This window comes from Mya arenaria, chromosome 8 (genome assembly GCF_026914265.1).
Source record: "Mya arenaria isolate MELC-2E11 chromosome 8, ASM2691426v1".
Taxonomy (NCBI): Eukaryota; Metazoa; Mollusca; class Bivalvia; order Myida; family Myidae; genus Mya; species Mya arenaria.
In genome coordinates this window covers 18,851,798-18,912,391 of record NC_069129.1, presented here as the reverse complement: position 1 = coordinate 18,912,391, position 60,594 = coordinate 18,851,798, and the positions used below count along the sequence as shown (strand labels likewise).

At 34.3% G+C, this 60,594-nt stretch overlaps 5 protein-coding genes across 11 annotated transcripts in view; 3 read left to right on the top strand and 2 right to left on the bottom strand.

Annotated features, from left to right (window-relative positions):
* Positions 1–3,050: 3,050 nt before the first annotated feature.
* LOC128242560 (Y+L amino acid transporter 2-like) lies at positions 3,051–12,797 on the top strand. 4 transcript variants are annotated; one of them, XR_008262636.1, is made up of 11 exons: positions 3,051–3,584; positions 3,775–3,900; positions 4,140–4,239; positions 4,351–4,395; positions 4,643–4,766; positions 5,073–5,176; positions 5,301–5,397; positions 6,262–6,411; positions 8,489–8,666; positions 9,142–9,292; positions 9,560–12,025. XR_008262636.1 is itself a non-coding variant. In XM_052959752.1 (10 exons), the coding sequence occupies exons 1-10, from the start codon at positions 3,125–3,127 to the stop codon at positions 9,610–9,612; spliced, it is 1,437 nt and encodes a 478-aa protein (XP_052815712.1). In that variant the 5' UTR covers positions 3,051–3,124; the 3' UTR covers positions 9,613–12,025. The 4 variants fall into 4 exon arrangements, 3 of the variants coding, with proteins under 3 accessions (XP_052815712.1, XP_052815713.1, XP_052815714.1); XM_052959752.1 differs by lacking the exon at positions 9,142–9,292; XM_052959753.1 differs by lacking the exons at positions 8,489–8,666; positions 9,142–9,292; positions 9,560–12,025 and adding an exon at positions 12,715–12,797.
* A 268-nt stretch (positions 12,798–13,065) lies between these two features.
* LOC128243852 (protein unc-93 homolog A-like) lies at positions 13,066–24,953 on the top strand. 3 transcript variants are annotated; one of them, XM_052961832.1, is made up of 5 exons: positions 13,066–13,600; positions 17,383–18,944; positions 19,539–19,674; positions 20,885–21,016; positions 21,256–24,953. In XM_052961832.1, exons 1-5 carry the CDS (start codon positions 13,573–13,575, stop codon positions 21,492–21,494), a joined length of 2,097 nt encoding a protein of 698 aa, XP_052817792.1. In that variant the 5' UTR covers positions 13,066–13,572; the 3' UTR covers positions 21,495–24,953. The 3 variants fall into 3 exon arrangements, 1 of the variants encoding a protein (XP_052817792.1); XR_008262915.1 differs by having other exon boundaries at positions 13,067–13,600; positions 19,994–21,016; positions 21,256–21,270; XR_008262916.1 differs by lacking the exon at positions 21,256–24,953 and adding an exon at positions 19,994–20,134 and having other exon boundaries at positions 13,067–13,600; positions 20,885–21,021.
* A 2,539-nt stretch (positions 24,954–27,492) lies between these two features.
* LOC128243585 (exosome complex component MTR3-like) lies at positions 27,493–37,243 on the bottom strand. The gene is made up of 9 exons (XM_052961436.1): positions 37,077–37,243; positions 36,344–36,398; positions 33,163–33,241; positions 32,002–32,176; positions 31,352–31,412; positions 30,269–30,354; positions 29,200–29,259; positions 28,349–28,459; positions 27,493–27,880 (listed from the first exon to the last, which is right to left on the bottom strand). The coding sequence occupies exons 1-9, from the start codon at positions 37,161–37,163 to the stop codon at positions 27,776–27,778; spliced, it is 819 nt and encodes a 272-aa protein (XP_052817396.1). The 5' UTR covers positions 37,164–37,243; the 3' UTR covers positions 27,493–27,775.
* A 767-nt stretch (positions 37,244–38,010) lies between these two features.
* On the bottom strand, positions 38,011–48,347 carry LOC128242130 (cytochrome b5-like). Its single transcript, XM_052959182.1, has 6 exons — positions 48,195–48,347; positions 46,228–46,264; positions 43,645–43,736; positions 41,860–41,886; positions 41,140–41,177; positions 38,011–40,159 (listed from the first exon to the last, which is right to left on the bottom strand). Exons 1-6 carry the CDS (start codon positions 48,306–48,308, stop codon positions 40,072–40,074), a joined length of 396 nt encoding a protein of 131 aa, XP_052815142.1. The 5' UTR covers positions 48,309–48,347; the 3' UTR covers positions 38,011–40,071.
* An 8,489-nt stretch (positions 48,348–56,836) lies between these two features.
* Positions 56,837–60,594, top strand: part of LOC128243255 (tyrosine aminotransferase-like) — an 18,758-nt gene continuing 15,000 nt past the window's right edge. The window contains exons 1-3 of one of the 2 annotated variants that reach the window (XM_052960901.1): positions 56,837–56,966; positions 59,544–59,729; positions 60,379–60,483. In XM_052960901.1, coding sequence (XP_052816861.1) covers positions 59,573–59,729; positions 60,379–60,483 — 262 coding nt within the window. In that variant the 5' untranslated portion in view covers positions 56,837–56,966; positions 59,544–59,572. Of the gene's footprint in view, positions 56,967–58,608; positions 58,795–59,543; positions 59,730–60,378; positions 60,484–60,594 lie in introns of those variants that run through there. The other variant, XM_052960900.1, reaches the window with a different exon arrangement.

Sequence of the window (60,594 nt, the reverse complement as noted above, 5' to 3'; positions counted from 1 at the left end):
GCGTTGTCGTCGTACGAATTCATCGCGGTCCTAAAAGCTAAAGAACTTGAACAACTTCCATGAGAACGTGTTGTTCAGATAAAGATTGTTTATTCTATGAACGCGCTTAATTTACAAACGATCAGCAATGTCCTGTGCAACATTTAGGTTGCCTACTGTAATGTCGCATAATTGAGCTTCATTCTCAGCCGAATCATCCTTTTCTTTCGAGATATTCCCGAATACATATGTACCCAGATACTGCTTATCGATTGCGACTAAACCTATAACATTTCTTCCCTAGTTTGAATTCCAGCGTGACAAACTTTATCAAGCTATTGAGTCGTTATGCTACAAAGCATTTACACGGTCCCCAACGGAAATCACATACGTCAACATTTTCTTTATATGTTCATTGACTTTGTTTTAAGAAGCGTCAATGGTATCCAGACGCGTGTTGTCATTATTAAGTTTGCTGTCGATTCGACCGGTATGCGATGGCGCGTCCCGTTAGACCGGTTTGAATTTGTTTTCTTTTTGAACTCATTGTTTTATTTTTCTTGACTCGGATTTGGAACTCCTCGGCCATATTTTTCCAAACAACCTCGGATGTATGCCGGTACATCAGTTGAAGTAGTTCGTATTTTTTTTAATTATATCATTTTTTAAATGTAGTGTTTTAGAGTCGTATTTATTGATCTAAGCTTAAATTGATTGCCATTGAAGTGTATTATTGCAAACATAATTAAGATTTCGAAGAGTTTAGTTATCAAGTTTAACTGCTAAATAAAATTACTACGCGATCTACTTGCAGCGGACTTAAACGTATCACTTTTTGAGTATGTAAACCGTCCAAATACATCCGACGTTGTTTTCGATAAAATGGCCGAGGAGCTCCGAATGCTTGAGTCGATGAGAAATATAAGTGTTGATACACCTGTAAGAACTGTTGTTCAACATTAAGCAAATTATGTTACGGGCAATTATAAACATTTCGAGGTGTACGAAAGCATGCTACTGTTGTTGGCACCACATTTACTATTTCGAGAAAGGGACAAATAGTGAATATTAACATTGCTCCTAGTTGGGGGTTAGGGGAATCCGCCTCGATAGCTCAGTGAGCGATCGCTTTGGGTGCGGATGGTCGGGGTCCAAACCCCGGCCGCGTCAAACCGAAAAACATTAAAATATGGTACCAGTAGCTCCATTGCCTAGCGCTCGGCACTTTAGGGGTAGTACTGAAAAAATGGTGTACTCCGTACTGGTTCAACCCAGGTATAAGTTGTATTCCGTGTAACGGTGCTTTACACCGAGCACGTTAAGGAACCAAGAGATCTCTTCGCAAATAAAATATGATTTCGCACCCGGATCTCTTGTATCCCACTCTGTTTCTTCAATTACAATGTCTGGATCTGACTGCGAAACGCTGTCGCTTGTATCTCATGTCACTTATGGCATTTAAACACAATTTAAGTCGTGATGGCGTCACAACGGGGTCAAGCCATGCAACCAATAGGCGCGAGCAGACTTTGGTAAACTCAATTAAACAAAAGAGGGTCACGGGAACTTGATCAATAATAACTTAGTTAGTGTTTATGCGAAACCCCTTTTACCAACCAGCGGCTATGCGTGAATTCTAAACATCTTACTCAATCAAACCCACTTTTGATTGAATGGAAATTTGGCGGTTGTTCCCGTAATAAACCTTCTAAATAATAAAATGGAATTCGTCCGTCGAGCTAATTGGTAGAGACATGTGTCTGAGCATTAAAATAAAGTTAGAACAAGTTATGTCAAATCTTTATGCTAAATTCGTTAAGATTTGGAAAAGTATGTTAGAACTGATTGAGATTGAGATGATAACATGTATTTAACACTTGGAGTACCAAATTATGTCATGTCTGTTACTTTTGAAACTGCAATCCTTAAGTATTAAGGGCGGTATCGAGTAGTCTTAAAGCGATTTAAATATGCTTTGAATGTTCATCACCAATTATATTCACGGTCGCCTTCATAACTGCTTGACGAGTTAAAAAGTGTAACTGATATATTTTGAAACAGTTCATTATTCAGCAGTTGTATAATTAAATGTCGGTTTGACAGAAAAACATATTATAAAACATAATTGATTACTTACAACTTACCGATTGTTCAGAAAGTGATAAATGACATCGTTATTAGCTTTTAAACGTGAACTATTGGGTGATGTGCACACATATTGAAATATAAACAAGTAAAGCTAAAACTGTTGTTTCAATAATGCAATGAAACTACAGGGACAGGCCCAGTCAGAGAAAATTCATAACCAAACTCTGTTTAGGACCACCAGGCAAATCTTGTTAGAAAAAAAACAGCAGATCACAAGTGTATCCATTTAACGTCCAAAGCAGTAACGATTAAAAGTTAGTGCTCAATGATGACGTTAACAACGTTGTTAACTTAAAGTTAACAAACTCACCTTGCTGGCAAACCACCCAATCGTTTGTTTGCTTCTTATTGTGACTTTTTCTTTAAGTTTCTTATATATCCGCATAAGAAAGTTGGTAAAAAATAATCCTGAATCATTTCGCATAAAAGATTCTAAAAAATGTTAACAACAATTGTTGGTAAATATTTCATCAGCGTGGTTCTCCAATGAAAACATCATTTATTAGAATTATAATTTTTAGAATACTCGTATATCCAAACACATTCTTGCAAAATTAGTCTAACGTAAAAGAAAACATGCATATTGTTTTTAAATATGTGTTAATGCTTATGTTACTGTTGCATGTTGCATAATATGGTAATGTATATATATTTCTTTTTATAGATGTTTATTTGTTAGCAGTTCATATAAGTAAACGAACACTTTCAAAAATCATATATATCATATACTTCTCAATTCGGGTCCGTTGATTGACCGGTTCTCTGTCTAACATATAACAAATAGTAGCACAGTGGTAGGGTAGGTAATCCAGACTAAGTACTACGTTGGATACCTAAAATAACCTTAATCTATCCGGTAGCGGTTTTATCAGTGTAATACGAACGCGGACCAGAATGTTTACAAGCGTCTGTAGACTGACAGTTTGATCAGATGTAAACTGTCAAACATTTTTATCATTATGTTTAAAGGATATAACGTGTATGACACTGTGTAACTATGGGAAAGTTGGAAGAAACAGAACCCACCGTAGAGGTGGAACACCACAAACTTGAGATGAAACGCTCAATATCGTTATTTCATGTCATTTCTATATTGTGCTCAGTTACTGGTCATGTTTCTGTTTTCGTAGCACCTGCAGCTATTTTAAGTTACACGGGATCTATAGCATTGTCGTTGATATTGTGGGTTTTCGGTGGAATTATGAATCTATTTCTAGCATTATGCTTCACAGAATTAGGGACTATGTTTCCTAAAAGTGGGGGAGCATATGCATACATCCTTCAAGTATTCGGTCCCCTGCCTGGATTTCTTACAGCATGGGGCTACCTAACCCTGATCTCAGGTCCACACTGGGCTTTTTGTGCATACAGTGCATCTCTGTATGCAATGAAGCCATTTTATCTTGATTGCAAGCCACCTGATGCTGCAATAAGACTGCTTGCGATTTGGATATTGGGTGAGTTTTAGTTTTGGTATTTGAATACTTTAACGTATTAAACCAGGAACTGTATAGCTTAAATTTTGATAAAATTTTACACAGTGTTAAATAAAACACCCTATTACGCATAGAACGGAAAAAGTGAATGTAAAAGGTAATTTACTATTTAAGATTGCTGTTGTGATTATTATTTTTTCATATTTTACAGTGACTTTTGTTGCCATCAACTGCAGCTATGTCAAGTTTGTGACAAAGGCCCAAAGTGTGTTGACAGTGACAAAACTCCTGGCTTTGTTGTTAATAATTGTGTGTGGTTTAATCAGTTTTGTCAAAGGTATGCTTTCGCTTTCTTTAGAACTATTCTGCAACTTGATTCTCAAAATATCTTTTGGTTTACTGATGCAATTAGCGTAATTAAGAAGACATCTATGTAAGTTCAATTTGGGCCCGTCTTATTGTTTTTATTATCATTTTCTATCAAAAAACAGTCAGATGTTGTAAATGTTTTGCATGAAACTCGTTGATTTTGCTACAAATAAATTGTATCTATTATCTAGATCATGCTATTTTTAGATGGTGCTGAGAACTTGTCAGATCCTTGGGAAGGCACAGAAAGCAGGCCATTTGTGATTGCAATGTCTTTATTCTTTTCAGTATTTACTTACGGAGGATGGTAAGCTATCTTTGTTTTAATCTATGTATTTTTTAGAGGTTTTAGTTTTCTTATATCTAAGCTTATAAATAAAATATAAATGCTGCTGATACTATTTTTACACTGTTTCAGGCAGATTGTTACAAATTTAATGGAAGAAGTAAAAAATCCAGGAAGGTAAAATACGATTTCGGTCAAAAGTTAAAAATGATTTTATTTAATATATCTATTCATGTAACAGTAACTACAATACTTTGTTCAAATCTGAAAACATTTGATAGGAATAAGAAAGGAATTATAATTCTATAGAATTATATGGAAACGTATATAACGTAAATATATTATGAACATCATTTTTTAGAAGTCTTAGAGAAAACAAATGCTGAAAACTAGATTCCATTCATATTATTGTTCTGTGCTTCAGAGACTTACCGAAGGCTGTGTATATAAGCATGTTTATCATCACTGCTGAGTTCACCCTCACAAATGTTGCATACTACATAGTAATTGATAAATACGACGTCCTGCAGTCGACCACAGTTGCAATGGTATTTTGTTTTGCTGTTGATAGTATTCATATAAAAATATCTGAAAAGTCATGACAACCAAGATTACATTGTTAGACCAGATAGTATTCATGATAAAAATATCTTAAAAGTCATGACAACCAAGATTACATTGTTAGACCAGCTTCTCATATACACATGTATGTGATAGTATACATGAAAGTGAACGATTCTTTGTCCATTGGTTTGTTTAAAAATTAGTATATCCACCTTTTAGATTATTTTTTCCGATATGATAAACTGCTTGCATTAATTTCACGCTTAAGAATGACCTCAATATATTTTCAGCTTTTCTTTGAGCGTTTTTATCCACCCTTGATGCCTGTTATATCGGCTTTAGTGGCCATTACGGCCATCGGAGTGTTAAACTGCTCCATCCTTGGACATTCCAGGTGATCAAATTATCAGATCTGTGTGAAACGCATTGTGTCATTTATTTGAGTAAATAATCAACTTTTTGTTTCCAATTAAAATAAGCCATATGTTTGCGTATTTTAATGACTTTCCTTATGTCAGGGTCCTTTTTGCCGCTTCAAGAAATGAGCAAGCTCCTGTGATGTTTTCAATGATCAACACAAAGTTTCTAACACCGTGGCCAGCAATATTTCTTTTGGTATGAGATCATATTGTGTATTCGCCATAACCATATACTTAATTAACTTGAACGATTTCTTTTTGTAGACTCTAATGCCATTGGAAAACGTTTAATAATTGCACAGTTGAAATGCGTAGTTTTTTGAACAGACGCTTTTACAAATGAACAATAGTAAACATTATTAGACTTAATACTTTAGTAAACACCACATTACTAATAACTTTCGAAATCAACACAAAATCCAAAAACTATATTAAACCTAACAAAACTAAATACTTTAGTAAATATCACGTAGCGAAATACCTTAGTGAACATTACATAACTAAATACCTTGGAAAAAATCACATAGCTAAATATCTTCGTGAACACCACATAACTAAATACATTAGGGAACACCACATAACTAAATACATTAGGGAACACCACATAACTAAATACATTAGGGAACACCACATAACTAAATACTCTTTAAACATCACATATCTTAATACCGTAGCAAACATCATATAGCAAAATACATTAGGAAGCATCACATAACTAAATACCTAAGTAAACATCAAATAACTAAATACTTTGGGAAACATCACATAACTAAATACTTAATTTAACACCACGTAACTAAATACCTTAGTAAACAGCGCATAATTGAATACCTCAGTGAACATCACATAACTAAATACTTTATTAAATAGCACATAATTAAATCACTCACTAAACATCACATAACTTAATACTTTATTAAACATCACATTTCTAAAGGAATTTTACAGTCCTACATGAAAGTCTTAAAATCATCTACATGTATATACTCAGATTTTTTTCATTTACATTTCTTATTTTGAACAATAAGTTTCTTATATATGAATTTCCTTTCGTTTTCAGACCCTATGGTCAATTGTGATGCTGGTGTCCGGTGCCTTGTTTACGATGATGGAGTTGGTCAGTCTGTTCTCAATCATTCTCAGCTTTTCTGTTGTTGTTACGCAGCTTTACCTTAGATGGAAGCAACCGCATGCTGAAAGGCCTTACAAAGTAAGACTTGTATTAACAAAGCAGTATTTTGTCCATAAAAAAACACTATTTTAAGATTTATCCTTCGGAAGCATAAATAGCTACCAGAGCTCCGGTTTGATTGTGTCTGTGCAATGCAATATAGTATGTGCAAGATTGTCATTTGCTGGTCTAGTTTATTTAACCAAATAATGAGGTACAATCTGAAAATTATGTATATGTAAGGCTGACATATGCAATTTCATTGCCATAAACATTTTAGAATGAGGTTAACTTGTATCCTCGACTAACCATGATGCGTGGATGTAAGGAATAAATTAACAATAATAAAGTTGAACAAAACATTACTTTTATCCGACATGCCATGTATTCATCCTTTATATTTCAACAAGTATGTAAGCACAACAGGCTAAAAGATCACATAAATATTGCGAACAGAGAACAGCAGCTTCTGAAACTAGGTCACCATCTTGACTGTAGTACCTAGATTCTCGAACTCTGACATAATCTAGGTCAGCACATTTTAACTAGGTCAATGCTGTTTTAATCAATTGGTTTTGGTGAAAAATAGTCAAGCTTATCTTCAAAAATGTTCATTTCAAAATTTCAACTGAAAATTGACAAAATAATGCAAATTATGTAAACATAAACATTATATTAGTCAAATTTCTCCTCATTTTTTTCTAGAACGCAGGTTTTTAATGTCTTTGTCTTATGGCCACATTTTTGTGTCATTACCCTTACAGAAATTGATCCGAATGCTAGCACTCTGCTTAGTCCTTTTTCTAGTCGTTTTATTTCCATTTGAAAATGGATTTTTGTAAAATAATGTATTTCTGCCTTCGGTATAATTCTGATTTTCTAGTGTTTTGTTTAAACTTTATTTATTTTAAAATGTTTGTGAAAAAAATGAATTAATTTATGCGAAGTTATTCTCGTTCATTCGGAGCTCCTCGGCTATTTTATCGAAAACAACCTCGGATATATGCTGGTACATCAGTTGAAGTAGTTCGTAAAATTTTGAATTATATCATTAATTAAATGTAGTGTTTTAGAGTTGTATTTATTGATCTAAGTTTAAATTTATTGCCATTGAATTGTATTATTGCAAACATAATTAAGAATCCCAAGAGCAATGTCACAAAGTTTAACTTCTAAATAAAATTACTACGCGATCTACTTGCAGCGGACTTAAACGTACCACTTTTTGAGTATGTAAACCGTCCAAATACATCCGAGGTTGTTTTTGAAAAACATTGCCGAGGAGTTCCGAATGATTCTTGTTGGCACGATTTTGCGTGTGAAAGTGGTCTTGTGTTGTGGGAGAAACCGGAAAACCCGGAGAAAACCTACTTATCCGGCTTGGCATCCAGATTGTTCAGATCATAAGAACACATTTCAACTAGAACAAATAATCAGACGAACAATTTTGTAACTTGTCCTATATGAACAACCTTTATTTGGGCGATCTGACCAAAAAGTACGATGTACGACCACGATCATTTTGAAATACGGTAAAGACATTGGTCCAAAATAATTTCAACCACTATGTGAACTTTCACGGGGGTTTTCAGTGAGTTGAGTTCTTTCCTTTACTTGAAAAGATGCAGAGCATACTCTTTCTTTGTTTGTGTCCAAACTATGATTTGTAAAAAACTGTAGAATGTGTTTGTAATTAATGCCGGGACAAGTGTGATGTTATTTGCATATAAACTAATTCAACCCCTAGTGGACGCGTGTTTTACTGACCGTTCCAAGGCGGTAATCCCATTTTGATGCGTGTGAGGACCACAGTGGCTTGGTGATAGCAGCTAAACTGAGATATGTGTTATGGTACGTAAAAATCAAATTTGAGTTGGATGGACTGTTTTTTTTTGTTTAATGAGTTTTAAATAGCTCCTATCATTAAGCTATTGTGGTGTGGTCTGCTTGTGATGTTTGGGCGCTTGTGCCTCTCGTTCAGTGCCGTTTGGGCTTTCATTTGATATTTCACTAGACTTGTCCCTTAGTTTTCATTGTATTATTGATGAACCTTCTACAAACTACGTTTAATTAATGTGCATGACAAACTGTTTTGATATTATATTTTTTATTGCAGACATTTCTTTTCATTCCAATTTCCCAATTCGCATTGATCATCGTCGTGTTTTTCTTGTGTATCTACCAAGAACCTTTAAAACTTGGCCGTGGCCTGGCCATCTTAGCGGCTGGTCTTCCTGCATATTGGTTTGGTGTTTTATGGAGGAAAAAGCCAAAAGTTTATCACAGATTCATGAGTAAGTACCTATTCATTGTTTTTATTTTATTTGTAGTTCAATTTTTGCTTCGCGGTCTGGTCCGCCGATCACTGCATATAGGCTTTGTCTTTCTTTGTGATCACAGCGTCAAGGCTTAGGCTTGGTGAACACTGCTTCTAGGCTTGGTCTGGATGAAAACTGCTTCGAGGCTTGGTCAGGATGATCACTGCTTCTCAGCTGGGTCTGGATGATCACTGTTCCTAGGCTGGGTCCGGGTGATCACTGCTTCTAGGCTTGGTCAGCATTATCACTGCTTCTAAGCTGGGTCAGGATATTCACTGTTTCTAGGCTGGGTCAGAATGATCACTGTTTCTAGGCTGGGTCAGGATGATCACTGTTTCTAGGCTGGGTCAGGATGATCACTGCTTTTAGGCGGTCTGGATGATCGCTGCTTCTATGCTTTGTCAGGATGATCACTGTTTCTATGCTTAGTCTGGATGATCACTGTTTCTAGGATGGGTCCGGATGATCACTGCTTCAAGGCTTGGTCAGGATTGTCACTGTTTCTAGGCTTGGTCTGGATGATCACTGCTTCTACGCTGGGTCAGGATGATTACTGTTTCTAGCCTGGGTCCGGATGATCACTGCTTCTAAGCTGGGTCTAGGTGATCACTGTTTTTATGCTTGATAAGGATGATCACTGTTCCAAAGCTTGATCTAGGCCACCATATATCATTCCCCTAAGTATACGGTAGGGTTTCAAAATAGTCAATCAATGCATTGTTGTGAAAATTATATAAACATATTGTTCATTCCAACGTAATTTGGTTGACATATGACTCTGACATGTTTAGGTAAGTTATATCAAAATGTTTTGGTGAGTTGTTAAATGTTTAAAAAATATCTTTAAAACATGACTTCTTTTTTTTCAGAGTATATTACTGTAGGATTACAAAAGCTGCTTTCTGTTGGAAAGGCGGCATGATGTATCTCCAGTTCCAACATCAACATATATGGTTGTAGTTCCGACCCTATGAAATGAAGTCCGTTATGCTGAACTGTTCACAGTGTGTTTATTGTATAATATCTGAATGTATGACCATTCTTGGAAATCATTCTTATTTTTAAGATAGTTTTAGAACAGTAAGCGTATTTATTTTTCTATCTATTTTGCTTTTTAATATCCTACACTGTTATATGTATTTTACAACTGATGCTGAATGTGTTTTTCTAGCGGCTTCATGTTGATTTTGTATCTGGTGTAATTTACTTCCTAAGTATTACATGTGACCCTTATACATTTTGTATCTGATTTTGTATCTGACGTGTTGTTTGCCGTTTTTTTTATATCTTAAACGCGCACGTGCTAATTTAAGTCATTCAACATTCTATTGCAAATGCATAACAATTATATGAAGGTATACGATGTATAAATGAGCTTTTTATTTTTATGGTAATAAGGTTACATTTTTATGCCTGATGTCCTCATATATTGATACATTTGTTTTTAATTTTGCTTTTGACTTCAACTAAAATAACCCATTTTCAATCTTTCCAGGTCAAAAAAGCATATTATTTCTCTACTCATTTTATCTTTAAAGTGAAATCAAAATAATAAGCTAAACGACTATCACATTGTATACCCATTTTTTGAAAATTGTCTATGACGCATATATATATATGCGATGTATTTATATAGTGTAGGACTTGTTTTCAAAATCACATAAATTTTATCGATCAATTATTGGTATGTATTTTGATATTGTTATGTATTAAATGAGTGCTTGTTGAATACCATGACAATGCCTGGTATCGCTCTTTCTATTTTTATTTTAACCACCCATTTTCAGTTAAATATAAATCGATACATTCACATCTATATTAAATACACCTTAATTTTGAGTGATAAACCTTTAACTATTTACAAAATAATGCATTTATGGAAAATTTTAAATTCTGAAAACAAGATTGTTACCGTGTAACTAATAGCTGAAAACGCAAAAATATTAACTGATTGGTGAATGCTAAAATATATACAGTGATCAACTATTGTCTCATAAGGTAGATATACCATGTTTTCTGCACCTTTCTTTCAAATTGAACTCAGTATCCCTCATAAGAACCATTGTTTTCGACATTTATTTATCCTTTTTGGTATATTTAAACAATTGTATTAATTGTGGTTAATCTTATTTGGGAGGAATAGTGCATCCTTAAGGCTAACCATAGGTGTTTGCGTCTATCGTTTGCGAGTTGGTTCCCTGCTTGCTGTGTATGCGTTAAGATGCAACAAGGATACACTATAACACAGTAGTGTCGGCGCCTATTCTGTAGGTAGGGTCGGGTAACCCATAGCAAATGTATTTTTATAGGCCTTAAAATTGGAAAAAGGGCTTATAATTTAATTGAGCTGAGAACTTATGCACCGGTCAATTGTAACCACGGGGATTTTACCTTTTCTTTTTTCTTTCCAGACAAGTGTTCACCGAAACTCGAGTGTACCATTATATTCTACATATAAATAGTGTTCAAATGCCGTTGTTATATTAACTTGATCAACAAAAGTCAAATAAATGGTAACCTTATAGCGTCCACTGGGCGCCGCCATTATTGGCCTTTGCCTGACGTACTGTATGAAATATCAGTAAGCAAGGAACCAGACTAAAACGCATCCTGCACTAAAGAATTCGCGGGGGAGCACGCGTATGTGTTTCATTTCTGTACTTTCAACTCTAGCATTGACTGTGTTAATGAGTGCACGGTACAAGAAGTGTATTACTAATATAATATATGTATTAGGTTTATCAGTGAAAGCATGTGATCTGCGTGTTTATTTTCCTTTTGCTTTGTTTTGTAGTGTTATTGAGCTTTAACGTTTATCATGCGACGAGACCGATAACTAGTAAGCTCGCTTTTTAAAATAGTCACTGCTTAGTAATGGCCCTTGAATTGGCAAACTATCTCGCTTAAATACATTTAGTTCCTATTAGTTAAACTTAGTGATTAAAGAATGGGTTTACTTTCACGGATGAGTTGATTTACCAGCCTCTGACTCGTGAAATTCATTAAATTGATTTATTTCATCAAAGTTCAATATTAGTTCATTGACCGTACCTTGAAACGCATTACTCGCATTTGTCAGCTATTTGGCAAAAATGAATACAATTTCATGGTTATGTCAATGTTATGTTAGTAATACTAGTAGTACTCCACTGAGTTTTTTACTCTAGTTTCAATATATAAGTCTGACGTAGAATTATTGTTTTATGTTACAGGGACATTTAACCGATGTGTTAATTTCGTTTTTTGTTGTTGTTTTTTGTTTTTGTTTTTGTTTTAAACTAAAACCATGGTTTAATATATATAAAACATGATATCAGTCAGAACAAATAAACGCATTCAAACACAAGCATATTTCTTTTTCTTATATCATTGATGGTGTAATAACACCTTTTGGTGCATGATCCATGAACTAAATTATATAATAATATGCGAAAGAAAACTTGATTTTAAATAGAATAACGCACCAATCAATTGTAACCACGGCCCTTCAAGTTCCGAGGGGGGGGGGGATAGCGGGGGAAATGGGCCGTGTTTTTACCTTACAGAACAGAACAGAACAGACAGTTTATTCGACTTATACATGTGTACATCGTCGTAATTCCATATAGTTATACATATAAACATGTCACGTATCTAAACTTACAAACATAATATAATAAAATAAAATATAAGCAAAAATATTATGTAAATTAGATACCAAATAATTATTATGTTAACTTTGGCAGTGAGAGAATGTTTCATAACTACTATATCAAGTTAAATTATTTATAAGTGCGTTGCGTATAATAAATGATTCTTTAATACATTTACAAACATTCATAACTTCCTTTTTATCACATGATACCAATAATTGATGGAATTTGAACACAGATGGATTAACATAATAGCATCGTTTTATATAAGTTACACGTAACTGACGATAGCATGGACAAATACATATGAGGTGATATTCATCCTCTATGTCCCTACTATTACAACATAAACAATATCTTTCGTTACGAGGTATATTGTAACGTGCATACAGGTGGCCCAGCAGTGCCGAGTGAATGCGGTGGTTTTGTTGTTGCGCCGAAAATAGCGGAGAATGGGCCTTACCTAGGATGTCCCCGGGATGCGGGGGAATTGTCGGGGATCTTATCAGCAGTTTGTTCTCAGGGCGGAGATCTTACCCGGGATTGGCTGGACCGAAAGTCAAAGTCCCCGCTTTTCACCTTCCGGGGGGGGGGGGGGGTACAATTGACTGGTGCACAAGAATAACATTCGATAAAGCTCGTCCTAATCTTACAACCGGAACTTAGTTCATCCTCAACCTATCGTCTGTTTCAATCGGACGAGCCTCGGTGAGTAGGGTTTATTTCCTAAATAACCGGTTTCATCCAGCTAGCAGCTATAAAGGCGATCATCAGTGATGTGTTTTAATTTTGCTTAGGAATACTACGGGATTTATAAAACTGTTTTTCAATAATCACATTTATTATTGATACAGTTGTTAATCATTGATATATTTTCTCTTTTTATGTCGTTTTCATATTACCTAACATTCATGTAAATCGAATTAACATAAAGAGGAAGATCGCGGAAGTTCAGTGAACACGCGTTTATAAATACGAAAGAAGTGACCTAAGAACGACCTTTCTACGTCAATATCGATCTAGCGCTATCAGCTGCTCTGAGATCCATTCTTTGGTTTGCTCTGAAGTATTCACGAGCATTAAGGTTCACCTAAAATTGCTCGTTTTGACAAGGAAATTAACAACTATCTGTTGTGCTGAAATAATATGCTCATTGTAGCAGAAGACACTTGACTCATTGAGGCTACGAAATATACTCACTGAACCTGCATATAGATCGTTTTAACAGTTGAAGCAGTACACAGAATAAAATGGCCGATCTATGGGATACAGACAAAGGTAAATTTAGTACGGTTTATTTTTTATCTTGGATTGCATGTATTCACGTATCGTATTTTTTAACTAAGAGACGGATAATTTCAGTCTAGTTTATCTCCGTATTAGTTTGATACAACTTAGGTTATTCCGAATAAAAATACTATTGTAATGTTATGATCGCAATGCGGCGATATATGTGCATTTCCACAATGGCTCGATTTTTGTAATGTAAATGGTAATGTTCTGTGTAGTGTATAACGCATCAGCCAATCGTAATCACGGCCCCCAGGTCCGGGAAGCGGGGAAAATGGGACGTGGCTTTACCTTCCAGGCCACCTACTAAGGCGCAGTGCCGAGTGAATGCGGTGGTTTTGTTTTCGCGCCGAAATAGCGGTGAATTGGCCTTGCCTAGGATGTCCCCGGGGTGCGGAGCGTTTAGCGGATATTTTACCAGCAGATTGTTCCCGCAAGGCGGATATTTTACCTGGGATTGGCTGGACAAAAAGTCAAAGTTCCCGCTATTCCCCGGGCCTGGGGCCGTGGTTACAATTGTCTTGTGCATAATAAGAACATAAAGTAACAGCCCCTTGTGTATGTAAAGGGGTATATAAGTCAGAACCAAAACGGGATTTGCTTATTCTGTACAACAGTTAAACAACAACTAACTATGATTCTTTGAATACATGCATAGATATTAAGGCGTGAATGCTATTCGCTGACTACTAGCTGGTGGGGCATATCGATCTTGCAGAGACCACTACATCCCTCCCATTTCCGGACATGGATTCTATTTATAATATTAGATTATCGATCCAAAAGTCTAATTCATTATAAAAAAAAACTAAATCCCTTTACTATACTTCTTGATCATAATGTTTTCTATTACCAACTGAATTTTAAGAGTTTATTGTGAACTTGATCGTTTCAGTGCTTAAAGCTGCACTCTCACAGATTGAACGTTTTGACAACTTTTTTTATTTTTTATCTTGGAACGAGCCAATTTTTTTGCGAAAATCCATGGAAGTCAGTTAAATTAGACTGCTGACAAAAAAATAAATCGAAGATTTTTATATTTAAGTTCAAAAATTGATGTTTTATGCATTTTTCTTAAACCGTTAGTAACGGTTTAAGCCACAAAACATTAATTTTCGAACGAAAATATGTCAGCAATCATATAACATTGGTTTGCAGATATTTACGCAAATATTTGCTCTTTCAAAGACAAAAAAATAGAAAAGTTGTAAAAATGGTATATCTGTAAGATTGCAGCTTTAAGAGTCTATAAATCGATCCCTTCTTTCCCTATATAAAGAAAAGTGAAATGTGTGACCCGGTCACTTCCAATATAAAATGGCATGTGAAATTACTATAGCAATAACATTCCGACAGTCAACAATGAACACATTACTCTAGTATGATTCGCCGAGGTCATTAGTCAGTTTAATTTTCAGAAACTTGAAAATGGGAGTCAAATACTTGAACGTCAACAAATTTATACCTTGAATGATTATGAACGTTAACACTTTAACATTAAATTCATAACCGGTATTTTTATCATGATCTGTTTTCGATTAGAGATTAAGACATGAATCCGTGATTTCGAATACAATCATTGTATACATGATTTTTATGGACTTATAACTTGATATTTACATACTTGTTAAATTAATCGGACCATCGATTAGTCTTAAAAACATCTAGGGGGTTTTATGCTGACGCTGTGGGTGGCGTTGAATATCCAGTTGTTCCGTATTTTCTGCCGTACTGCGTAGTTCCCTCATTCACCTCCCGTTGTATGGCTGGGTGTTTGTTCCATTTTGTGGTTTGACAAACTTGAAAGTGGAGAGCATCTCATTATAAGTAGTGTCCGGTCTTTAATGCGGACAGTAATCATCGAACCTTTTGATGAGATAACATTCCCTGGTGTGGGTTAAAGGGTCGTGTCAGCTTGTTGTGCAAACGTTGTTTAACATGTTTTACACCAGTATATTCAAAGATTTTACTCTCAATATGTATAAAACCTAGCCTGGCCTGACCCGACACAAAATACTGAGTCAGCAGGCTAGGCTATGCCAGGACAGGCTATGCTAGGTTTACCTTGCATGAACGTTGACAAGTAGTTTGTCATGCCCAGTAATGACCTAACTTTGCCTATTTTTCGTTTTTTCCATGTTTTAATGGCTGCGACTTTCTCCGGGTGTGGTGATATTCCGTTTTCCGACAATATATGTCCATAGAACTTAATTAAACTTTTTCCGAATTCACCTTTTTGCTTGTTGAGAGTAAGGTTCTTGTCTTGTAGTCTTTAAAGTACGACTTCTAACCTGGCATCATGTACTTCCGTATTTGGCCCGTGTATAATGTCATCTGAAATATTCAGTGTCCCATCATAGCCTGATAATACCTGTCTTTTTGTTTTGAAATATCTCAGGTGCGACACTCACACCGAAATTTAAGCGTTTATATCTCGAAAGTCATATGAGGCAAACACGATCATGTTACGCGATTCTTCGGGCAGTATTAGCTGATGGAACCCGTTGTTGAAGTCCTCTTCTGGAGCCATTGAGTTCAGATTTTATAGCATCAATTGTAGGCACGACATGCCTTTCGCGCTTCAATGCTAAACTGTTTTTTTCTCATGTTAAAAATAAGCGAATTTCATCAGGGTTGTTGGATTTAGGTGCTACCAACAGATTCGAAACCCAAGGTGTCTCCGGTCTCTATTTCAATCGCGTACTGTTGTTCTGGGTGTTTGGTACGCGGCGTGTTGCCTTTGCTGTGTGAGCTACAGATTCATCGATATGAAATTTGATTTGTTGAAATTTGAACTTTCCCTAGCCCTGTGAACACTGGCTTAAATTTTTCACATAAGTGAATGTATTTCTCGTCCTTGGACTCAGATTTAATACTGGTATTATTTCCGATTCCACAGCAGTTTCATAGCTGACCAGGTTTTCGGATGCTCCAAGAATAATCCGCTGCTGTGTACTTCAAATCAGATTCTATGGTGAATGAATTCTTTGCTTCGATTGGAAGAGCGTTTTTTACCAGTGCGTATGCTTTAGTGTTCGATTTTGTTTTTCATTTTAGGCATAGTTGCCATTTTGCGTTTTATCTGTGTAACAAGCACATTTAGGTTGGAACCTGTGTCCACCAACACAACTGCATCAATTCTGTTAATTTCGACTTTGATTTTAGGGAGTTTCCTGGAACTTATATTGAATACTGAAACTAACCTTTGAATCCGAGTCACTGTCATTCTTGTCCCAGTTTCAATGAGTTATCGCACTTGCTGGCCTCCTTGCCTAAAGCGCTTTCTGCATACCTTTACAAAATGGTTCTTTTTGTGGTAATAGTTGCACGTTGCACCCTGAGCTGGACATGTGCTTTAATGTGGATATACGCCTCCACAGTTCCTACATGATTGCTTTTGCTTATTTGGTAGTTGTCCAGGATACGCTGACTTTTGTGTAAAAAATAATTAATAAGTATCAGGAACACATTGCAATAATGCCTACTCGGTGATTATTTTGTGGATGGAATGATGACCAATGAGTTAGACCATGCTCAAAACACATTTATTGTCAATAATAGCATTTCTTTTCCGAAAATCGAGCCAGAGTGTACATTTCCGTTTTCATTAAGTTATAAGTTCAATGTTAATGGTGTTTATATCTTGTTATTGCCATTGTTTTGCTAATTGAAAAAACAAGTGTTTTAAACATGATGCGTACCATGTAACAATACAACACGACAGAAAATGATTATGTTTCGTCATGTTAATAATATATATTTCCTTTTAGCCATGTCTTCTGAAGTCCCGGTGCCAGAAAACATACTTGAAGAAAATGCGAACTTAACAGCTACTCAACTTGTTTTAGAAATGGAAAGTGAGCAACATCCATGGTCAGAGCAGACCAACCAAGGAAGTACATCCGATGCTGAAAGCTATAGTAGCGAAACACCACTTCTGGAGAAGGCTGAACAGACATACACTGTTGCACACGAGCAAAATGTACAGGAAACGACTCCAAACCCCACGTTTGACACTTGTACAGTCAATGCACCTGATCAAACATCTTACTCGGTGGATGCTGCTCTTCTTGATTTTACGGGGTCAGCTTTGACCTTGAATTTTACTGACGTCACTGATATAGTTCAAATGGCAGGCATTCAACCACCTCAGATATACGGAAGCGGTTGGGAGTTTGGAAGTATGTGCAGTATCAATCTGCATTCGGTCCAAGACGATGGAGTCCGAAGTAGTTGTAACACGTTGTCAAAACGCGATGATATTCAGGGTCTCCAAGATCGACTGCTATCAAGAATATTTGCTGAAAAAATATCGAAGTCCGAGTTTGGTTCTGGTTTGATTGGTAAAGAATTGAATGTACAATCGCTTGAAAAACTCCAACCTATTATTGAATACGTCGCTCCACAAAAGACAAGAAACATGAGGAATGTGTTCATGGTTTGCTTAAGCAATATGTTTCTGTACTCTGCTGTCTTTGGACTGAGAAATTTGCAAAGTAGCATCAATACCGAGGCCGGTGTTGGGGTTCTGTCGCTTGCTGTTTTCTTTTCAACGTACATGATCGGGAGTTTTGTCAGTCCGTTTATCGTCCGAAGGTTTCCCCCAAGAACCTGTCTTTGCTGGAGTGCATGTGGACATATCTTCAATATTGTTGCAAACTACTACCCCAAAGTGTACACACTAGTTCCAAGCGCTGCTCTTCAAGGAATAACCTCCGCTGTGTTCTTAAACGCTATTAGCACTTACATTACCGAGGTTGGATTATTTGAAGCCACAATGAAAAAGAAGTCGCTTGAGACTTATATCAGTCGCTATTTTGGCATACTTTCTCTGAGCTACCAGTTTGCAACGGTCGTCGGAAATCTGGTTTCCTCTGTTATATTTATGAGTGCTGTAACAAGAACGGAATTGCATCAACAGTTTTACAATGAGAACCCAAACAATGCTAGTATTCTAGTGAACATTTACCAAGACGGAAACACTACTTACACAACAAATAACACTGACGCTGTGGTGGCAGTTCCAGCCACATGTGGTGGCCAGAGTTGCTCGATGGAGAGTGACGTCACCGGAGATTCCGTATTTGACGATCTGGATAAGCTGTTCCTTATAGGAACGTATACTTCATGTGGGATCATTTCCATTGTTGTTATATACTGTATGCTAGACAAGGTACCAGACTTTAACCCGAAAAAAATTACTTGCCGTGACCTAGGGAAAGGATGCGTGGGAATCTTCAAGATTCTCATTGACCGGAAATTTGGCCTCGCCGTACCGCTGTGTCTTTATACCGTCCTGAGCAGTGGCTTTGTCGTCGCCGACATATTAAAAGTATACATATGCGGTTTACCTTCTTAGTTGTGTTTCAGAAGCATGACTGTGGAAAACAAAATTCGTAAAACATTCCCTCGCAGTGATTTTTTTGGTATTATTTTTACCGCCTGTGCCTTGCAAATTGGGAAAAAAATGTTGCCTTTGGGAAAAATACAAAATCAGGCCAAAATAGCTAATATAATGGCAAATATACATGATTTAACTTTTTTATGCATACATTATGCTGTGAAAGGGTAAGTATTGTCAAGATTTTGTTTATATTTCAAGGAATTCATTGCTTTTATTCATAAACGTAATGTACATTTATCAAATTGGGAAAAAAATACAAAATTCAGGGAAAAATGGCCAGTTTTTCGCAAGGGGAAACAGCAGTTAGAAGGCAGTAAATTGCACCAAAAAAATCACTGCCTCGTGGGTGAAAATGTCATATGTTCGATTTTATTGACACCACTTTTAGCAATGTTTTGCATTTATTTACATAAGGGTTGTCCGCTTTTTAATTGGTATGTTATCATGAGTAAAATGAATACTTTATACTTGACATTGGTCTTATAATTTCTGTATTGTCATTTGTATCCCTATTTTGTTCAGAGCTTCATCACCTGTCCGCTCGGTGTTCAGATGGTGGGCTATTCCATGATCTGTTATGGGGTGTGTGGGTCGCTGAGTTCTGTTGCAGTTGCCAAGGTTACACGCCTGACCGGAAGAATGCCCATTGTTCTCTTAGGTAGGTCAGCTAGAGTAGAACGTTTTTGGTTTGCTTTTACATTTGATTTAAGCAATTAAGTCTGAAAATATTTACTGATTACAACGATTGATTGCAATGAACTAATAATTTTTTTATTCCACAGTAGATTAATCGTGTTTCACTTTACTAAATAAGTCTTAAATTTACCAGCGAAGCAGGGTCAATCCAGCCAAGATGATAGTGATCCACCATCATAGTATTTTACAATATGGAGTAAAATAAAATGGAATCTCCTGGTTTTTTCTTTCAGGGAACATGTCTCCCATTTATTGTGCTAATTCTCAACTTTTGTTTTCAGTGGTTTAGTTTACTTTATAGTAAACTATTCCATGGGTGCCACTTGGAACTGTTTCCACGCCAAAGGAAAAGTGGGATGTTAGATCTTCTTGTTAAGGAGTTTAAAACAATCTTGAGAAAACAGAATAAGGAATACTTATAGGTTGGTTTACCTGTGGATTAAGGCTAAGTTTAAGCAAATAAAATTTGCCTTATCCAAGGTAAGTAAATTCGGTTATTTACCGTAGCACAAGGATGAGGATTGGTAGATGGCGTTTTCCTGCTGTCCGAGGACGTGCACCAGCGGGGTCGGGGAATGCGGATTTTGTCAGACTTTCCGAAACAAATCATCGACCAATAATAATAGATACTTAATTATAATTATTCATAGATGCTAAGATCAGTTCATTCAACAATCTTGAGCATTCTCTCAACTCATTAGCATTAGCACATTAATTTTGATGAACTGCTTAAAACGATACGAATATTTTGCACAAAGCCGGACAAACGGATTTCCTCCGAGTACTCCGGTTTCCACGACAACATTAGACCACAATCTAGCGTATATATAATCATGTTTTAATAAATAAAATTAAGGAATCGCCACGATTTGAAAGTGGGTGTGAAGGACAAATCAAAGTCTAATTTCAAAGGTGAATCGTTCGCAAACAAAATGCATACCTGCTTTCACACATTGCTTAAAATAGGTTCAACTAGTTCTTTCTAGCGCCTTTGTCAGGATTTAGTAACAAATCTGTTAACAGGACCTCGCCGTATGACTTTCGGAATGCAAGGTAAAATCATTACGCGTCGCAAGGGTCAGGTAAGGCAAGATAGTGAGTAAAACTTTTATGATAATATAAACCATCGACATAAAATACAAGGTCGCTCCAGCAATATTGTGTACTTTCAGCTGCCGCTTTAAACCTGGGCTGTCTCATCGGCATGATGTACTGGGAGCCGACTGAGCTGGAAAAACCCTGGCTCCTGGCGATGTTGGGCGTCTGGGGGTTCGCCGATGGCATATGGCAGTCACAGACCAATAGTATGCACCATTAATTTTTACACCATTATACTATTACTATAATGCATATAGGGTGTGTGTGTGGGGGGGGGGTTGATAGGAACTGCATTTGATAAGCTACAGTGCTAATGAGCTATTGCATTTGATTGATCGACAGTTAATATACCATCCTCATATTTAGCAGTGTTTGAGTCTATGTTCTGTCATTTTGCTTGAGTGGAATGACAGATGACCACACCTATTTTGTTCCTTTTCATTAGGTCTGATATCGGCAGTCTTCGCTGACCGCTATGAGGAGGCGTTTGGAAGTTGTCGGATTCTACAAGGAGTGGCTGGAATAGCCGTTTTCCTCATGTCTAATTTGCTTTGTATGATATCAAAGATACTTTTCATCGTCGGCGCATGCGTAGTAACAACAACCTGCTACATTGTACTTGAAATCGCTGCGAAGAAAAACACGAAACCAGCAATATCTGTCATACAAGTCGAAGTCAACTGATTGGTAGTATAGAAGTCAAGGTTAATTGATTGGTAGTGTAAAGCGATATTAAACATTCCGCTGAAGTTTTAATAGCATACATTCAGGGAATGTATTGTTGTATCTCATACGTTTTATCATCTCATGTGTTATACATGTGAAAAGGTAGAAATATTGCTTCTTTTTGAAGTGTGTCATTTTTTAAAAATATTCATATTAACAAGGCTTTTTATGCCTCGGTTCTACATTGTCACCCCGATAAGTTGGTCATACATGTATATTTTGTTCATGTTTTGTCAATATCTGTATACTGCTATAACGATATCAGATTGGACGATCATGTGCTGAGACTTCGGATCAATTTTCTTCATTTATTTAAGTTTTGCTTTGTACAATGTTACAAGGCCACCTGCATCGAGCGCCGATCGATCGTCCGAGATAGGGGTCTCTACACATCTAAAGAATACAGAACTGGTTTGTTCTGGATCCATCAAGAATTGCAGACGATATTTTAGCAATCCGTTAAACCTTTCTTTGTTATCATGAAAAACATTTTTTACACTTTGTTTAAACTTTATAAGTTAAAACAACTTAATATACTGTGTTCACTCAAAACATAACCTTTACATTTTTGGACTGTATCTTGCAAGTCATATCTGCACGTTTAGTGTATGTATTTATGTTGTTGTTTTTTCGTTCCATACTTCACGTGAAAGGACAAACAAACAACTATATGTAAATACAAATATTTACATTTTGTGCGTGTTTTAAATGCTATTCATATATCATAGCATTTTAGTGTTCAGCCGTGGAGCTACAGCATGCCAGAAATAACATTTGAGTTTATAAAGATAAACTATTGGTTTAAAACCAAAGATTAGCTGTTATGCCATGCATACGTGCTGTAATCGATATTGTCTTGATTCTTGATTTTTTACCATTACATGTTTCCATATATGTTTACACTTGTTTCTCATATGTTTTTCACTATAACTAGGATAATCTTTTTTGCTCTTTTTTTCTTGTTTCATGCCAATTTTGTTATGACAACTAATACCTTTGAATTTTCGCCTCAATTTAAAATTTGTTTTCCAATGTATTCTGTATAGCTTTCGCTGTTTATATGTGAATTAACCCAAAATATGTTTAAACCAATGTTATCTTCATTGATTCAAGTAATGCAGAGTTTGTACTTTTGTTTTATTTTTATCTTGGACGCTTTGAGTAATTTATTCAGGCCAAACAAAAATGGTTTGTTTCCGATATCACTTCCAAAATATAGGGTAAATGGTCGGGATCTTTTTCTTGCTTTATTCAGTTATTTAAAGTTATGTCTGATTATAATTTTTACACTTGAACCGTTGCCGTTTAGTCTTGGTACATTCACGCCTGTTTTCAATCGTAACAACTCGGCAAACTCCGGCAAGCTTCGTTGAATAATGGCCGAGGTGTTTCAATTGGCCTACTTCCCGTACAACTGACTACCAAATATTTATACCAAAAGAAAAAAGAATAAAGGTTAGAAAAAGTATGTCCGATAGCCATAAAAATAGGATCGGGTGCGAAACAAATAGGGTAGGTTGGGAAACCGGGAACAAACATTGTTTTGTTATGCTTTATTATGCTGATTGTTTTAAAATTGAGTGTAGCACTGTATATTTCAATGATTTAATTCTGTCCAATACAGTTATTGTTTTATCGTATGTTGTTTCATCTGTTTCATGAATGCTTATGGAAGTTTTGTGATGATGTATTTATGTTTGAAATAGATCGCGGTTATGTATTAGAGGCACACAATAGAGGTTGATGCAAAATAAAAATAAATAATCCATTATCATCTTTAATTCCTTTGATTTGAATGGTAAAAACAAAAGAAATACCTATAATTTAAGTACGGATAAAAATACTAGCCACTTTGATTGTGTTTTTTTTGTATATTTAAATTACTTAGCCACAAAATCCCCAGTTAGAAAAGCGCCAAAACATCGCCAATTTGTTTATATATGTACCTAAATCATATGCATTTGTTTGTTTTGATCATTAAGTCAATTAAGTCAATTGAGTTAAACATGCAAAAAAATGCATTTACACAAAAATTAAGAACTGCATCGACCCTTATTGTGCGCCTTTAATTGAACGGTTATGTTTCATTGTGTAATTTGTAGGTTGTGTTTTTCTCTTCATTACTTCTTCATCATTATTTAACAATGGCCTGATAGATATCTTTGGTAATGATTTGAACTTCATGTGCAGATATCATGTAATATTTTTTCCCCGTCTCATTCATTTTTTGACAAAAAACTAACGAACAGAAGTGCTATATAGTTGTGCATACATGTTATTTGATATGTTATAAACTGCGATGTAGTTTACTTGTTGTATTATTTAATTTGCTAACATATTGTTTTCATAAAAGTGCTAACATAATTGCGTTACCAAGTAACAGCAACATATCAATATTTGAGTAACCACATGCCGGTTAGAATCACCATTAACTATTTTGGTATCTATTTTCTGGTTAAAACCAGTCCCGTGTTACATAGAGATGTCAGTTATCATTTTATAGCAGGGAAGCTTCACGACTTCTCTTTATGTACGTGTTGCCGTCAGACATTTTGAATTCCACTGTTGGTAGGTGGGATGAGTAAACATACGTACGCTACATGTATTTTTATAGATAGTGGCTTTTTTATTGGTAGGGTTAGCTTTGTTTCGAATGGACGCGCTAATTTGTTAGAGACATTTGAGAGATTGTTGTTGTTGTTTTTTCTTTATTACTTTGTGGTAAATGTTGTTGTTGTTGTTGTTCTTTATTACTTTGTGGTAAATGTACATAAGCTATTATGACTGTGTAAAACTACATTAATCGAAATGAGACTGATGAACAATCCGGAAGTCTTACACTAGTGCTTGGTAAAAAATATTTAACACGCCCTGCTACTTAAACTCAAAGATTTGAGCAAGTCCTGGGGGCATTTGAACATTGCGGAGTAGGTCAGTGGTAAGTTTAGCTTCCTGTTTCTATTGAAGGATTTCATCAGTTTTGAGTGAAGATTGTTGGAAGTCTTTCTATACATTGAGGTAGTTATGACAGCCCTATGTACATTCTTGAATGGCTAGCCTGTATCTTCATCATTTTCAATCCACAGTTTTTTTGCCAAACTTGCTATGTAGGTATTGTAAATAACTGGTAGCCATTATCGAAATTAAGTCTGCCTTTAACTGAGTATTTTAATTATATATAGTTGATTATTTCCCTCCGCGTATTCAGTGTAAAATTATATGTATATAGGTGATAATTCCCATCTGCCATGTTAAGTATGTAATGCATGTTCTCCATGATGTATAAATTATAAATGTGATTTTGACCAATACATTAAGTGTGATTTTGACCACATTTAGCCTGAAGTGTTGTCTCACGTAGTTGCCTCATGTATGTATGTCCTGGTGTAATAGTATGTGAATAAAGCTGTAAATACATTTGTTTTTCAATTTTGTTTCTTCATTGATAAAATCACTTGAAATAATATCACTTGAAATGATAATGTGATGAACTATCACTTGAAATGATAATGTGATGAACTATCACTTGAAATGATAATGTGATGAACTATCACTTGAAATGATAATGTGATGAACTGTAACTTGAAATGATAATGTGATGAACTATCACTTGAAATGATAATGTGATGAACTATCACTTGAAATTATAATGTGATGAACTATCACTTGACATGATAATGTGATGAACTATCACTTGAAATTATAATGTGATGAACTGTCACTTGAAATTATAATGTGATGAACTGTCACTTGAAATGATAATGTGAAGAACTATCACTTGAAATGATAATGTGAAGAACTATCACTTGAAATTATAATGCGATGAACTGTCACTTGAAATGATAATGCGATGAACTGTCACTTGACATGATAATGTGATGAGCTATCACTTGAAATGATGATGCAATGAACTATCACTTGACATGACAATGCAATAAACTATCACTTGAAATGATAATGCGATGAGCAATCACTTGAAATGATAATGCGATGAGCTATCACTTGACATGATAATGTGATGAACTATCACTTGACATGATAATGCGATGAACTGTCACTTGAAATGATAATGCGATGAGCTATCACTTGACATGATAATGTGATGAACTATCACTTGACATGATAATGCGATGAGCTATCACTTGAAATGATAATGTGATGAGCTATCACTTGAAATGATAATGCGATGAGCTATCACTTGACATGATAATGCGATGAGCTATCACTTGAAATGATAATGCGATGAGCTATCACTTGAAATGATAATGCGATGAGCTATCACTTGACATGATAATGTGATGAACTATCACTTGAAATGATAATACGATGAACTATCACTTGACATGATAATGTGATGAACTATCACTTGAAATGATAATGTGATGAGAGCTATCACTTGAAATGATAATGCGATGAACTATCACTTGACATGATAATGCGATGAGCTATCACTTGACATGATAATGTGATGAACTATCACTTGAAATGATAATGCGATGAGCTAGCACTTGACATGATGATGCGATGAACTATCACTTGAAATAATGTGATGAACTATCACTTGAAATGATAATGCGATGAGCTATCACTTGACATGATAATGCGATGAACTATCACTTAACATAAGTATGTGATTAACAATTACTTCACACCAAGTATATACCAAGGAACCCCTATTAATTTTGGGATCAGTAGGTCAAATGTCGAGGTTCAGGTGGAAAATGATATGTTGGCGGTGGCCTTAAGCTGAAAAATGTTTATCGCTCAATGACTACAGAATGCTTGCACCCAGGAACTTCATACTTGATCTGCCAGTTGGTCATAACTAGTAGATGACACCTATTAATTTGAGATAAGTAGGTCAAAGATCAAGATCGCGGTGATCTTGGTGTGAAAAATCAATAAATAAAGAACGCTTTCACCCGTGAACTTCCTTCTTGGTATGCATGTTGGTCTTGACCAGACGATGACGCTTATTGATTTTGAGATCAGTAATTCAAAGGTCAAGGTCGCGGTGCCCTTGAAGTGAAAACCAGTTTCCGCTCAATAACTATAGAATATTGGGGCCCATTAACTATATACTCAATAGTTCAGTTAGTCATGACTAGTGGATGACCCCTAGTGATTTTAAGGTCAGAAGGTCAAGGTCGCGGTGACCTTGAAGTGAAAAACTGTTTCCACTTAATAACTAAAGAACGCTTGGGCCAAGGAACTTCATACTTGATTCTTTAGTTGGTCATGATTAGTAGATTACCCCTATTGATTTTAAGGTCAGTAGGTCAAGGTCACAGTGACCTTCAGTCCATATTTCACTTTCGTTTCTGCTCAATAACTTGAGAACGCTTGGATCCAGGAACTTCATACTTGGTATTGTCGTATCTGTTGTTCGTCTCAAGTTCAAAAGTACCAATTTCATGTCCATCATTAATTATTTCTCAGCTTTGACCACACAATGTGGGAGACAAGCCATTTTAAAAAAAAAAAAACTTGAGCTGGGGGTTTTTTCAATCATTTAAATCAAGAAAATATTTCTTTGCTTAATCTGATATGGTCTTTTCATTTAGCAGGCTGAAAACTTGTATGTCCGACGATGCTCAGCCTAATGAGTGATAACCACTCAAAGAGGGTTAAGTCATGTTAAGTGTATAGAATGACACAATTAACATTCATGACCTTTCAAGTTCTATTAACATTAATTTTAATATAATAAGTCTAGGGTATAGTATAATATAAACAAATTATCAAATTCGTAAATGCAGAGTTTAACATATTCAGTGTCTTAATTATATTACATATTCAGTGTCTAATAAGATATACTCCTACATATCCAATGGCTTAATGTTTTTGTGAGCATACATGTTGCAAACTTGCAATACAGAAAACAATTATTACATCAATTTAGATGTAAATCGAAACACATTTCAAACCATTTGCAGTGATAGACATAAGAAACATGTAAAACTTAAATGTTTATTTTGTATGATATAATTGCATTAGAATGATAGGCCAGAACATGTTAAAGATAATAAACACGACCAATTAATTTCAAGCACTAAAAGTATTAATTCCATTGATGAAACATAATTATATAGCCAATGGCCTCTATGAGTCACAGTCTGCAGGCTGGCCTGCGTTAAATGACAAAAACTGAATGACTTTCATAAATTGTTCGAATCTTTTATCATCAACGTGTATGAATGGGTTGCTATCATGTCGGTTCAATGTCCCTGGCATCATGCTCAGGTATCACTCCCCTTCTGTATAAGGTCCTCGACAGCTGATGTGAGGCTCTGTTGGCACACAGGGTACAGCTGGATACACACATCCACACACTGACGGATAGCCTGGAAAATAAACAAAACAGAATGATATACCAATAATCGTTCACTAGTATTAGGTGTCGACACTTTTCTATGTAAGATTTTTGATAGCAGTGGTTAATAGAGTAGCCAATCAAGCAGCCCATTTCTGTGTAAGCTATTCAATGGCCTTGGTTTTATGTTAACCTTTTCATCGCATTATTTGTCCTCGTACACTGGATATTGTCATTTGACCGAATACATAGAGGTTACGTTCAACCAATCTTATATTTCTTTTGGCAAATGTTACTTTTTTGCTAATGTTTTATAATGTTTAGTACACAAGTGAAGCTTTCTCCCCATATAATTATGGAGTTGGGGGTCGTGAAGCACTAGAAATCAGCGTTATCTTGCATGCAAACTGGTCAATTGACCATAGAAAAACTATATAGGAGATTGATTTGGTGGGGTCAGACCTGTTAGTTCTCAAAGCAAGGTATACTAATTGTCTACCTTTCTGAGGTGTTCAAAATGCAGTTCCCCCTTAGAGGTGACAGCTGAGATCTGGTTGAGAGAAGGCATGATACCAACTGTTACACTGCCGTTGTTCACTGTAGCACTGTCCTGTAACAATATAACATTGGTGTTGATTTTACCCTAGATAAACCAGAATCGAGTGTATGTAATAAGAATGATCTATTTTTTAATATTGATTAGTATAAATTGTAGCATGTTTGACAGTATTTCATTTGCTTTTGTGTAATATTCTCTACCATATCAGAACAGTAACAAGTAGATGAAGCTAAGCCATTCTATAACTAGTGTGCAGATAAATTACAATGCAATTCGCTTATACTGCATCTTAGTTATTGAACGTTGTCCTTAAACATTTATGTCACCCAAAACCCATGTGATTCAATTTTTTATATAAGAGCAATATTGTTAACAACTTTTTAAAAATATAACAGAAAATGCTTTCATTTGCAGAAAAGCGCAAGTAATGCTTATTGACAATTTACAAACATCTGTTTTAATGAGTTACTGTCAGTTCCTGTTGTTTTTTTCAGTAAAATAGCTCAGTTACTGGAAAACAAATGTTTCCCACATGAAGTCTGTGAATGAGTAAAACATTTGTATGCAGTCGACCAACTGAACTCATCAAAAACACCTGACCTCATTTATTGTGCATCTTAACAGACAATTTTTTTTCATGTAGCATTTAATTCTCTTTTTCAAACAAATAAGCTGCAGTTTTGATGTGATTAGATATAGTAACAAATCTGAAAGTTTAATGTGATTAAGTATAACATAAAATATGTTGTAAAAAAAATATATATATAAGAAAAGAAAATAGCCCAATTCACCTTGTCTGAATATTCTTCTGAGGAGCAAGGGTCCATCAGTATAGTGTCTCCTTTAATGCGCTGGAAAAATAGCCAAAGAATTAGAAATCAATGAAATATACTCAATGCCCAAAGCTCAATGCTTACAAGATATTGGGATAAGTGTGATTTTCCCCTATCTAACCAACATGTGGAGGCACATTGCATCATTCTCATAACACAGGATATACATGAACCATATGACTACTATCATCTAGAACAACATTGTATTATATCCTGGTCAGCAAATACAGCAAACAATTAAGTTCCTTGATACATGCATTTAGATACTTTAAATGCTATTGTTGCGATCTTGAAGTAATGCAGTTAAGTTGAGATACTTAAATGCCACATCTTTAATATAATTGCTTACATGTCAAGTTAAGAGTTTTTTTAGAATTTATTTCAATTACTGGTACATTAGGCAATATTCAAATACATACACAAGCAAGCAAATTTTATATAATTATTTACTGTAAAATATGCTGTCATAATGACCAAAAAATCAGTTTTGACCGAGGCGATAGCTGATAGCTAATAATGATTTTGTGGTCAATATCAAATGTATATTTCACAGCTTAAAAGTAATAGGTGTTTTATTACATGATACAGCATGATGTATTAAATTATTCTATAATTTGAAGTGATTTTTCCATTATGAAGTCACTTAATAACTGTTTCTGGTCTATATATAGGCAGGTCAATATGGCCTTTTATTCAGTCTTTGAACATTGCTCTTCTTTAAATCAGGGACAGCTTATTTAAAGACCTTGTATTAATAAATAATATTAATACAAATTTTAACAATCAAATTAATAATACCATACATATGTCAATAGAATGTGAAGAGTGTATCACTAATTATCCCTAATAGTAATAGTATCCTTTAGTTATGAAGGATAAAGATTTTAAATAAAATATATATAGTTATAGTATTTTATCTCAAATCTATAACATTCATACCTTAATTCATTCATCACTAGTTTTCAAGCCATAGCATTCCAGCCAAATTTTAAGACTATGCACATGTATCTTCATTGATACTACTTACTGCAGAACATCCTGTAACGAGGTCATACATCTCAATACCAGCATCAGCCAGAGCCATGGACGCGCATGTCATTGAAGCCGCCAGCGCTGGGGAAAGGGAACACACATTTGTACTATAATGTAAGGAAAAAAGCTGTAAATTACGAAGTGATTTTTCATTTAAACAGTGCTATATAAAATGACTTGCCTTTCTTTTAATGCCAAAAATAAGACAAAAGTAAAAAATTGAAAATAAGACAAAAAAGAAAAAAATCTAACATTTTGTATTCTTTTTAAAAGTTTGTTGTCTGTAAGTAAGTTGAAATTTGATTACTCTCATATTAAAAAGACACCCCAGTCTTCATTTTTGGCCTGTGTACAGGTAAAACTGATTGGTTGACACCGAGGAGCTTCCTATGGGTACATTCCCTTTTCCGAAATATCACACCAGGGCGGTCAAGTGGATAACCTCCCTGGACGTTTGTTTTTCCCAAATATCACAACAGGGCGGACAAGTGGGTATCCTCCCAGGACTTTGGTTTTTCCCAAATATCACAACAAGGTGGAAAAGTGTTTATTTCATGGACATTTGCTTTTCAAGGTGGAAAAGTGGGTATTTCGTTGACATTTGCTTTTCCCAAATATCACACCAAGGTGGAAAAGTGGGTATTTCGTGGACATTTGCTTTTCCCAAATATCACACCAAGGCAAACAAGTGGGTATCCTCACAGGACATTTGTTTTTCCAAATATCACACCAAGGTGGAAAAGTGGTAATCCTCCCTGGATGTTTGTTTTTCCCAAATATCACACCAAGGTGGAAAAGTGGGTATTTCGTGGACATTTGCTTTTCCCAAATATCACACCAAGGCGGACAAGTGGGTATCCTGACTGGACTTTTGTTTTCCCTTATATCACACTAAGGCAGGCAAGTGGGTATCCTCAGTGGACATTCGCTTTTCCCTAATATCAAAAACTCATGTCACATCATGCCAATAAGAGTGACTAATATATTGTTGTACTACCTTGTAGAAAATGTAAAATTAATAAAATTAAGTATTACACTTGAAATACACTTCAGTGTACTTTATTCAGGACATACTCACCACTTCCATCATTCTGTAACACGGTGATGTAGATGTTCACTTGAGCTTTTGGAAACTTGTGCTGCAAAACACAAATACATGGACCTGCTGTGTGTTTATTTTTGACAAATATGGGCTGAAGATTAAATTCTTTACAAATTCTCTTTTTTACTTTTCTTTCCTGTTGAGGTTTCAACATTTTTGTCCAAATCATAGTCGTATACATATAGATTGGCAAAACAAACTTAACAGTATATCAATCTTACAAAAAAAATGTCTTTTTTCATTTAGCACAGATAAATTGATCACTTCAGTGTAGCCTTAATACATTTCACAAATTTAAGCTGATTTCTGAAACAATCTTGTTCCTGTTATAGCTGCTAATCTGCTAACAGCAATCTGAAGCTTTTTTGACAATTACTGCTGAGTGTTTTCTTTTTCTGTTCTTTTTTAGGAATTAAGTCCTTTATAATTAAGATCCAGAGAAATTAGACTCCTACTCTTATGTATATTGTAAATATAATCTGGCGTAACATTGTGCCAGCAAGAGTGATTAATATAATGTAATAACTTGTTTCATAAATAAGTTTAAAAGAAAACAATTTGAACATGAGTTGTTTTAAAGCAAGAGTTTTAAGTTGTACTGAGGCAAGAAATCAAGTAAAACAAACCAATAGAACGGCTGGTTCCAATGCCTCCAACAACTGAACAGAGTAATCCTTCTCCTCTGCGTCCTGCATGTGTTGTCTCCGTTGGCGACACGAGAATGGCGCAAACTTAAACTCACAAGTCATTTGACCCTGCATGCTAAATTCTTCTCTCTTGATAACGGCGCGAGGGCCGTAGCTTTAATGAAAATTTATACAAGATACCAAAAACTTTATTTTAGACTAGTAAGTTTTAAGATTTACAAAAAATATGAGCCAAAGAATTGGTACTAAGACATTAAAAAAGAAAAAGAAAAAACAAACTCAGAAAAGCCAAGATATCAATTACTCAGTTTTCATTTTCAAACCTTACTAGCCTGATCAAACTCTCATTAATGATTTTCAGCAGTCGATATAAGCACCAGCCCCCAGCCCTGCACTGGTTACATGGTTTCCAGGCTTGCTCAAATTCTGGACTCTAAATGGTAGGGCTTGTTGACCAATGCCAATAACTAGCGTCAGTGTCTGCCTATTACACTGTGGTTTTGATCCTTACTAAGGGTCCTTTTTCATGGCCTCTCAACACCAGCATTAGTTTCTACACAGAAAATGGACTCAAGAGTGATTCATATCAGCTATCTTAATCAAGCTTAAATAATACATGCATAGTCATACTTATTTTATACCTATTCATTTTATATCAACTATACTGCATGATTTAAACATAAAATATGGAACCGGAATCTTTATTACACACTGTAGCCTAGTATGCCTAAATTGTCCTCCTCAATACTTTGCATAAGAAATAGCACGTTAAAACTTTGTCATCAAACTTGTATGATTTTGTGAAGAAAAATGTTACTACTTTTATTTATAAATTATTCTTTGATAGTCAGTTGATCTCTTTGAATGTTTCAAATTGCTTGTGTAAAGATACATCGGACTGAACTTTCGGTCTCGGGTGATATAGACATTACACAAGCTGCTCAAAGTGCTATAACCCCACAGATCAACCAACTGACTTAATATTCTCCATTTATCAACCTTATCTGCAAGGATAAATCAGCTATAATATACTGGCACACATTCATATACTTTTTGAAAAACATTTATGTCCACATGTAAACAGTTCTTTCGCTGAGGTTGATCACAGTTTGGTGCAGATTTAAAACAAAAGTCACTTACACAGCACAAATCACCTTGGTACCATCCTGTTCTATGTATGATGAACCCTGGGCCTGTGTGATTAAACCCGTCTTCAAGACTGGAATTTAAAGATATATATATATCAAGCTCAATAAAACTATCTGAATTAAACAAGGTTTCACGTAAAATGTTGCCTTATTCTTATAATATTCAATTTGTCATTTTTACATCATTGAGAAAATCAAAACTCAAGTTTCAATTCAATTCAATTTTGAAATGAGAGGGCCCTGAAGGCCCTGAATTGCTCACCTGATCCAATAAAGATCATCAACAATAACATTCTAATCAAGTTCATTGAACATAATGGTAACCTAGTTTTTGACTGCACATGACCCAAATTCGAACTTGGCCTAGAGGTAATCAATATAAACATTCTGACCAAGATTCCCGATGATACAGTCATAAATGTGACCTCTAGAGTGCTAACAAACTTTTCCTATGATTTGACCTTATGACCTAGTTTTTGACCCCACATGACCAAGTTTTAAATTTGACTTAGAAATAATTAATGTAAACATTCTGACCAACTTTCATGAAGAAACCTTTATAAATGTGACCTCTAGATTTAAACTTGACTTGAAGATTATTAATATAAACATTCTGACCAACTTTCATGAAGATACAGTCATAAATGAAAACTAGAGTGTTAACAAGATTTTCCTTCAATTTGAACTGGTGACCTAGTTTTTAACCCCAGATGACCCAATATCGAACTCATCAAAGATTTTATTGAGGGTAACATTCTGACCAAGTTTCATTAAGAAAGTGCCCAAATTGTGACCTCTAGAGTGTTAACAGTCCAATTGTTGACGACGGACGACGATGACGGACACAGGTCGATCACAATAGCTCATCTTGCGCACTTCGTGCTCAGGTGAGCTAAAAAATGAAATTGGCAATACCCTGATACCATCAAGATTTCTATGATATAAAGATATTATATTTACAAAATTGCAGAGTGTTGTTAAATGATCAATTAAAACTGCACTCTCACCATTACCGTTTTGACAACTTCTTTATTTTTGTCTTGGAAAGAGCAATTTTTTGCGTAAATATCTGCAAACCAATGATATAAGACTGCTGACACAAAAATCAGATCGCAGATATTCATATTTCAGTTTGAAAAATAATGTTTTATGGCTTAAACCGTAACTAACGGTTTAAGAACAAGAGCTGACACAGAGACAGCGCGCTCGTATATTCCGCCGCTTTTCAATGTTAGGATTGAAACGTTTTGGCGAAACATGCATGGATCACTGTTAGATTAAATTTCAATGCAATACAAGGTGTGCTGAGATATTAACATAAATGTGGTTACATGCAAAATTTTAACGAGAATTTCTAAGTCTAATAATAAAGGGCCATTATTTGCAAAATACAGTTATCTAACTTGGTTATTCAATTAAGTTGGGTGGATGAATACCATTGTATAAAGTCTCGATGCAATACATCAAATAGTTGCTGAGATATTATCCTATGTGTGCTAACATGCAAGACCTTAACCAGAATTTCTAAGTCGCATAATAAAGGGGTAAAAATTATATATCATAAAAGATAGAGTTATCTTACTTGATTAAATAAGGTTAAATAGATGGGAGCCTGTGTGTAAAGTTTCAATGCAATACATGACGTATTCGCTGAGGTATTGACTTAAAAGTGGTTACATGCAAAACCGTAACCAGAATTTCTATGTTGAATAAAAAAGGGGCCATTATTTTAATTTTATTTATTGCAAACTGGAGTTATCTTACTTGGTCATTTAAGTAGATTGGATGGGTGAGTACCATTGTATAAAGTCTCAATGCAATCCATCAAGTAATTGCTGAGATATTAACCTATGTGTGCTTACATGCAAAACCTTAACCAGAATGTCTAAGTCAAATAATAAAGGCCCATAATTTGCATTATATTCAAAAAAGTGTTATCTGGGAATACATATCTAATGTTTCAATGCAATACATGATATATTTGCTGAGATATTGACTTAAATGTGGTTACATGCAAAATCTTAACCAGAATTTCTAAGTCGAACAATAAAGGGCAATTATTTTGCATTAAATGCAAACTAGAGTTATCTAACTTGGTTAATTAAGTAGGTTGGATGGTTTACTACCATTGTATCAAGTATCAATGCAATACCTCAAGTAGTTACTGAGATATTAACCTATGTGTGCTTACACCCAAAACCTTAACCAGAATTTATAAGTCAAATAATAAAGGGCAATTATTTGCATTAAATGCAAACTAGAGTTATCTAACTTGTTTAATTTAGTAGGTTGGATGGTTGAGTACCATTGTATCAAGTCTCAATGCAATACCTCAAGTAGTTGCTGAGATATTAACCTATGTGTGCTTACACGCAAAACCTTAACCAAAATTTATAAGTCAAATAATAAAGGCCTATTATCTAACTTCATTAATTTAGTATCTTAGATAGTTGGGAATACATAACCAAAGTTTCAATGCAATAACTGATGTATTTACTGAGATAATGACTTAAAGGTGCTTACATTCAAAACCTTAACCAAGGTGTGATGCCAACGCCGACGCCGACGCTGACGCCACCGCCGACGCCAGGGTGAGTAGGATAGCTCTCCTTATTCTTTGAATAGTCGAGCTAAAAATGCATAAAACATCAATTTTTGAACTTAAATATGTAATTCTCGGATATGAAGTCTTGTCAGCAGCCTCATTATAAGTTATATCACTGGCTTTCATGGATTTTCGCAAAATTGGCTAGTTCGGGGACAAAAAATAAAAAACTTTCATATGGTGATTTTGTCATAATTGATTTTTAAAACATAAATTTTCATTTTTTTTCCCATTAAACAACAGACAGTTCCCTCAAACTTCTTATCAAAATTCTTCATTCCATCTAAAGTCACCCATTTGTTATGATATATGAAGTGTTCATTCAAGCATAAAAATTATAATTGACTGATGACATGTAGTTTAAAACCTTTAAAGTTTTATACAGAAGATTACTTTAGCACTGTTCCCCAATTATGACAATAACTTTCTTACATAAAGCGTAATAATAAAAATAATAAAAAACCCTATCCACCCTACCTTTTACTCTTAGACCTAACATCCACATGCATACATAAAGAAACATTTTGTCACAATGGAGATAATGGTAAGAGAAAATGATAAAACTTACAAATAGGTCTAACTTTTTCAAATGTCCTTCCATCACTACGCCCACTTTCTGCTGCCTAGCAGGAATAAAGGGTATCATTTTTGGTTTTCTGCATTTGCATCAATAAAGTAAAATCATTGTCAGATGGTCACATTCATTTGCAAGAATAAAGTTTCAAATCATTTTTTGTTAATACAGTACAGTTGAAACCTAAGCGAGAATGCTTACAAAGAGTAAAACAAAATAGTCTTTTACATCCAATTGGAGCCAATGAGAAAATTGAGTCAAGCGATATTGAGCCAAGGGTTTCAGCTGTACCTTCATTTGTAAACTTTTCATATTACTTTTATAACAAAGATTCAACAGTCTTTGTTTGAGTGAACATATTCCCAATTCATGTTTTTTTATGGCTATATAACGAAAAATTATAATCTTAGGTGAACAAAATGCTTCTAATCATAATAACACATCATCACAAGCAGAAGTATGAGCTCTGTTGTTAATAAATATAAAACATGTGATAGAAAATGATATTTTTTTCCAAAAAGTGAAAGTAACACTATTAAAAATATGACTTAAATTGAGTCTGCGACTGCTTTTTAAAGTCTGATTAAAACAATGGCCAAATCAATTTAAACATAGTTTTAAAAAATGTCAACATAAAACATATGAACGACTCCCTTTAATCTAATGCATATCCGTCTATATTGTCCGAAATACTATTTCAATAGTGCAAGTACATATAAACACTTACTTTATCAGTTAATTGCTTTGATTTGACAAAGGCGTATGGACTGATTGAACTTTCAGGTCCATTTATTCTTCTTGTGTCAGTTGGCATATTGAAAATCTTCCGAGCCTGTACAAATACCAATTTTATTCGAAAATTCACATGTTTTCGTAGGCCGCCATGTTTGGGAGGCAGTCAACAGTAAGTAAAATATCTCCCACGTGAATGGTGTCCCTTGGTGAGTCGACAGCGCCCCATTCGAGAAAAGAATATTTCCCTGTATCCGTCTCTTAGTGCACGTCATATAACATCCTTAGAACTAACATCCCTCAATAACTGCTGTATCGTGATGATATACAATAGCCAACAAATCGTTCTTGGCACAAGCTGGAAGTAGGATTAGTTGTTGGTCCCAGGCACAAGTCAGTTTGTGCAGTACAAATAAATCCCTTTATTAGAAAGTTGTTTACCAATTGCAGACACATGATTTCAAGAAAGCATATAATTCAGTTTGCATCAGCATCAAATCCAAATTCCGTTCTAGTGGAATGCCTAGGTATGCTAGGCTCAATTCCTATTTGAATGCTTTAGTTCCAACACTTAAGAACTAACTTTATATTCACTAGCAATGAGTACCATTGTTTACCTGTAAAAGGCTGGAACTAGACTCATCACACGATGAATCAGACTAATATTGATAATCATTCAAGTAAGGCCAGATTTAAAATATTTGTATACACAACCACAGCCCAGGGAGGTTGTGGGTAGTTAGTTGGATAGATTATTGAAGGTGCATACTGAACAGGTTCATTTGTTTGAAAATTGTGCTTGAATATCATCACACATTTTTAGAAATAAAATTATTTCAGCATAGCCAATTTTTTTAGGTAGGGCGGGAGAGGGGAACCATTTTATAATATCGCTAAGGCCTATTGGTAAAAAGACAAGAAACTCTTTGTAAATTAGAATCTTTACTATTCAATTTGATAAACCACTTGTAGAATATTCTGCATTGAAACATTTTCGTTTTATTTTACTATATATACGAGTATATTAGTATCAGTATATTATTTTTAAAATGACGGGTTAAAAAAAGGTTAAATTAATACCCCCACCCCCACAAAAATTGACTTACAGAGAACAACCTAGATGCAGTTGTAAAAATATATTATGTAATAAAGTTGAGTAGTTCTAAAACAAACCGCATGTAAAACAGCAATGATTGCGTCTTCTAAAATGTGACTTACACACATACAGAAAACAGCCTTTACAAAAGGTATATGACAATATTGCGCTTTAAGACAAAAATAATAGCAACACATTGCAGATGGAAAAAGGATGGAAAAAAGATTTCTCACATTACTTCAATGATTTGTTATCATAATTTATAAATGTACTACTGTAAGTGTTAAGAATGAGTTTTCCAAAAAAAAAAATATATATGTGAAAATCTGGATTTAAGAAGGGAATGTATCATTGTGTGTTTAATATTGGCATTCATAGAATTTCAAAACAGCAATTGCACAGGAAAAGAAACAACATTTCGCTGAAACATACAGAAATGCTATGGAAAAACTTTTAACACACCATTATATAATTTTGTCTGTTCATGTATACACATCATAACACCCACACATGGCTCAAGATAAATGTTTCCATGAAATAACATAACCATCTGCTTAATGCATGTATAATATGTTGAATAAATATCTACTTACTTGACTTATGAAAAGTATTTAAGTTACAGTTTTCAGATTGTTTTAATTAATATGTAAACTCAGCAAAGTATATTGATTAAATTTGTTAACGATATTACAAATAATACTTTTATTAAAAAGTACAACAAACATGTAGAACTATGACTAAATTTCAACTTCCACACAGTTAAACTTAAATTCCAAAAAGATATTACAGTTCGATTACTAATATAGTGCTAAATATTGCCACCAAAAAAAGAGTTACGGCACCCATAATCAGAGTTATTGATATTATACATGAGTGCTTTAGCGCAGGTGAGTAATTCCAATCATGAGGGTTTGGAGTGATGAAACTTTCTTGTATCTTGTTGTCAAGAACATCATATGTAACGAAGGTGCTGCATAAGTGACTAACGTTATTTGTAGCACTATAAAACAGTTCTATTTGTTACCATTCTGATCATTCTCGTACACCAGTTATGATGCTACACATACAACATAGATTAATCATTATCAAACCTCTGATTAATGAGAATGATTCTGATATGGGTCTTATTGTATAAATGACTACAAAGAAAACACTGTTACATGAAACAATGGGTAGAAAATTGTACATTGCCTATTTATTTGCCTTTATTTTGCTATTTTCTTTTGCAACTATTCAAATAATGTTTGGAATTTTAAAGCATAACAATAGCTCTTGTATACAAAAGAGGTTTATATCACGTCATCTTGTTGAAATGCTCAAAAAACCAATAATAACTGAAAAAAGTTCTTATAAAAATAAATAGCGATCTAAAGTATTGTTTACACTTTTAATGCAATATGGCTGTTTAGTGCCTTTGTGTCTATTTTTATAGCAACCTTGTTCATTTATGGGCAAAATTTGAGCTTTTCTCAATCTGCCACATTTCCAAACCAGTGAAAAAAACTGCTCATGATTTCAGGCATATATTTAGTTTGATTTTGTTTGGACGAAATATGCAATTTGGTTTCTTTAAGTCATAACATTTTGGTGATTGCGAATGTTGTTACCAGTAATTTGTATACTTTAACTTTGAAGGTATAAGCAGCACATATATATGCTACATATTAAATAAAACCACACTGAAAACAACCATGTTTTTCAAGTATTTATCAATAGAAAAATTCAGGCCAATGTTGAATTTATTGATGAATCACATTATAAATATTAAGAGAACAGAGAATCACACTTCAAGAAGCAAAAAAGAAAAAGATTCGAGTTGTTCACTAAGAACCTTTCCCGCTTCAGCCTCCTGACTTGGTCCTTTGTTTAGTGCTTTTTAGACAGTCAATATGTGTTACGAAGAGCTGGGGGCTATCACAAATCTGTAAAGAATGGCGGCCGCCATGGCAATTCCCAGGGGTATCAACCATCCTGTCCAGCCACTGTAATAAAGTAAAGTAAAGATTTTGAGTGCAATCATTAAACATAGAAATAATGCAGTATAACATGTTTCTATATATCATTGATTTTCTCCAGTACATATTTTAACAGCTTAGCGCTTGAAGGTTTGTGTTAATTTCGACTACCTAATTTTTATAGGGTGCAACAGTTTTGCAGCAAGAATGTTGGAAGTTGTTCTATATACATTAAAGCTGCCCTATCACAGATATACCATTTTTACAACTTATTTTAGTCTTGGAAAGAGCAAATTATTGCGTAAATATCTTCAAACCAATGATTTAAGATTGCTGACAAAAAATTAGATCGCAGGTTTTCATATTTTCGTTCGAAAATTAATGTATTATGGCTAAAACTGTTGTAAGAAATATGCATAAAACATCAATTTTTGAACTGCAATATAAAAATCTGCTATCTAATATTTTGTCAGCAGTCTTATATAACTGGTTTCCATGGATTTTCGCAAAAATTCGCTCGTTTCAAGACAAAAAATAAAACATGACAATGTGATGAACTATCACTGCATTAACTTGCGTCGACATGACAATGTGATGAACTATCACTGCATTTACTTGCGTCGACATGGCAATGTGATGAACTATCACTGCATTTACTTGCGTCGACATGACAATGTGATGAACTATCACTGCATTTACTTGCGTCGACATGGCAATGTGATGAACTATCACTGCATTTACTTGCGTCGACATGACAATGTGATGAACTATCACTGCATTTACTTGCGTCCACATGACAATGTGATGAACTATCACTGCATTTACTTGACATGACCATATTATGAACTTGGCATGGTGATGTGATGAACGAACTCTTCCCTACTGCTACAGGCAAGCTTATAATGCCAACTGTCATTTTAACCTATGCACTCAAGAAAGGTTTCCTCATAAGGGCAACACAGAAAACATTTCCTACTTTTTCTAAAAAAAGACACCACTATTCCTACCTGGACTGTTCTGCTTGCATGGCTGGTGTTAACCGCTCCTGAAATAAATATTAAGAATATTGTTCACTGCTTAAGTATAATGATAATTTCATATTAAAGGGTCAAAGTCTTTTAAATTGAAATATCAGTGCCAACTGTCACAACATATGCCCATCCTAATTTAAGGACACCAAGTTTGGTGATAAGTGGTTGTATATAAAGCCAAATTTAGAGAGCGACCACTGTAAAGACAGTTTTTGCCGATTCAAGGGTCATAACTATGGAGTGACTTGAGGCGACATCGCTGGTTATGGAACCTGACCAAGACATTCTGCCCGCATTCATTCTGACCGAATTTGGTGATCGGAAAAAGGTATCTAAAGTAATGGCCAGTAACAATGACTATTTCCCCAAGCAATAAACGCTTTTTTCCCCAAAAATTATCACTAGATCTGTAATCATCAATAGTTCTATAATATCACTAGATCTTTGATGATCACTATATCAGTTATAATCACAAAGTAATAATCAAAATATTTCTAAAAATAACTAGATTTGTAATAATCACTTGATCTATAATAATCACTAAATCTGTAATAATCACTAAATTTGTAATTATAACTAGATATGTAATTATAACTAGATATGTAATACAGTAATCACTAGATATGTTATAGTCATCAGATCTGTAATAAAAACTAGATCTGTAATAATCACAACATTATTTTTTTAAGAACTTACTTGTTTCTTCCTGTTCTTTTTATCAGACTGAAAAATAAAATGAAAACTTACATCAAAAGATGATAAACAAAGAATTCCACCAATATCTTAATATACATGTACTGTAGGCTAAAGAACTATGGCCACGGCAGCCCACCTACTAATAGACACTGAAACTATTTACCTTAGACATTTCCAAATAATATGACTTCATACGAGGTTCATTGTTACGATAAAGTTTATGTATGACATTTCCAAGTAATATTATTTCATACAAGGTTCATTGTTATTATGAAGATTATGTATGACATTTCCAAGTAATATTATTTCATAAGAGGTTGTTACGATGAAGTTTATGTATGACATTTCCAAGTAATATTATTTCATACGAGGTTCATTGTTATGATGAAGTTTATGTATGACATTTCCAAGTAATATTATTTCACACGAGGTTCATTGTTACGATGAAGTTTATGTATGACATTTCCAAGTAATATTATTTCATACGAGGTTCATTGTTACGATGAAGTTTATGTATGACATTTCCAAGTAATTTTATTTCATACGAGGTTGTTACGATGAAGTTTATGTATGACATTTCCAAGTAATATTATTTCATACGAGGTTCATTGTTACGATAAAGTTTATGTATGACATTTCCAAGTAATATTATTTCATACGAGGTTCATTGTTACGATTAGGATTATGTATGACATTTCCAAGTAATATTATTTCATACGAGGTTCATTGTTATGATGAAGTTTATGTATGACATTTCCAAGTAATATTATTTCATACGAGGTTCATTGTTACGATGAAGTTTATGTATGACATTTCCAAGTAATATTATTTCATACAAGGTTTTTTGTTATGAAGATGTTATGACATTTTCCACGTAATATGAATTTAATGTGGATCATAGAGAAGCTTTGTTTTGTTTTCTAAAAAGAGGTTACCATGAAAATGAATCAAGAGGAAAAAAGTACCTAAACAATGTCACCAACAACTGTACTTGTCCCAGGAGTCATGCATGACAAATTAAGTTTATTTATATAGTATTGTGTAACCCAACAGTCATCAAAATTAGTCTTTTTGATGGACAAGCCCGAATTCATATATACTACTGCTTGGCATTACATTTTTGAACAAGCCCTGCTGTATAAAACCCAGAATTTGAGCAAGCCTGGAAAGCATTTTTCCAGTGCAGGGCTTGTTTATTGCATACATGCCATATCCCCCGGCGGGGGAAAAATCCCCCAGAATTTCGATCCATTCCCCGGTCTCCCGGCGGGAGATAAAAATCCCCCGGAATTTATAAAAAAAAAAAAAAAAAAAAAAAATTTCAGTGTATCATAAGAATATGATCAAAACATAATGACATAAAATAATTCTTTATAATGAAAAAGTTAAGAGGTTTTCAAAGCAAACTATGGGTGAATACATTTTTTTGTACTTGCGTCTAAAAATACTTTAAAATTTCGCCAACTTAGACTTGCTAAAAAATCCCCCTGAATACAACCAAAATCCCCCCGAATTTTCAGCCTTTTGAACAAATCCCCCTGAATGGTCTCCAGAAAATATGGCATGTATGTTATTGTGCTAATTTCGACCACTGACCTAACATAGTATAATTTAATATTTGGTTGTATAAAAGATGGTCAGCAGATGCACTGGAACCAAACTACCGGCAGGTGTGCTGTTTAAAGAGAAATATTTCAATTCAACCAGTTTTCAGTCATGTTAAACAAGGTTAAAGTCCCGACAAAATACTCCTAAATGTGTGATACAGTAATACTAATACTGTACCTCAACAATATCTCCAACTAAGTAGTCTTTCATCAGCTCGCGTGCATCGGTGGAATGGCCGACATCTTCAAATGCATCTGTGGCATCTCCTCCTAAATACAAATTAATGTATTTGAAAAAAGTCTCATACAATGAAGTGCTTTTAAAACAAGACTGAGTGGACGCAAATGCATGTCTGTTTGCCATTGACATATTATTTTCATTTATCACCTAGCCATCAGACCTGTTCTTCACAGAATATTATTTAAACCATAATCTATCTACAAAGAAATGAATATGATTTTTTTTTCAATATATATATTAATAATAATCATTGCAAAATATTTGGTGTTTAAATAACAGTTATTATAAATACATAAACTTGAACAAACAAAACCCAAAATGTGTTTTATAATTATAACCCACGATCTCATCATTGATTATCATTAATAAAATTAACAAGAGCTGTCACAGAGACATTGCGCTCAACTATTAAGCTGCTTTTCAGTGTAAGGATTGAAAAGTTTTGGCGAAACATGGATCATTGTAAAATTAGATTAGATTTCAATGCAATACATGATGTATTTGCTGAGATATTAATATGAATGTGGTTACATGCAAAATTTTAACGAGAATTTCTATGTCCGATAATAAAGGGCCATTATTTGCAAAATGCAGTTATCTAACTTGGTTTTTCAAGTAGGTTGGGTGGTTGAGTACCATTGTATAAAGTCTCAATGCAATACATGAAGTTGTTGCTGAGACATTAACCTATGTGTGCTAACATGCAAATCCTTAACCAGAATTTTTAAGTCGCATAATAAAGGGGCAAAAATGATATAATATAAAAGATTAATAAAAAAGGTTGAATGGCTGGGAGCCTGTGTATAAAGTTTCAATGCAATACATGATGTATTCGAATTTCTATGTTGAATAAAAAGGGGCCATAATTTGAATTTAGTTATCTTACTGGGTTATTTAAGTAGATTGGATGGTTGAATACCATTGTATAAAGTCTCAATGCAAAACATCAAGTAGTTGCTGAGATATTAACCTATGTGTGCTTACACGCAAAACCTTAACCAGAATTTCTAAGTCAAATAATAAAGGCCCATAATTTGCATTATATTCAAAAAAAGTGTAATCTAACTTCATTAATTTAGTAGGTTAGATAGTTGGGAATACATATCTAAAGTTTCAATGCAATACATGATGTATTTGCTGAGATATTGACTTAAATGTGGTTACATGCAAAACCTTACCCTTTGCATTAAATGCAAACTAGAGTTATCTAACTTGGTAAGTTAAATAAGTTGGATGGTTGAGTACCAATGTGTAAAGTCTTAATGCAATACATCAAGTAGTTGCTGAGATATTTACCTATGTGTGCTTACATGCAAAACCTTATAATAAAGGGTCATTATTTGCATTAAATGCAAACTATAGTTATCTTACTTGGTTAATTAGAAAGGTTGGATGGTTGAGTACCATTTTATAAAGTCTTAATGCAATACATCAAGTAGTTGCTGAGATATTAACCTATGTGTGCTTACATGCAAAACCTTAACCAGAATTTCTAAGTCAAATAATAAAGGCCCATTATTTGCATTAAATTCAAATAAGTGTTATCTAACTAATTAATTTAGCAGGTAAGATAGTTGCGAATACATATCTAAAGTTTCAATGCAATACATGATGTATTTACTGAGATAATGACTTAAAGGTGCTTACTTGCAAAACCTTAACCAAGGTGTGACGCTGACGCTTGGGTGAGTAGTATAGCTCTCCTTCTTCTTTGAATAGTCGAGCCAATAAAACGTATAGAATAATTTTCTTATAACTTACAATGGACACAAGTTGCTATTAAAAGCATTTCATCAATGAAAACAAAACCCTCTCATTTCTGTATAATTGTATATATTGTTTGTGGTATATGGCCAATACATCCCATCCACAAAATGGCTGAGATTACCAGACCATATGGCCCATGATTGGCAGACCTCAATTATGGCTCACATAAGCAGACCATATGGCCCAGATTGGCAGACCTCAATTATGGCTCACATAAGCAGACCATATGGCCCATGATTGGCAGACCTCAATTATGGCTCACATAAGCATACCATATGGCCCAGATTGGCAAACCATACGGCCCAGATTGGCAGTCCATACGGCTCAGATTGAAGGACCATACCGGATTTGGGAAAATTAATTAAGAGATGGATAAGAATACAGATGGAAGACTCTAAAAGGTTTATATGTTTCCCTGTGTTAAAACATGAGCACATGGGGGCAAACTTAATCCCTTGCCTGCTATTTGACCAAAGACCCAAAATCAGACATGAGCGTTGCTTGTCACACAATCTTGTCATGGTGAAAATGTGCGCCAAGTTATTTTGAATTCCCCAATGCATGACCAAGTATCATGGAGAATATTTGTGCCAAGTTATTTTAAAATCCCTCTATGCCCCATGTCAAACTTACAGTTAAAACATGAACATGCATTGTTGTTGCCTCAACATACATGTGCACCAATCTTATGACATAGGTTATCTGAAAAAAGTGTTCCTTAGAAGTTCATCTAACAAGTCTGGCCATATTTACCTGCTTGTTCCAATAAAACCTCTTCACCACCAGGATGCTGGAATAAATAAATAAAATAATAATAGTAAGCCAATATAAACATGAGTCAAAATACAAAATACTATGGTATCCCGGAACAACCTATTTTCGACCACAACCTATTTTCGACCGCCTCCTGAAAATGGGTAAAACACTTCTATTTTGAGTCACTTCCGGTAAAAATAAGCTCCAATTGTTAACCATAACAGTAGAACTGTCAGAAAACTTCATTTGAAAAAGCATGGGAATGGTAGTGTTAAAAAAAATTAAGTTATACTTGAAACAACACCAATTTGTCATTTTTAATTAATGCCAAATTAGACCCTTTGTTTAAAATGATTTCACATGTAAAATACTTCTTTAAAATCGTGTTGTTTTTGTTTGCCAGATCTTACATATCTACCAAAGCCTAAAACCTATGCCCTATTGTTTTCTTAGTATAGTGCACAACATGAAAAGCGCATCAAAATATGGTATGTTGCTTATTCTAAAATTAATGAAATTTATCTACAGGTAACTATATTGAATTGCATTTGGGCGCTCAGTTACCATAAAATTATATATATTGCAGCCTAGGCAGGCCATATGAGGCTCATTCAGAGTTGGACCAGTGATAACAGGGTTCATGATGGGTGAATTTATCATTTTGTACCCATGTGAAAGCCATTAGAAGGGATGATGCATTCCTTTGCCTCTCTTGTGGTGATAAGTAACTAAAAAGTGACTGTATGGCAAATATGTAAATATTTAATTACTTTTTTTTAAAAATAAAATACATTACGTTGTTCCGGGATATACCCCTTTATCACTTATTATCATCACCTAGTCCAAATAATTGTACGTTGACAGATTTTTTTTAGATTTTTGATATGGCAAATCCTTCACGTACAAATTGTTTAGTATCAAAAGTGGGTAGTTGTTCCGATCAGGATTCCGGGTTAAAGCATATAGCGTCTATAAAATATCATAAAAACAAGAAATATTACCAGATAATGTTATTTTATGTTAGTTCCGTACACAAAAAAATAGATATACCAACTTATATTTATGAGTTTGACGGCTTTTCTTCATTTCATTCTGTCAAAACATAACGATATATACATGAAGGGCACCTGCAAGGCTTTTGGGCACAGTTTTAAAAGCGCTCGGAACACTTCGGCCATGGCCGAGTTGTTACAATCGTATAAAGAGGTCTATCTCGAAGCTTTATCGGAGGAGGCCGAGTTATTACGATTGTATCGAGTTGTTCCCCTTCGCATAATTGTTGTCTGTGTCAGTCAACTTTCGTTTTATTGGAAAGGTAAACAACTTGTTTTAATGCATTAAATGCTTGTTTAGTGCAAAATAACATTTCACGTACATGGTAAAATATGAATATAACTCTTTATGATCAATTTCAACCATAAAATACTTCACTTAAAACAATTTCAATATTTTTAAAACACCCCCTGTTTTTTGCACATTCCCGTTTAGACTTTAGGGATTGGAAGAATCATGTATAACACGTCTATTATTTTAGACTATATCATGACCATTCAGTGTTTTTTTATTCATTAAGATTGATCAAGTATCAAGTTGTACACATTAGAGTATATCATGTGGGACTGTGAAAATATAAGTTCTACATTTTAGCCTCATATTGGTCAACGCATGACATGTCACGTCAGTGCATCTTTTCAAGGCCATGATGAAATTTGAGGTTATAATCTAGCACAGGCTGATCTAGCACATCAAATATTATCCAATTAATTAGGTAATAAAACGGTGAATTTACTTTAACTTTAAAGCAGAAAACCAACTTCAATTATAATAGTTAAATAAAAGACACAGTTCAAATCCAAATAAAAACTTTTAGAACAACATGTGTGATGTGATATCACTTCCCCACCCACCACATTCGCATTGCACGAGAATGTCATTTGTTCAAAGGCTTGACAACCAAGACTTACCTCTTCTAAAAACTTGGTCACATCATAAACCTGATCATAGATAACCAGATAGGTCGATTTAGAGTCATTATGCTCCTTCACTTCTTTCAAGCTGAAAGATTTTAGCTCTGTCATTTTTGTTTCACAACCTGCTCACTTCCGCTTTCAAAAAGATGCTCGCAACACTTTATCTAAAATTTATCATACAAACCTTAACACAGTGACCTCCCCTGACGCCCCGTTTGGGGGATAGACTCTTTGTAATACTGTAGCCTCCGTAAAGACATTTCGTAGCCTACAGGTCTTATTTTGTTTTTTTATTTTCCTTTATTTTTTGCAAGATATTTTCAGATTTGACTGACTCATTAATTGTACTACTATACCAGTATATATTTTTTATATGAATCTGTTACGAATTTTATGTTTGAGTATGATCAAGTGTGGTGATTGGTGATTAAGGCGTTTTAACAATTGTTATCGGCCCAGTCTTTGACTAAGTACTGGCACAGTCATAGGTACTTACATCCGATAATCTGCTTACATGAAGTGTGCAAATTGACTGACAAAATCTAGTTTCAAGGAATATGTATGACTCAAGGGAGACAACTTTTTGTTCCCAAGAAATCGCATGTAACAATTAGATAATCCTCAATAAGCCTGTTGTGTCAAGTGTCTTTACAGAGGGTCTAAGTTGCCGTTTTTAAATGTGTCGTGATCTGGCGGCCCGTCTTTAATTCGAGCTTTCACCAGAATACTTTTACTACGGAAAAAAATAAGTATGAGCTAGTGTCGATAATGTACAAATTTCCACACCGGGTCCTTGCGGAACCAATGAAACTGCGTCATCAGTTGTTCATGATAACGAGATTTTCCTAGACAAATCACCCACGGTACGCAACGAAGAACTGCGCAGTCATTAGGCGTATCCGACTATTTGGTACAGTCAACTGGAGAACACATGAACCATATACCTTGTTAGAACTGGATTTAGTTTTTTGCTATTGGTACAAGGTTAGAACAATAACGACTGACTGCTAAGTAACTATCTAAAAAATGTACGCTGAGTTTCAAAAATGCTGTCATCCTCTTGGACAAAATATAAGTTAACAATTTTTATACACACGTTTTTGGTATGAAAATATTTCCCTACATTGATACAAACATTAAATTATTTTAAAAAGTTGGATGTTTGATTGTAGGAAATAGTAACAAACAAATACACTAAAGATTATGAAATTTGCACAATAACTTTTTTTATCAAAAGTTTGCCACATCCGCGGGTTCTGCGGTTTCGATGAAACTATCTCTGATTGTAAAATATTTTGGAATATGAGTATAAAGATATAAGAGGATTCGCCCAACTTTACATATTTGATTTGTGTTCTTCTTTCTTTGTGAGTCTATTCAGCATAAACTACGCTGTGTAAGAACCCTTTAATATATTCATCAAAATAAAAGATATCGGTGGATTGTTAATTGTTGTTGTTGTTTGTTTCGTCCAGATGGAGTTCATCCGATCTTTATACAGAGCTTATATTTAGGATATGTTTTTCATTAAGTTGGGGGTCGTTCGGCTTCTTCGTCGAAAGTTATTTTTTAATGTGCCTCCAATCTGCATCTGTTTTATTTCACTGCATGACCTTTCTGCATACATGTATGCCCAGCGGAAGAGATATGGCGAAATGTAGTTCCTATGGTGAAGGGTTTCCATACAGACTTCTACTGTTTGTGCACACTCAATGTTGTTCCAAAGCATTCAAATCAATTATAGAACTAGAAAAAAAATAAAGTTTAAAACTCCTTACTTGTACACTGAACGTCGTTGCTTGAAAATCTTACGATGGTTCGAACCTTCTCTTTAAATAACAGTGTCACTTAAAAAGGCATGCATAAGAATATGTGGGTCTGATTAGCCTTAACCACGAAACGAGGCTAGATAGACATGTATGGGAAGCATTACTGTCTGCAACAAACCCCTTAGCCCCAAGTTGTGTCCCTTCTTACGTTAGATGCAATAAAGAATCATAAGGTAGGATTAGATATACATGTATATCTAACACTTTAGTGTAATCTTGGCCTACTGGGCTTGTCCCTAAAGCTTTCATTTGATGTTGTTTTTTCTTCATGGTCGTTATTTTTTTTGTTTGATTTTCTTGACATATTGTCTTTAACGTTGTTTTTTTCTGAACTTGCTTACTATTTTGTATACAAGTATAAAATTGTTATATAGGGTGATATTAATTTTCGTTAATAGTTATCGACAACAGAATTGTGATATAATGTAGTATATTATTGCTTAAACATGAAATATGATACTGCATTGAATATTTATATGAAAAAAAACTACAGAAACAAACACAGAAGTCGAAAGTTTAAACATAAACCCCGTTTAATGGCACAGGGTAAACACCAAAGGCATTGAACATAAAAACAAACAATTACCAACCAGAAACATGAAACAACAGCATAAAACTCCAAAAACAACACACAATATACTATATAAAAACAAGGGGTGTTTATCAAGAATTGTTAGGTACCGCCTAGGAACGGTCGGTAAAATGTAAATTTACCGGGGTGTTTAGACTTAAGCTTGTGTGCACAACCTCACTCTTATCCCAACAATCCCGAATAAAGTAAAAACGTAAATGGTAAATCTTATCAAAGTATGCATTAACTTGAGGAAACTTAATTATTAATAATATAAAACAAATAATAATAAAGTAATAGGTAAAACCCAAGTACTTCTATGATTAGGGAAAGGCAAAGCCAAAAATAGCAAAAAAAATGTATATGTGTACTTAGTATTCAAAGATAGTTTTAAGATAATCTATATACATATATATATAGACGCACTCCAGATGCACAAGTATCGTGACAGAAATGCATACGTTTAAACACCGTTAATCCGAAGTCGTCAGGACCCAGGTAAAGAAAATCGGAATAACGATATAGGACAGCGTTTGCATAGTATTGGTGCCGACAGAAAATGTAGTACTAGTAGTTCATATCCAAAACATGTACATATACCAGTAACAGGCAATATACTGCTCTATACGTTTGATTGAGATACAATAAAAAGACATTATGTCCCTAAATCACTCACCTGAGTAAAAGTCTTACACCTTGTTTACAACTAGAAAATGTTACACGTCCTTTATATCTTGATGTAACACAGGTTTTTTTTAGGGCGGGGCCAGTTTTGAACCCAGTTGCATAACTTGAACACTCTTGGTAGAGGACCATTAGGAAATGCTACACACACTAATATCTAAGGTTGATATTTGTTCTCGAAACTGTACACATGGTTCAAATTTCATTGTACTAGATTCAAAAAAAGAAGAAATAAGGTCAAAATGTCACCTGTAAATGTCAATATTGATATTTGTTTGCAAAACTATACACAAGGGCCAAATGCAGTAGCTTGAAAAAAAGAAAGTAGATAAAAAAAAGTCACAATCAAGTTCATCTAAGCACAACATTGATATTTGTTTTCAAAACTGTACACATGGTCCAAAGTTCATTGCTGTAGCTTAAAAAATAAGAAAGTAGGTCAAAGGTTACAGTCAAGGTAATCCGTGGAAAACCTTGTTATTTTTTAAAACTACACTATGTTCCAAAGTTCATTGTTGTGGCTTCAAAAATAATTATGTAGGTTTAAAGGACAGAGTCAAGGTCATCCGAGGACAACACTGATATTTGTTTTCAAAATTGTACACAAGGTCCAACTTCCATTGCTGTAGCTTGAAAATAAGGATGTAGGTCTAAAGGTCACAGTCAAAGTCATCCTAGCACAACACTGATATTTCAGTTAAAAAAATGTTCACATGGTCCAAATTGAAGTAGTTTCAAAAACAAGAAAGTAGTTTAAAGGTTTGGGGCCAGCTTTGATCACAGGGGCATCAGAAACACTTGGCAGAGGGCCACCCTGTGATGCTACATAACACATGTCAAAGGTCTGGGCCTTGGTTTAAAACAAGCAGAATTTGAAAGTCTGCAGAAAACTTGTGATCCCTGAGGCAGGGCTAGTTTTGACCCAAACTATCTGATACTATGTAACAAACAAAATATCAAGGGTATTTGTTGCGGTTTTTGACAAGAAGATTTTCCTATATACATATAGGAAATTTGTTAACCATAGGGCATGGTCAGTAATGAACCAATGGGCATAATTTGAACAAATGTTCACAAACAATTGTCTTCTACGGACGCAAGAACGCCGGACACTGCTCCATATCATAAGCTCTTCTGGTATCAACCAACCACTTAAACTGTAATGTTCACAAAGACAAGGGAGAGTAGAGCAAAAACAACTGCACACTCTAAAATAAGGTTGTCTCTCTTTACCGTAATTCTAGTCTTGGCTGACAAAACAACAACATTTTTTTATAATTTCAAAGATAATATAGTCCTGTCATACATTGGCGGATCTGGCTGGTTTTCGGAAGGAACCGAGCTCTCATAGATATCTAACTACTAAATGAGTTTCATTGAAATACAACCAAAAACTGAAGACTGCACGGCGTTCACAAGCAAGTGTTTACGGGTGCACGAACACACGACGGGACGCACAGCCGACGTACACGGAACCATGGCATATGCTCTTCTTGTCGTTGGCCAATAGAGCTTAAACAAGTAAAAGTTGTATATATTTAAACATAGAAATAATCATAAATATAACAGCAATTGAATTTATACAATTGAACGTTTTCTATGAAAAGAATCACCGTACATGTACTTAAATTCATTTTTCATAAACATTAATCAGGCACAATGCTTGAATAAAGTATTCAGGCTTTTGGTGTTTATGACCTAGACTGAAAACAGTCGGTAATTAAGATCAAAGTAATGTGTCTCATTTAAAATAAAATAGATAATATACTGACACAATAACAACACCCAATTGTTATTGTCAGTAGTTTTTCCGGTCCAGCCAAACATCATATTTCAATCCAACCGATGTGTACAAACCCTGTGGATACGATGGCAACGTAGGTATCCTCCGGCTGCAAAGTGTACCCATCAGTTCTTTTAAAAATACAGTTTGCTATACTTAGAAGCAGGAAACACTAAAATGGACTGTAACCTACACGAAAACTGAAAAAAAAACAATCGGAAGTACTCGTTCATTTCCGCAAGGCTCGGAACATTCGGAGCTCCTCGGCCATTTTATCGAAAACAACCTCGGATGTATGCCGGTACATCTGTTGAAGTAGTTCGTAAAACTTTGAATTATATCATTAATTAAATGTAGTGTTTTAGAGTTGTATTTATTGATCTAAGTTTAAATTGATTGTCATTGAATTGTATTATTGCAAACATAATGAAGAATCCAAAGAGTTAAGTCACAAAGTTTAACTGCTAAATAAAATTACTACGCGATCTACTTGTAGCGGACTTAAACGTACCACTTTCTGAATATGTAAACCGTCCAAATACATCCGAGGTTGTTTTTGAAAAAAAATGGCCGAGGACTTCCGAATGGGCTCGGAAAGGTAGCCCCCTTTCGGGCGATACTATTTCCCGGTCCCGGTCTCATCCGGTCCCGGTCTCCTCCGGTCTCTGTTTTCAAAGTTTTATAGTAGCTATCGGGCGTGATCAAAAAGGTGTTAATGACCTCGGGGGGTAATAGGATTACAAAAGATTACAGTTGATTAAAACATTAGATATTTGATGATAATTATGTCACTATTTATTTCAAATTTTATATCAATAAAACATAAAATAAATTTAGGCAAAGATAAAAACATGAAATATGCACATGTACTAAAATTAATGTCATGAATAACAAACACATTGAGTGTGTGTGTTTTTTTCCATATTAAATTCAGTTATAAGTATACTATTGATAATAGTAATACAAAAAATAACAATGCTTGACTACATGTAAATCAAATTTGTAAGTTATCTCAGTACTTCAGGAATTCTATTATTCTTCTTTTGTTTATCTATTGATTTTGTTGCAGCAGATGCACTTCCACGACCAGTTGCCTTATGTATTTCTGCCAACTGATCGTCTAATTTTAATTTTTATGCCGACGCATTTCATGTGGAATCTTTTCCTGCATGTTCTATTTTCGCAAATAACTAAATTATCGACGAATTCTGGCATTTCACATGAACAGAATGTTTTTAATTTGAAATTCATAGGGATCGCGACTTTTCATTTTCTCTATAAAACGGATTTTTTTTTTTTATTTTCTAGACAGCTGACTAGATGTTCCCTCATTTCACTTACAACGAAATTGACGTTTGTATTTACATAGCCATTCTTAAAACAAAAATCCACAGCATTAGCAGTTGCAAAGACACCACAGGCATGTACATTTGGTTGTTATAGAAGTCGTGGAACTTTTATAAGCTGAGATTTGTTACTTTTTATAAATTAAGAGCATCGTAGTTCCACCGATCATGACGACTTTAAATAAAGATTCTTGTATCTTGTAAGTTATATTTCATTTGTAAAATAGCCTTCCGAATATTTCAGAAGTTTATTTATTATCATTTTATTTTGTCAAGGAACTCGATCTTCATAACAGGTTTATGACAATACACAATAATGTCATATCATGAAAGGTGTAAATGTGTTATGCATCGCGTGTCAGAGATTAGCGAATTTCCCTCGATAAGGGCATGATAAACGGATTAGTGTTTTTTATTACACACGCACGGCTACTGTTCGGTTCATACCCTAAAAATATTGTTGTTTATTATAAAGGCAATTTTATAGAATAAATGATTGTTATGCAAAGGCTCTAACAATCTTAATTAGAAATAATACGATGATAACATATAACCAAATTCAAAAATAAATAAAATAATCAGCATCAGATTTCTTAAACAGCTAGAGTTTTATTGCAAACTTCAAGTTGACAAATAAAATATATTCGGCTAAAGTTGTGTAATAATGACGAAGGTATTCAAATGTATTCAATGTTAGCGAATAGCACAAAATTATAAACGAAAAATGGAGACATAATGTGTTGATTACTTCAGAATGGCGCAACTTCAAAGAAACATTCTTCATCTAGTAGCTTTAATGTCTAAGCACACGCATACTTACTATAATAGGATGTTATAACATTGCAACTTTTAGCTCCAGAAAATGTGTTTGTGTACTTTTTCTCCATTCATTGATTTACTTGTTTACATGCGATGAACATTATATAATGTTTTACGCAATAAACATATCGTATCATATCGATATGAGTCGGATATGCAAACATGGAATTTTTCAATTGTAATCATTAATGCTTAAAAAATATAATGTCGGGGGGGGGGGGGGTAATCATAAAAGGAAAAACAATAAACAACTTTGACATAACATAATTTAAAAGGTGCAATTCTAAGTTACTTCATACTCTAGCCGTCCTCAATCTTTTATGCAAAAAACATGAGCATTTGTACTGCATCGCATCTTTCTCTACACCTTTAACACGAATTGCATAAATAGTGTATACCTATAACAAATTGCATAAATTAAGACATAATGTTTATATATTTTATACCATTTTGTTACATATAAAAACAAATAAGATTGTCAAAATCGTGTTATAAACATCAGCAACACAATCCGTTGCCTGGGGCCATAAGTTATGAACCGGGAATTATGAGACCGGATGCGACCGGATTTTACGAGGAGAGACCGGGAAATAGTATCGCAGGTAGTTCGAAAATTTTCGAGCGCGCAAAGGTCTTCGGCCAATTACGATATTGACCACACCCCGAAATCTGACCAATCAGAAGATAAAATGACCAAATTTTCCGCGGACGCATGGCAGATGTAAACAATGATTGTCAGTCAACAACTTGCTATTTTAAGGTATTTTCAAACTTTTTGCATCATACTTTGTGAATGTAGTCAATTTTATAGCGAAAGCCAGCATTGCAATATTGACTATTTATGTAATCTATAGTCGTGCATTTAAAGCTACTTCAGTAAAGTATCAGCAATAATTATGTAGGCATACACATTTTAATATTTCGTAATTGATGATTTCTTCTTGGATGAAATGATGAACAAATTTACTTTGATCATGATAACAATAATTAAGACATTTATAGTCAATAAAATCATTCTAGTCATTGCACCAGTCAACACGATATTATCGACTTATGTAACTTCACAATATTATTTTTGTTTGATATGCATAACTTGTTGATTTTGGGTGTGATTACAATACTTCATTTGATTTTAATGTGTTTTTATTTATGTTTGTAAATACAGCCACTTTTTTTTTTCGAAGAACAATATCTTTATAAATTACTGAAGCCTAATAAATCAATAATGTCTAAAAGAATCGATATCCTAATTGGCTCAACATCATAACTTGAGTTTTTATTACAAATATTATTTTTTTCTTCATACTTAGAATATCTATGCAATACATGTGATTGATTGCCCATATAGTGAAAAAAAAACAAGCGAAGGCATAATATCACTAAACTCAGTAAATTGTTTTCCGATCTATTGCAACATAAAGCTGTCATTCAATTTTAAATACAGGCTTGGTCATAAGGTCAATGTACAGTGGATTATTCAAATAGATTAAATTGTCTGGGCCCAAGAGTTTGGTATATCAGACTAAATTTCACAAATCTTCATGGCTATTTGGCAAATCTCCATCGATTTATTATTTATGTTAAGGTGATTTAAGATTATGATACTTGTATGAGACATTTAAAAAGCTGTACATTTTATAGTTATTATACTTGTATTTCTGGTTTAATAATTTTGTGTATAAATTTTAAAGTAAAATATTTGGAAATATTAATACTTTGTTGCCTTAAAAAACGGTCAGTACATGTATTCACAGACTTGAACTAATATGTCTCCCGCGATAACAGTCAAATGATTAATAACAATAATTAAAACTTAAAAGTATATGATTAATGCTGTTGTTGTAACATAAAGGTAATGTAGACAACAATAATTATGTCATTATACTTAAGTATGGTGTCATACATAGATGTGCTTAGTTATTTTATGTTATAATGATGTCAAACACTATGACTTAAACAAATATATTTATAACCATATCACCTTTCTTAAACCTGTCTTTTGTATTTAAGTAATAGTTAGAATACCTGAAGTAATATGTTAATGATTAAGAATGGGCAGAGTGAGTGTAGCGAACTTCAGAACTGTCTTAGAATACTACGTCATTGTCTGACACATTGTTAACACAAAATCTCACGCAGGGTCAGTGTGTATTGGATGAGTGGCACCTGCAAAGCTGAAGTTCTTTATGATTGAGCCATGTACTTAATAATGGCCTATTTGCATTTTCATTATACCCCCCAAAACAAAGTTTGGGGGGGGTATACTGGAATCGGGTTGTCCGTCTGTCTGTCTGTCTGTCTGTCTGTCTGTCTGTCTGTCTGTCCGTCTGTCCGTCTGTCCGTCCGTTTTTTTTTGTCCGGGATTCATCTTTGTCGTTATTGAACAAATCTTTATCAAACTTTCAGAAATTAATGGCCATGTTGTAAACTTTCGCCTCTGTGAAATTGGTACAGGTCACATGACCCTGACTGGAGTTATCTCCCCTTGTAGGCAAAATTAGCTTTGTCCGGCCTAACTCCAGGGCAAACAACCTAGACATGGAGGGGTGGGGGGTATTCGTTAGCCTATGGCTTACAGTTCTAGTTTGCTGAAGATGTAGGTTGTATTCTATTTAGTCTAGTAGATCAAAACTGTAGATTATTAAGTTGAAAGTTATCTTTTTGGCTTATTTTGAAATTTATGTTATTAAAAAAAGGTTGTGTTTACAGTGTTTTTTTTCTGAAAATGGATCAAAATTTCGGCCCCACTCTCAATCCCAAAATATATACTTTTTTCACATAATTGGACTGAAAATTCACAATCCTTAGAACTAAAAAAACTGAATAATGAACAAGTAAAACTAGTACAGCTATGTTTAAACTTATTCTCTTTAAAGATTCTTCAAATCCATAACCTTATATTGGGCTTTGCTTAGTTTTTCACTTGAAATCTTCATGTGTACTATGGTAAATTCACAATTTTAGGCATTTTTGTCGCCCTTTTCACAATTCTAATTCTAAGGGCCCAGTGGTCTCATTTACAAAAAGGTGGAAAAACTAATCAGTATAATCAGGTGTTATAACAATCCCTTGGTCATTCTTTAGTGATGTATCTAAAACAAATTGTTTTATTTTATCTTTTTTCCTAAATTAACAATTAAAATGACTACCAAAATCAGCTTTTTAAACCCTGTGAATACCTTTATGGCACATTGTATTTACATTTTAAGTCAAAGATCTTAACATGTCGTTTATTCTAGATAATGGCAATTAGCGTTACAAGTCACCGACTTTCAACAGTTTGTTGGATGTATGCCCATATAGCTGGTCTAGTTTTTGGACAAGCTATGACCAACTAATATAAATACAGTCGCGCACAAACAATCTTTATTTACGTCTTGGCTTTTGAAATAATATCATTGCCAAACTTGTTTATGTTAAAGAGTTTATGTTATAAAGTTTGAAAGTCAAACCATAGTGTTTTATAAATATATATATATATATATATATATATATATAATTGTTGGAAAAATGATGCAGACAGATTATAATCATAGAAATGGACATGACCTCTGCAAAAACGGTATTATATTTTCTTTTATTTATTTAGTTATATTTAGATGTTCACTGCTGTCAATCAATACAAATTTCATCATGTATAACAGTCTTGACTATTCATAGCTAAAATTGTTGGACTTTTTCAAATGATTTTCTGAAGGTATGGAATTTAAATACCATTAGAATCCTTCAGACTTTGGATTCTTAGTCTGAAAGTACTACTGTGAATAATAAATATTATGGCTTGTTTAATGCTAAATGATTACCGGTAGTTTTATGTAAAGTATAATTTAATCATTCGTTTCGTAATACTTTATAAATTTGATCCTCGAAATTTTAGTGTTTATTACAGTCAATAATTCTTTCAATAAAACTTGTATCATCATGCAGTATCGGTTGTCACAAAAAGCGTTATATGCAGTCTCTAGATAAAATTTAGGCAGGAGTTTTTTTTTTATTACACATACTTCTAAAGATTGTGTGCATGATGGGGGTAAATGAATGAGTAATTTTCATTTACTTTTCGATTCCTTCATTCTTAAGTGATTTTTTTTAAATTTATTAACAGCAATTGGAAAACAGCCATCTTTTATGAAAAGTAAAAAAAATCTGGTAGTTGTGTCAGAGTAATGAAAAATAACCTAATTGTCAAAAACAATATTTGTTTTGTGTTAATCCCAACATGAAAACTCTTTGTGGGATTGCTGATTTTTCTAATGAACATTTCAATATAAATACCTGACTAACAGAGATGTATATTGTATATTCTTTCAGCACACTACGACCCATATACAGAGGTGAGAATGGCGGACACTTCATTGAAACGCAAGCGTCACTGTGGGAGCTGGAATGTCAAGGTCTCTGACATTGCGCGGAACACGTTTAATCCAATAAGGAGCATCGTGGACGGAATGAGGCTTACCCCTAACCCCAGCAAGCCTATGATCGCATTGTCTATTGGTAAGTCAAGTCAACTGTCAAAATCATACACCACATCCAAGTTATTTAACCCTTGCAATTCATTACATTATTAATGCAAGTAGGGGCCTGCTGATGCTCTAGGAAGACTTACCTGCTCCCGTCCTAAATATTATTGGTGGTCAACTTTATATTTTGTCCAATGAGACCGTAGTTTAAAATTTTCCGGTACATTTATTTCAGTAAGTCAGCAGTAAGCTGTTTTTGATTTTAATCAGGTGAAGCGATAGATATAACAGTGGCTGGCTCAGTAAGTGGGTAGGATACATAATATAATGTAGACCACTGAAATCTTAAAGATTGTTGGTATGTACTTACACAAAAATTATGATTATGTGGCTGCATCACAACAAACCAGAAAAGAGGGGGCGGGCGGGGATGAACATCTAGAAGTTAATTCATAGTTGCCAAACAATCTTAAACCATTATGTAATACACTGGGATATATACTACTCAAGGGAACAACAGAGAAAAAAATGGGTAAAAACTCTTAATTCTTTTAATTTTTAGTACACAGGGAAAATCATAACTAAAACAACTTAATCCAAGTTCATGAATACCATCTCAATCTATAGTATATAATTGAAATAATATTGTGGGAAATATAACTTTGTTCTATCTATTATAACAGGAGACCCTACAGTGTTTGGTAACCTGGTTGTGCCAGAGGAGGTGGAGAATGCAGTGGTGAAATCCATCAAACAGCGCAAATACAATGGATACGGACCTTCTACAGGTTTGTTATTATGTATTAAATGAAAACATGTGTGCAAAATAGTCATTGCCATTGTACAAATATCTATACTGTGATTGGAAATTTCCCCAGGGCTGTCAAAATCCTGCCTGT

Bases quoted from the DNA above. Each gene is read 5' to 3' on its own strand.
- LOC128243852 (XM_052961832.1), top strand. From the start codon at position 13,573: ATGGCCGATCTATGGGATACAGACAAAG. The intron at 18,945-19,538 runs GTATACATATGC...TATTTTGTTCAG, and splicing joins TCGTCGCCGACATATTAAAA to AGCTTCATCACCTGTCCGCT. The intron at 19,675-20,884 runs GTAGGTCAGCTA...GTGTACTTTCAG, and splicing joins AATGCCCATTGTTCTCTTAG to CTGCCGCTTTAAACCTGGGC.
- LOC128242130 (XM_052959182.1), bottom strand. From the start codon at position 48,308: ATGACAGAGCTAAAATCTTTCAGCTTGAAAGAAGTGAAGGAGCATAAT. The intron at 41,887-43,644 runs GTACAGTATTAG...TTTATTTTTCAG, and splicing joins TAGTTGGAGATATTGTTGAG to TCTGATAAAAAGAACAGGAA. The intron at 40,160-41,139 runs GTAGGAATAGTG...ACTTTATTACAG, and splicing joins ATGCAAGCAGAACAGTCCAG to TGGCTGGACAGGATGGTTGA.
- LOC128243585 (XM_052961436.1), bottom strand. From the start codon at position 37,163: ATGCCAACTGACACAAGAAGAATAAATGGACCTGAAAGTTCAATCAGT. The intron at 31,413-32,001 runs GTTTGTTTTACT...TGTGTTTTGCAG, and splicing joins TGGAACCAGCCGTTCTATTG to CACAAGTTTCCAAAAGCTCA. The intron at 30,355-31,351 runs GTGAGTATGTCC...CCCTTTCCCCAG, and splicing joins GTTACAGAATGATGGAAGTG to CGCTGGCGGCTTCAATGACA.
- LOC128242560 (XM_052959752.1), top strand. From the start codon at position 3,125: ATGGGAAAGTTGGAAGAAACAGAACCCACCGTAGAGGTGGAACACCAC. The intron at 3,585-3,774 runs GTGAGTTTTAGT...CATATTTTACAG, and splicing joins GCTTGCGATTTGGATATTGG to TGACTTTTGTTGCCATCAAC. The intron at 4,240-4,350 runs GTAAGCTATCTT...ACACTGTTTCAG, and splicing joins GTATTTACTTACGGAGGATG to GCAGATTGTTACAAATTTAA.